The sequence below is a fragment of the Nelumbo lutea genome, chromosome 2, assembly GCF_056320005.1.
Source record: "Nelumbo lutea isolate HS-2025 chromosome 2, American lotus-T2T, whole genome shotgun sequence".
Classification (NCBI taxonomy): domain Eukaryota; kingdom Viridiplantae; phylum Streptophyta; class Magnoliopsida; order Proteales; family Nelumbonaceae; genus Nelumbo; species Nelumbo lutea.
The window spans coordinates 101,145,755-101,217,592 of record NC_142685.1 but is presented as its reverse complement, the minus strand read 5'-3'; the positions used below and the strand labels follow the sequence as shown (position 1 = coordinate 101,217,592).

General features: G+C 42.2%; 4 protein-coding genes, 1 long non-coding RNA gene and 1 pseudogene across 5 annotated transcripts in view; 4 read left to right on the top strand and 2 right to left on the bottom strand.

Moving 5' to 3' along the window:
- LOC148872348 (cinnamoyl-CoA reductase 1-like) overlaps window positions 1-6,157 on the top strand; it is a 19,394-nt pseudogene extending 13,237 nt beyond the window's left edge.
- A 574-nt stretch (window positions 6,158-6,731) lies between these two features.
- On the top strand, window positions 6,732-8,487 carry LOC148872347 (uncharacterized). The gene is made up of 3 exons (XR_016106783.1): window positions 6,732-6,930; window positions 7,050-7,377; window positions 8,313-8,487. It is a non-coding gene; the product is annotated as an uncharacterized LOC148872347 (long non-coding RNA).
- Window positions 8,488-23,879: 15,392 nt separating this feature from the next.
- On the top strand, window positions 23,880-26,906 carry LOC148872346 (protein PNS1-like). Its single transcript, XM_088967174.1, has 5 exons — window positions 23,880-24,122; window positions 24,217-24,516; window positions 24,623-25,531; window positions 25,844-26,077; window positions 26,202-26,906. The coding sequence occupies exons 1-5, from the start codon at window positions 24,102-24,104 to the stop codon at window positions 26,379-26,381; spliced, it is 1,644 nt and encodes a 547-aa protein (XP_088823300.1). The 5' UTR covers window positions 23,880-24,101; the 3' UTR covers window positions 26,382-26,906.
- Window positions 26,907-51,756: 24,850 nt separating this feature from the next.
- On the top strand, window positions 51,757-52,197 carry LOC148872345 (copper transporter 5.1-like). Its single transcript, XM_088970118.1, has one exon. It carries the CDS (start codon window positions 51,757-51,759, stop codon window positions 52,195-52,197), a length of 441 nt encoding a protein of 146 aa, XP_088826244.1.
- Window positions 52,198-59,903: 7,706 nt separating this feature from the next.
- Window positions 59,904-65,227, bottom strand: LOC148872344 (N-terminal acetyltransferase A complex catalytic subunit NAA10-like). The gene is made up of 2 exons (XM_088972163.1): window positions 64,423-65,227; window positions 59,904-60,184 (listed from the first exon to the last, which is right to left on the bottom strand). The coding sequence occupies exon 1, from the start codon at window positions 64,974-64,976 to the stop codon at window positions 64,431-64,433; it is 546 nt and encodes a 181-aa protein (XP_088828289.1). The 5' UTR covers window positions 64,977-65,227; the 3' UTR covers window positions 59,904-60,184; window positions 64,423-64,430.
- Window positions 65,228-70,851: 5,624 nt separating this feature from the next.
- Window positions 70,852-71,838, bottom strand: part of LOC148872343 (protein MIZU-KUSSEI 1-like) — a 1,072-nt gene continuing 85 nt past the window's right edge. Inside the window, exon 1 of the mRNA XM_088967861.1 lies at window positions 70,852-71,838. This exon is cut by the window's right edge and continues 85 nt beyond it. Coding sequence (XP_088823987.1) covers window positions 70,954-71,754 — 801 coding nt within the window. The 5' untranslated portion in view covers window positions 71,755-71,838 and the 3' untranslated portion in view covers window positions 70,852-70,953.

Genomic DNA, 71,838 nt, shown 5'->3' with positions numbered 1-71,838 from the left:
AATACTAGAGTAGAAATGCAGACTGTATGTTTGTTCTTTCAGTAATATAATTTGAGTGTAGACCATTTGGAAGGTTTTTATGAAATCTAAGCTTGCATTGTTTCATGTTCATGCCAGAACTTTTATTGCCTTTCCAAAACTTTAGCAGAAAGTCAGGCTTTATAGTATGCAAAACAGAATGGTCTCAACATTGTGACAGTCTGTCCAGGTCTTGTTCTTGGACCAATATTGCAGCCAACAATTAATTTCAGCAGCTTGGTTCTCATCAATCTTTTGAAAGGTCTCTTCTTGTACTTTCACTATCTTTCTTTTCATTTGTTTTATGCATATATCCATGTAGTTTGTCTTTGTGGAGGCATATATGTTTACATGACTTACAACGTTTCACTCTAGGGAGTTGAGCTTAAAAGAAATGTGAGCATAAATTTTCTATACAAGGAATGCATACACTAATGTTGTCCTAACATCATGGAATCATACAAAGAAATGTGTTTAAGAACGGCAAAGATGATGATTCTCAATGACTCCAAATTGGTTGATGAACATACATTCAATAATTTTTAGTACAACCGGTGTAGCAAGTTGTGAACATGTTTCTTTGTGATTTTAATTTGTCTTTGTAATCTGAGGGGAGAAGAAGAGAAGGAGAGAGACTATGCACTGCCAAAGTTTACCATTAATGCTAAGAACAATAAATATAATTTTATTGAAATAGTAAACCTATTTAGGAGTACTTAGAATAATTGCAAATCGGAAATAAAACAAAATTGCATATAAAACCGACTCTGCCAAAGAAGAAAATGTGGGAATTAAAAAATTATTTCTCAGAATGAGAAAGATTTGGAAAATGTGATAAATAAAGGTGGTAATAAAGTGATGGTGAGGTGGTTGAAGGAATTGGAGTTTGTAAGTTAGGGCTACTGAAATGAGATGAAACTTAAATGGTCGACAATAAACATGAATTGAGAATACAAGAGGTGATCGAGGACTGCCAATGCCTTTGTTGATACCCTTTCTAAGCAAGGGATGAATAGGGACCATTTGTTTGAGACCTAATTTAGGTTGTAAACGTGTTGATTATGTTGGAGAGGTTACACCTAGTGCCTCTCTAAGGGATGCTTGTATTGATAATATACATACTGTTGTCGATAGTTAATTAGATTTTAATTGCAAATGAGTATGTGGAGGCTCAAAAAAGGTTGAAGAAGGAAATAACAATAAAGTTGGATTTGGAGGAAGCTTACGATTTAGTGGATTGGGCTTTTTTTATCAATATTATGAGGAGGTGTGGCTTTGGGGTTCTATGGTGTAAATGGATCAAAGGTTGTTGTTAGACAATTATGCCCTTAACTCCAATCAGATTGATGTATCTTTTGGCATTTATTGTAAATGAATAAAGTACATAATTGATTCATGTCATTGTGGTGTGTTTCTATGTAATATTCTTAAACTGGACACTTATGAGACTCGTGTTAGTTTATAATCTTCACAACCGTTGGATGGATCTAGGGAGATTAATCCTGCCAAGGCTAACACTAATGTACCACCAAGTTGGTTGTGGTGGCTTATTTCAGTTGCTAGGGTGAGACCTGAGTGTAGTGTGGGTTTTCTTGAAGCCCTGAACCGGATCAAAATTCTAGTATTGCCCTAGACCTTGGAGATAGATGGGTAAAACTGAAATGTTACACTTGACCCCTAGACCCAATTATGGTACTGCACCAGGTGTCAGATTGGTATTTGATATGTCAATCAGTGAGATCCTTAAAGGGAGGTCAAAACCTGGGTATGTTGTGACAGTTCGATAATTCATTTGAGTGGGTGATAATAGTGACATGATCAACCCCTTTGTTGGATAAAGTGAATGATCGGGGGTGCACTCTCTTTGATGGAAACCTAAAACTGTCGGTAGTTGATTTCAACAGTTGAAATTTATTTTTGCAAAATATATTTATATAAAGATACACACACACACACACACACACACACACACACACACATATATATATATATATATATATATATATTATATTATGGTTTCAAAATGTTTGCAAAATGTTTTAATTCCCGAGATCCATGTGATTAGAGAGTGCAGTACTGTTCCTTACAGTCAAGGGAGAGGTTCTCTCTTGTCGGGCAGTGTTTGATCATTATTGGTTGAGAGGTTAAGTGTAAGACCATTGAGGGTAATACCTGATAGGCTAATCTTGCATCTGCCCACAGTCCTTGGGTTTTCATAAGGTGGTTGGACCCAATGACCATTTAGTGTAAATGTTGAGCCCATTAAGAGCCCATGGTGATGGACTCAGGGGTTCATTGTCTCCTACAGTGAATTTGGTCAGGCCTTGTAACAAAGGTTGGGCTGAACCTATGTGGCTGATGTGTAGATCAATGTTTGAGTCCCATGCCTTGCAAAGAGAGCCAACTGGGTAATAGGTTAGGAGGTTAAGTGAGCACATAAATTTAATGGGCCTAAAGCCCAATTCGAACTGAGTTAATTAGATTAATTAAAAATGGGCAAATCTGGGTTTGGATCAACAGATAAGGATAAGAGGATAAGTCTTATCTACTTAAAGAGTCTAGATCCAAATAAAGATTTGAATCAGGAATTTCCTAATTGATTAGGATTAAGCTGATCTTAAACTATAGATAAGATAAGGAATTATCCTTATCACTTAAAGAGTCCAGATCCAAATAAAGATTTGGATCAGAAAACTCCTAATTAGATTAGGAGGTTGTCTCTTTAAGGCTGTAAATAAGAGAGCAGGGTGAACATGCAAAAGATACCATACAAGACACAGCAAACTGCAGAGTGCTTCCCTGTTCTTGCCGCCCCTACCCAGTTCGATCTCCACTTATGGGAGTGATCAAGAATTGTTCTTGATATTGCTTCTTGGTATAAGCAATCTGAAGTTGTGCTCACCAGCCCTCTACTCCATTCTTGCTAAAGAATTCTGTTCTTGTTGAAGAGCTATCTTGCTAATCCTGCTTCACCACACACTGTCATCTTCAAGGGAAGCGGGTTTTGGTTTTCTCCTTGGGCGTGAACACTTTCATGGGAGTTACTGCTACTCCGTATCAAGTATATCCCTTTCCTCCCTTTTGGTTTCAGATCTGGTCCGATTTGGTTTAAGATTGATCATTGAAAATGTGTTTTTCTAAAATAGGGAATGTGATTCCCAAATGGGAGAAATTTTTGAAATTTCGCCCAATCTTCCTGCAGGGTTCGGCCATCCATATGATGGATTTCCCATCCATTTAATTGCTTGCAAGCAAGCCACTTCTCTATTATAGTTAACGGATTGGCAGTTGATTTCATTGAGGGCCTCCGAGGTTATAAACAAGGTGATCCACTCTCTCCCTTTCTATTCACTTTGATAGATAAGGTCTTATGTAAGGTAATCTCTAAGGCTGACTCTATGTATTTAATTCCACATATTGTAGTTAGTTCTATCAAATTTTATAGGGAGAAAGTCAATCTTTTCAGCCATCATAAGCAAAATCAAATAAGGGGAAATGATAGCAAAACTGATGTGTGCAATGTTAATCGGTGCACTTAAATCAGCAATGAACTAGGCAGTGAATTACTTCAGCCAACCCTGAGAAACTTCAGCAATAAAACTTTACAGAAGAATCAAAATCCTCTAATAAACGGCTCAGAACAACACAAAACTAGGGCAGCACGAACTAGGGTTCCAAGGACTGATAACCGAGAGAAGAAAATACCCTAGGATAATAGTCGATTAAGAAAATAGTGAGATACAACAACCTGAAATGAGAAGTTTTCCAAAGTAGCTTTAAGAGGAGACCTTATGTCTATTGAAGTTCCTCAGTCTGAAGCATAAGAAACAAAAAAAGGTTCAAGAACAGCTGCTGTTGAAGAAGAAAGAAGCCAAACTGTTGAGATTTCTTAGTCTACTACTGTTCAAAACTGAACCTTAAGAGGCCAAGTTGCTGCCACGCTGGAGGAACCAGTTCACAGTGGGAGAAAGAAAGGCTGCTGCCACCCAGGAGAGGTGGTCAGAACTCCCTCAAGACTTTTCAGATCCTATGGATTTTCTGAGTAAGAGAAAACAGATACGAGGACAGCCCCAACACCAGACCGAAACCTCCACAGAGAACTAGGATTAGGGTTGAAGAGCACAGCCCTAACACCAGTCGAAACATCCAGAAGACAATACCCTCTATATGGCCAAAGAGAAAGAAAAGAAAAGAAAGAACTGAAATTACAGAGCAGCTTGCTTTGATACCATGCCAACGAACCCAGAGAAGAAAACAAAATTCTGGGGTGAAGAAAATGGACTTCAACCCTATCCCAAGGGTCCTTTATATAGAAAATGAAATTAGAGAATTTACAGAGAGGCCAGAGCTAAAGAACAAATAATAAAATAAGAGATAAAATACAATAGAAACTACAGCAATATGGTACATCAGCTAGTTTCTTCACAAAAAGCAAGTTGAACAATTTGTTGTAGCATAAGAAAAGCAAGTGTGCAGTCTGATGTAACAATCAATATGTAAACAGAATAAATACAATCAAGAAGGGAGGAGGCATCAATGGAATTTTTTAGAACAAACCTCTCTCTCTCTCTCTTACCGGCAGGCTCCTGACACCTGAACTACTCATTCAGGTGGATTCCTAGGTTTGCGAATGTGGTGGCTGATAATCTAGCAAAAGCTAGGGCGATGAGGCAAGACTGTTTATGGGAAATGCTGGGACCTGGGAATAAATTGTAACCTGTGTCGTCATCATCATCCTAACCTTACCACAACTATATTGTTTGAAAGCTGGGTTTGTATTGTCTGTGCTGTCCATCCTTGGATGGTATGGTTTCTGAATTTTTGTTGAATGATATACATTATTGTTGACCATCAGAAAAAAAGAAAAAAATGATGATTATCTTTCAAACGCTTTTTTTCTTTCCAAGTACAACTGAAACTTTTTAGTATCTTGTAATTATTTGAAATAAAAAGAACGGGAAAATGAACTTCCATAGAATTTATGGACTTCAATTTTTCTTTTCTTTTTTTCCATTTCTAAGTACAATTTCTTCTATTGCGACCAAAACCAAACAGAGGGATTTGAATCATTGGAGAACAAAATCCTTATAATCGTAGATGTCCGTGATGTAGCTGAAGCACTTCTACTGGCATATGAAAAGCCTGAAGCAGAAGGAAGATACATATGTCTAGCATATACGATCAGAGCAAAGGACCTGATCGAGAAGTTAAGGATCATGTATCCCAACTACAACTATCCAAACAAGTAAGTATTTCAATCTAGATAGTGTTTGGAAGCGCGGGTGTTTTTTGGGATCAATTTTCAAGAAAAAACGTCCATGCTTTCAAGACCTATTTTTCATAAAAAAATATTTTGATTTTGTTTGAGAGCGTTTCTGTCACGTTTTGATTTGGTAAGGTGATTTTCATCACCGTTTTTCATGTATGTGCTGACAGGTAAGCACGACATAGGATACATGTAATCACCAATCAGTGAACCGTTGGGGACAATGGTTCACCGGTGCATGAAATGTCAAATTTAATGTTTCATACATCGGTGGGTCCTAATTTACGAGGCATGCCCATGGTTCAACCATTTTTCCAATCATGTATATGGGTGTTTGTTGAAACGCCTGGCGTGACACCATTTTTCAGAAAAACGGCCACGGTTCCAAACATCCCCTAATCAGCAGTGTCTGCCACTTTTGTTATTAGAATATGGCAGATTGTCAGCTGATTGGTATTTTACTCTACTAGATTTTTCTTTTGTTCCACTTAAGATCTTCATGCTGTTGGTTTGAAAACTGAACCAGCATCCTTAGCAAATATGTATGATTTTGTTTTTCAAAACAAAAATTTTCACATCAGCAAAATCTTCTTAGTTTTGTTCGTGTTGCAGTTATTTTTTGTTTTGAAAAACAAAATCAGACATTCAACAAAACCCTCTTTTGTTTACATGATTGGCCTCTCAAATTTCAGAAATCTCTTCTTCTTCTTCTAATCGTATTGTTCATTTTGCAGTTTTGAGGAGATCATGGCAGAAGAAACCTATAGTTCTGAGAAATTACAGAAATTGGGGTGGAAATACAGACCACTGGAGGAGACCCTTTCTGATTCTGTTAGAAGCTACCAAGAGGCTGGGATACTGGATAAGCACTAAATGACTTGTGTCGTTTCTAGTTTTGTATTCCTTTCTAGGAAAACATTGTTTATTGGAAGAAATAAATAATTGGATGATTGGGGACATGTTTTTTATTGACTTTTTAATTCATACTGAAACTCTGTCGATAATCAAACTTACCTTCATCCCATTTACATAAGCATTTAAAAATCCTCATGAATTTGAATCACTAAAAGAAATAAGATTAAGGTATCAAATGTCCTAGCACAGTTACCCAAACTTCCGAAGTTTGAAGTGGACTGACTTAATAAAACTGTTTCGCTAATTTGAGCGAAATGTATATATATATATATATTAATACGATTGGGTGATTCGTGGCACCCTTTCATTTAAGAAAACGGAATCTTACTGTAGATTCCCACGTACTCGCACTCGAATGTGTGATGTTGAATTATCAGGTGAACTCGGATATGAATGAGGGAAATTGGATATTTGATCGCATGTGCAATACGTGCCTGTGCTTCATACATATTTTATTGCATGATACGGTACGTGTCTATCCTTCTCTGTGCTAAACTGTCTAGAAAATTCTATCCCCTCCCTATCTCACTCTATTGTCCTCCTGAATCAAATGTCTACTCAGCTCTTCCGTTTCTCGCTTTTCTGACCCATGTCATCGTTTTCTTCTCAATCTATCATAATCTTTCTCTTACTTTTAGAAAACTTTCTTATCTATTTTCCCACCTCTGTTTTTGTCGGCCTTCTCATGGTCTCTCTTTGCCTTATCTTCCTCAATTTATTAGTCATGATATGTAGGTTTTCAAGATGATTGCGACCCATGTTTCAACTGAAGCACTATTTTGTTTTAGTTTTTTTTTTTTTTAATTTTTTCATATTTGCTTTCTCATTCCTTTTTGGTTTGTTGCTGTAGGTTTAGTGGTGTTTGGGTTTGGTGGCGGAGATGTTCCAGTTTGCTTTTCTGAATTTTATTCTAGAAACAAAGAAGCTCTGACATCCCACTTTGATGTTTCATCTGGTTTTTCAGAAATGAAGTTCTATCCAGCATGCAGCATTAGCTGGATGACCTTTGTGAGCAGCTTAATGACATGAAAGAGAGAACATGCTGAAATTGGGTCTGACATGTTATTCACAAACAACAAGGATTTCCTATTTAGTGAAGATATCAAACTTGGTTAGACTGGGTGTTCTGTAGTTGTCTGATTTGCAATAGGCATCATATTTCAGAAAATGGTTCAATGGTAATCATCTAACTAATTGAGTGAAATTTATCCAATTAAAAGGTTAGGTTATTTATTTCATTCTCTCTCTCTCTCTCTATCTCTATGAATCAACGAAGCTCTATTGGGAATGCATGTAGTGGAGATGAAAAATTCAAATTGGTTTCTCCGAACCCCTGTTCTAAATTGTTTTTGTTTCATAGCTTCATCTGGGTTCTTCTTCAAAAGTCTTTCTGTATCAGTGAATACAAAGTCTTGATTCTACCTTGAGGTTTTGGATTTTCAATTCTATGTGAGGATTACAATTTAGGCCCGTCAAAAATTCTAAATTGTTTTTTCTTTATTTCCTTCTCTTTTTGCTTCTTGCTTGTGGCTGAAACAAGGGGCTTTGCCTTATCTTCTTCTTCTTTGTGATGGTGGCTAGCTTTTCCACCATTTAAAGAAACACGGGAGGTTCTCTGAGTCGAAAACCCTGGTGCTTTTCAGTCATCTGATGCAAGTTGTGATACTGTGATGTATTGTCATGACAAAAGCATTTGTATGTCCACAACTTCTTATTGGACTAGCAAGTTTAGGCAATTGTATTATGGATTTGTCATTTTGGTATGTTGGGTTTTAGATTCATAGGAGGGAAGAGGGAGAGCAAATGCAAGTTATATAAGGAAGATGTTTTAACTGTAGATTAATTGAGTTGCAAGTAGAATGTTTTGGTTGGTTGTTTTGGTCTTTTAGTACTAGATTTTGATCTGTTTCCTCTTCATAATCACATCATGTTTTTAAATTTTTCATTTTGTTATTTTTTGTTTTAGATAATCTATTCTTAAAGTAAGATCTATCATTTTCTTTGTAGGTTTTGTTTATATGTATAGAGCATATAGAGATTTTGTTTACATTATATTTAAGAATTTTATTTCATATTTGTGGCATTTACAATATCCAATTGTTACTTCATGAAGAGTTGTAGTTCTTCTAATTCAAAGGATGGGACCTGACATTGAACGAAGGCACCACCTAATCAACTGAGAAGGCTTCTTTCTCCTTTCCGTCTCTGTATTTTATTTGTTACTCCCTATAATTTGTATACCTCTCTTTAGTTTACAAGAATGATGATGAACATGTCTTTAGAACTTTCTTTTAACTGTCTTACTCTCTCACTCATTATCAGCGGTTAAAATGGTGACTCATTATATATCCTCTTCATTATCTTTCCAAACAAAGATATACATCAAAGGGGAACATATTATGTTCTTATACGCGTAATAAAAGTATAAGTCACACCATTGATTATTATATTTTGGTAAGTCCATCTCTATACAAATTGTGTGAACCTATAGAGTTGGGTTATGTATGCTCTGGTGTAACATATGGATAGATTAGGGTGTGTAGTAGATTTTTTTAGCTATAGATTGATTAAGCTTTTGATTTGGAATGGAGATTTAAGATTATTTTTGGATTTTGCACAAGTAACTTAGTGGTGTCTAATAATAATCTAATATCTAATGTTCTGTTAAAACACATGTCATGTTTCTAAAGTTTGATACTTTGATCATGATCACGGTAGATGGTATGTTTTAGTATATGGATCCACTTTTGGGTCATTCAAAATCCTTGTGATTTCCATTTTGAGTTCGTGGTTTGGGTTTGTGGGTTTGTCTTGAGCCAATAAAATACAATTTTGTATGTTTTAAATTCATAATTCAGTTAATCGCGACCCAGGTTTTAGGTTTAGGCTGAACAATTTTAGTTCATGACATGAGTTTCATGTGCTACAAGTATGTTTTTGTGGGCAATGTGAATTATACATTTCAGACCAATGTTTAGTAGCCAAATTTTAGCTTTAGGCAGGATGCTGCTGCTACATTAGCATGTAAGCTATTGGTTTTGTTATTTATGATTTTAGATGACCAAGCTACTTGTCCAGACAAAAGGAGCAAATTCAAAATTATTGGATAATGGTGCATTGATATAAATATTTTTTTATATAAGAGTGAGAATCTGTAGTGACAGGATAAAAAGATATAACATCTTCCATATAATTTTCCCAGACCGGGATTTTGATCCTACTACCACAAGAAGAGATTGTGTAATATGAGGGAAAGCAGTTGTTGAACCAAGATTCATGAGGGATTTCGGATATTAAAAGGGGTTTGGGTCCTTTGCGTTCTCCATTAGCGCTAAACCGATCATTTCGAAAAATACTCTTATGTGACTGCTATGTGCATGTTCAACATCTCTAAATACCCAAATTATTTTTTCCTTATTCTGGGACTATTTTACCCTTTCCCTTGTGTATTCGTATAAATCTTTTGCTTTTCTTTGGCGAGGGTTTTGTTTCGCTTTGCCCTACCTATTATTGTCATTTTGAAATACATCCTTTGTTCATATAAATCTGGAAAACCCTCCGGTTAACAGTGGGGGTAAGGTGTTAGAATCTAAATGCTTATGGAGTTTTATCGTAAATGAAATTTCAGGGGTTAAGTGTCACTACTTCCCAAATACAGGATGGTAAATGACATCCATTTGTTCGCTATGAATTCGAATTTGAATTTGTCGAAGGTGATTAATCAATCTATTTACAAGGATAATATATGATTTCAATCCAAATATTAACTCATTAAATCTGGATTACAGATATCCCACCCGATTTGATCCAATTGGATATCTAACTTAAAAATTAAAAGTCATCGCCTTAAATACCCATCTAGTTATTTTCACCAAAATGTTTGTTTTTTTGTATTTTATCTTATGAATCACCAGCCCAAACCCTTCCAATCTCTATTTTGAGATTGATTTATTTTTCAAATTTGTCCTTCGTATCAATAAATTCTCTATTTTTCCTTGTTTATAAAGTTTGTATTACTTTTTCTGTAGAAACCAATGGCTATTTTTGACATTTCCGTGCATCTTGTTAGAGGAAGGGATCTACTTGCAACTGTGTTGAAAAGTTTATAGGGGAGGTTTCAACAACAATTGAAATCTTCAGGGGAGGTTTCAACCAGTAAAGTTTCACTACCTCATCATTTCATTGTATGACTACCCCTTAGAAGTCTCAACCAGTAAAGTTTCCTGTAACCCTGTACAGCTGTTATAGTTGTACTTTCTTGGACAATCCAACACCCTCTAGAGCTGGGGGAGTTTTCAGAGATGGGAGGGCAAGCTGATAGCACTTTACTCTGGCTTAGGTGCAGGAAATTCTCTGAGGGGGCTTCCAAAACCTTGAGGTGGAAGGAGACTCTAAACTGTTAATAAGATGGTTGGCATATGGACCATTAGACAACAAATGAGGGAAGTACCTTGCCTAGCAAGGGAAGCTTGAGTAACATCCAAGTCTGTAACGTCAGCCAATTATGTGGCTGATATGCAGGGGAACTTTAGGGAAAAACCAGTTTTTTTTTTGTGGGGGGGGGGGGGGGGGGGGTTGTGTTATAAGATTTAAAAATTGTTGGTGTCAACACTCATACTCTAAGTGGTTGATACTGTCATCACTTTTTGTTCTCTTCTTGTCTCCCTCAAACCAATGGGTGATGCTCCCTTACTGGGTACTACATCTTGTTCAAGGATTACTTCCCTTCACTTTCAATTCTGCAAGCAAGCATTAGCTTCTCTTTTTATGCTGCAAGTAAGCATTAGTTTCCTCCTTGAATATAAACAAGGTCCCTTAGATTCTGCCTGACTCAATACTTTCTTCCTCCAAAGCTTCTATTTTTCCTAATACAAAGTTATTTTATTTGTATTATAAATTAAACTTGTCTATTTGATTGGCTATATACAGATTATATTTTATTTAAAATTAATCAAGATGCTACCTAAAAAAATAGCTTTATTCATTTTCAATTTCAAAGTAGTTTAGCTTAATTTGTGGTTGTATTATCATGAAGAAAAAAGGAAAAAAAAATGTCATATTAATAGTTTTTAATAAGAAACTGCATTTTGCATGCATAAACTTTTGGAACATAGTTTCCCATGTGCACAGCTAATGGGTAAATAGTCTTAATGTGATTAGTCATGTAGGAAGCAAATAAACATTTTCACCTGTCCCTTTGATATTCCTGTAGAATATTGTTGATAATGCGCAATCCGGCCATTCCTAGCTGGTACTTGCGTAGCTCCTGAAAGGTATCTGAGATGGAGAAGATGAGGGATCCCTGGGGGCTTGCCCGGCAGGAACACTCCGACGCTTAAGTTAAAGTTCTGTGAAAGATGCAAAGAGAGGAAGAAAGCTAAGAGAGCAGATAGCACGAGTATCAGAAAGTTAATTCTGTCCTTTGGGATTGGGCTACTTATAACATAAATCTGTCGAATCAGGCCCAACTACCTCTGATAGGGCAGGTATAACCGCCACTGTCGTCCTATCACAGCCGTTACAGTTAGGGCTGAGGTGGCACGCACGGGGTCATCGTTGCAAGGTATGTACCTGTCAGGTGTAAGACACCTTCTAAAGGTGGCGAGCACAACATTGTCTGACGAGAGACATGGTTGCAGTCTCCAGGTTTGTCAGGTACGGTGGTCTGGCAGAGGCCTTCTTGTGATGTGCTGAACTGTTCTTCTGCGAGCTACCCTGTACCGAGCTACCCTGCAAGTGGCGAGCTGCCTGTGGCAAGCTACACCGAGGTGTCTGGCTCGAGGTGTCTCTACCTCGGGGTATCTAGAGGTGGATCGGGGTGTTCCTGTTTAGGAGTGGCCTAAAATCCACTAGAAGGAACTCGGGCATTAGGAAAGGTTAGGGGGCCTCGAGCTCGAAGGTAGCTCGGAGCGCCTCAGCCTTGGGAAGGAGGTGCAAGCCAGGCGGCTCTTGGCGAATAGCCTAACCCGCCGAATTGCCAGACTAAACTCGGTGAGCCCTTCCCACCGAGTTGCGATTGTGCTTGCTCTGCTGTTACGCTGAGTCATCACTTGAGCAAGGTCATGCCCACGTGCGCCCGTGCTACGAGGTCGGGCCAAATCACCCTCCATCAATTGTCATATATTCTCCGATGGAAAATCAAGATTTCAATTGTTGGTGGTCATTAAGGTTGTCAATAAACCGGTTTTGGATTGGACTCCATCCAATCCAAAATCAATTCGAACAGATTGAATGGACCAACAAGATATATTGGATTGGATCAATTCGGTCCAAAATATTTATTAGATTAGATTGGACCCGGTCAGTTTGTAACAAATTTATATTAGATTGGATTGGATTAAACCAATATCTGGTCCATTGATATAAGATAAAAATATATGTGTCAATAAACCAGGTTTGGATTGAATTCAATCCAAATCAAAACGAATTTAAACAGATTGGACGGCCCATACATTGAATTGGATTGGTCCAAATTAATCCAAAACATTCATTGGATTGGATTGGATTGGACCTGGTCCATTTATAATGGACTCACATTGGACTGGATTGGATTGGACCAAATCCAGTCCAATTGACACCCCTAGTCGTAGATTTGGAAAGTTTGGATATCAGGAATTCAGGATAGGATAAGGAGAGACACTCCCAGTTCAATATGGTCCAAGGGCCAGCTAATTATTAAGGTGCCAATTTTCCAGGTCAGCTAGAAACCATTGTCCAATGGTGTTACACAGTTATTTTACTGCCACATAAGCACTGCATAAGCATTTTGACTTTGTTAAACCAAAATCCTATTTGATTGGACTAATTCAAGTACAACTGTTTGTACTACTCTACCGTGGGTTATGTAAAAATCACTTACTGATAACACTATTAGGATGTTTATTATTCAGGGCATTTTCAATTAGGGTGTTTTATGTGGCACCTAATGACGTTTGATGCCTAATGACACTTAATCACTTAAGCTATATTTGGTTTGAAGGAAAAGGAAGGGAAATGTAGAAAACCTTATAAACCAAATACAGCCTTATATTTATTAAATAACAATAAACAATTGTGTGTCAAAACCGAAATTTTTTCTCAATTTCCAATGCTCTAATCAAGTACAATGGTGCCAAAACACTCACTATGATACCAAACAAGACTCTAGCTCTCTTACCATCATTTCCATTTGTTTGTTTACATTAAAAATATCTCTGGTTCTTGGGTTTCTGTTTTCGCTTTAGGTGAGGAGGATTGGACAAGCTAAGCATTCTAAGCTATATTGATTCATTGTTGAAAAATAAGAAATAAAGAAAGATTTTGGATGGTAAATCTGAAGGATGTCCAATCTAGAGGATTGGTCAGATGGTCTGGATTGTAGACTCTCTCTTCAGTCTTCACGTGGATGACAAAGAGAAGGTCCAGATAACTCTTTAATTCTTGTGACAGTTTGATTTTAAATGCTGAAGTTATGCATCCCAATGCCGTGAAGAACTTTTAACCAATCAAAAACCCACCTGAATTTGAATTTAAAATGAATACCAGTTGATTGGTTGACTGCCAAATCAGATGATATTGTTTGATTTGTATATCAGTTTTTTAGGTAAAGTCGGGCTTTGAAAAGTTGGGTTCGGGCAGGGTTACGAGGAGATCAAATCAGCCCCCCACAAGATTGCCTCCGACTATGTCCTACAATACATCTCTGCCGTGTATTGGGAGTATCTCTCGTAGTTGAGTTCAAATCAGTACCCCACAATATTGCCCCCCCAGCACATTCTCGTCATGTATTAAGAACATCTTTCGATCCGTACCTTTATCTTTGATGCACTACCAATGAAGTTTACTGAAGTTCGGATTAGATCTCTTCATGGGCCGGGCCGGCCCAGCCCAGCCCAATAATATTTTTTATAATAAAAAATATATATTCTTTATTCCTCTTTGTTTCTTCTCAATTTTCGGTATTTTTAGGTTGAGGTAATTCAATATAAATAAATAAAAATTCTTTAAGTAAAATTAAAAATTTCTTCTTGACCAATTTTTAGATTGAGCATCAAGCTTTATATGAGAATTGGACTTGGGCTCGTGATCTAGGCTTCATGGTTGGGCCAAGTTAAGGTCAGGCCTGTGCATGTATTCTATTAATAAAGAGAAAAAGCATAGCCCAAATCTAGCCCAGCGTGGCCTGTGATCTGAACTAATTCCAATCTATTCCTTTAACAGCCTTCACTCCCCATATAAGGAGACGTGCTGGATCAACTAGGCATAAGAACACTATCCACTGTTACCCACGAGAGACTGTAGCCACAGTTGGGAAACATGTTCTGTATTTGTATGGAGAAAATTTATGAGACAGAAAAGATATGATATGAGAAGAGTCTTCAGATCTTGTTTTCCACCCATGAATTTTAATAAATAACACCTTATTTGTTTCCAGGTTTGTGTTTTCAGATTATTGGTCAATTATTTTTCCCATATCATATCTTTTTCATATTAAAGTCGAACCAGCATGTAGTAATTTATAGAGAGATGTTCTCAATATATGGCTGTTGTATCTTATAGGTAGTGTGGGTAGCATTCTTGTGGATATTTCGGAGCTCCTGAGGATGCCAACACAATCAAATTGGGATCTACTACCCACACTTGAACGTATGACAAGACCCTGCTAGGGGTGTAAGTTGGGTGAGGGCCAAATGGGCAATTTGTTAAATTTTGAATGGACCCGAGCCCTAACCTGAGCCCAATATAATTGAAATTCTTCAAATCAGCCAAAAATCCAATAGCTGCACATCGGGAACATCTCCCATGAATAGAAAGTGAGATGTTTCCAATGTGCCGCTGTAACGGTCATTTGGCCACTCTTGGCCAGCCCCGGCATCTCAGACATCCAAGGTGCCAACAGGTCTCCTGTTGGTCGTAGCAGAGATTTGGAATTGAATTCAGAACTGCCCTTTCTTTCTTCCTTCTTTTCCAATTTTCTCCAAAGAACCCAACTATGAAAAAATCCCTCGGACAGTAAGATAATTCTGATCCACGATGTCTTATCCCTTAATCCAGTTAGGTAGACAACCCAAACCCATCTTAACTCTGTTATTAACAGGTGTCATACATACATGGTGATTGGGTTCAATTCAAATGTTCAATACCCTTCACGATTTCACCCATCAAACCATGAGCTTTAATGAAAGACAAGACATATCCAAACAGTGATGGCAGAGCAATCTGTATGTATAAGAACAGGTTGTCACTGAATCAAAGCAGCCACTTATGAAGGAGTAGGAGAGTGGGACCCTTTTAACCAGCAATCAGTGTGCTTGGATGAACAGGTCTACTTTCAACCCACACATTAGAAAACAGTGCTACATCTGCAGCATGACGCCAAACATATACTAATTTAATTAATGATAGAATTAATAACAGTATATTTCTATGTAAAAAAATAGAGAAATTTATGAAAAAAACTGCATAAAAAAATTGGCTATGACTTTAATATATTAGTCATGCTAAATAAAAATAAGTGTGACAAATTAAAAATATCATTATTTTTAATTACAGAATTAATTCTGAAAATACAAATAAAAGAATAATGGTCTAATTAATGTATAACCCACTGACCGGGTACAAATCTATCGGTCAGGTCATCAGGTCATTGGTTGAGTCAATGGTTTGTTTGCATGTGAACAGCTTGGGGTGAAATGGACAAAAAAATATGGGCCGGCCAATAGTAGTGCCAATTTGACTGGATGGTTCGACTACTGAGTCAACGGTTTTTTTGCAGGTAAACATACAGTTTGGGGTGATGAAATGGATGTTCAAAAATATGGTCCTGTAGTGGATCAATCAATCTGATCGATTGGTCCAAAGAAAACACTAAACCAAACATCAAGTCATTTTTCACTTTTTTGTAAATGAATAGTTTGGAGTGAAATGGACCCAAAAATATGGCCCAAATGCCCAATGATGGATCGGCCAATCTGACCGGCTGATTCAACTTTGGATTGAAAACATGGAGCCAGAAATCTCTCTGCATCTCTAAGTTAATAGTCTAAGAAGATGTTTATCAATCTTTTAAAAATCAAACTGTTTTCGGGTGATGGATCACCAATTTTACTGAGTTGAACGAGTTAAACTGTCAAAAGAAAATCTAAGCCCTTGGATCTGAATATTAAGTTATTTGATATATTGTAAGAAGGAGAAGAAGAAAGGAATGAACAACTGAGACAACTGAGAGTCATCACTGTCATCGTCACAATATCATTGTCATTGTTGTTGGTGCTTTAGTCACCCCCAGCCCACCTCCTCCCTCCAAATATAGATAATGACGTAGGCGAATATGGCAGACCCAATGTGGCATGCGTGCACATGGTAGATTCAGGATAGCAACGCATGGTATCAGGCAGATCACATCCTGGCCGTCTACTTGTAATTAATTTCAGACAAGTTATGGTATAGATAAGTGACTTCACATTGAGATAAGACATCTTAGCATTTATTGCTCTGAATTTTTTAGCTTCCTAGTGACTTTGTCTCAGCTACTATATTCAGACCTCGTCCATCCTTTCAACCACTCCTTTGCCAATTTGATCATCGGAGCCTCTGCCCCTCGAATAATACACATTTCTCCTTCCATTGGTCGGACTAACAGGCCCTTGGTTCTATCGGCACGGAATTGATTTTACATTGTTGCCCTCGGCCCATTCTAGACCGCAACATATGCAATATAATCTAAGAGTCTGACTATGATCTTTGAAAGGTATAATAATCAACTGATATTGCTATTCGTGAGAGCTTTGAATGGTCAACGTTTTTTTGTTGATATATTACATTTTGGGCATTATGAATATTGTCATAATTTTAGGATTGTTCATTGTATAGTTCAAACTGTAAAGCTAAACTGAATCAAACTAAATCTGTGGTTTAATTCGGTTTATACCTAAAATGGTTTAGTTTATTGGATTTTAGAAACCAAAAATCAAACCGTATAAATATACAATATAATTTATATTATATTATACATTTATAATATATAATAACATAAATATATGTCGTATAAATATTATATATAATATAATATTTCTCAATTAAATGTACAAAATTATAAATATATAATAAACTCTTTTATTTTATAATAAAATAAAAGTTTTAAGTGTTAATTTTTAAGGGTACTCTTTGAGATTTTTAATTGGATTAAAACTCAAAAGAATCATAGAATGGTCCAATGTCCTCAAACAGTACTAGAAACTGAACCAAACCGTAATAAAACATTTTAGTCTGGCTTGGTTTCTATGCCAAAATTAGGGTTTAACTTGGGTAGGCCCAACCCGACCCCAAAACAACCTAGTCCAAAATTTTACAAAGTTCGGGCTTGAATTTTTGTTTCTCGGATTGGGCTTGGGCCTAAGAATTTGGACTGGTTTCAGGCCTAGCCTTTAGGTAGCCTGAACCTGAACCGACCCGACTATATACATTCATATATACATATATAGATATGTATTTATATACATACATACTTACATTATGCATACATATATGTAAGGGTATGAATGGACCAGCTTAGGATTGGACCCTGTACAATCCAAAATCAATTTGGATGGATTGGACGGACCAAAAAGACATTGTGAATTTTATCAATCCAGTCCAAAATATTTATTAGATTGGACTGGACCCGGTCCATCCGTAATAAATTAATATTGGATTTGGTTGGATTAAGTCAATATCTGGTCTATTGATATAAGATAAGAATATAAGTGTCAATGGACCAGGTTTGGTTTGAAACCAATCTAAATTCTAATGAATTTAAATAAATTGGACAGTCTGAACATTGAATTGGATGGGTCCAAAATGGTCCAAATTATTCATTAGATTAGATTGGACCTGGTCCATTTGTAATTGACTCACATTGAACTATATCAGATTGGATCAAATCCAGTCCAATCAACACCCCTGCATATATGTATTCATATTTGCATAAATACATACATACATGTATAATTTTAGAATAGATTCATTGACCAACCTGAGCCCATCCCAAGCCAGAACCCAACCTGAGTCTTTCAAATTACAATGTGGGCTGAGCTTGGGTTGGGAAGATCAGGCTTGACCTCGGGCTCGGTTTGGGCTCAGGCCTTAGGCCAAAATCTTTGAATTGGGCCTGGGTTAACCATAAACCCGGCCCAACCTGCCCACTTGCACCCCTAGCCAAAATGGTTTGGTTCAGTTTTAAATTTTCTTAAACTGTAATTTACTGATTTGGTCTGAAATCTTCTTTAAACCAGACTGTGGAATACTCCTACATAATTTAAATTTGAAAGACTTTGATTGGTTCAAACCATGACCTATGAATGGTTTTTTGACTAAATAGTCAACGGTCTTTTCATGTCTACCGGGTTTCAATGAATTTTTTTTTTTTTCTTTTTAATTTTCAGGGTAAGTTGCCCTCAGATCCCCTCCTTAGAGGTCTCCCATAATATGAATTCATTGAAATTTGAGACAATTGATCACTCACATTTTTGTCCATGCAATGTGCCACAATAAAAAAGTAGATTGCGAAATAAAATAAAATAGAGAAAATTAAAACATACAAGAATTAACCTAGTTCAACAATTTGTGTGTATAAAGAAAACACCAAAATTAATTCTGATGAATGATTTACAGTAAAATTTTGCATTTGGTATAAACCGAGGCCAAGGGTTCTACCTTTGAATCACCAAACTCTTTATCTATGGCTTTAAGAGGCCAAGGTGTTATCCCTTGGAATACATACTATGTGCTGTAGGAAATGAGAGCCCCCAAAAACTTGTTTAGCTGTCCATTTAATCCCCTCCCTAATGCCAAACATGTTACGGCCCACAAATCCCATATCTTTTTTTTTTTCTCCTTTTCTCCTTTTTTTTGCTTAATAAATCTTAAAATTTAGTCCAATCGAAAGTTGGAGAATTCAGTATTTGAACTTTCAAATTAGGGAAAATTGCCAATTAGTAGCCTGCCTAGTGCCACTTTAGTCCCCGAAATTTAAAATGCGATAATTCAGTATTCAAATTTTTAAAACATGTCAATATAGTATTTATCGTTAACCAGTCGTTAAATGACATTTGAAAAAGATACAAATAATCTTCAAGTGTCATCTAATTTTTTTTATCAACCATTCAAACGTTGACAAAAAATTAATGGTCTTAAATCCTTGACTCTTTTATTTAAGAAAGTCGGAGCCCAGAACGTCTATTAAGACGTAACCCCAATTTTCTTGAATAGAAGAAACAAGGATTTGAGATTGTTAATTTTTTGTCAATGTTTGAATGACTGATAAAGAAAATTAGATGACACTTGAAGGGCATTTGTGTCTTTTTTAAATGATATTTAATGACTGATTAACAATAGATACTGGATTTTGACATGTTTTGAAAATTCGAGTACTGAATTATCGCATTTTAAATTTAAGGGTCCAAAGCGGCACTAGACTACAGGGTACTAATCGGGAATTTTTTCTTTAAATTATTAATACCATTCAATATTCAATTGCAATCCAAATTCAAATTGAGTCCATATAAATTTGATGGGTAAGATCTGATTCAAATTAAAATATAAGTGAATCAAACTTGGATCTACCTATACTCGATTTGACTTGATCGATTCACAGTCCTATTTCTTCCTTTTTTCAGGTAGGGGATGGGAATTTAAATATAATCATGAACTGATGTAAAACATCTTCAAAGTATTTTTCTATTCATTATCAAAAGGAAAAGTATTTTTTATTATTCTTTTTTCCTTGCTTTTCCATATTAATATCTCTAGTATAATTACGGAAATGGAAACCCTACATATGCTCCTTTCCACTGATTTCTTGCTGGTTGTAACAGTGGCATTAGCCAATAAGAGCTCATAAAAAGCAATGGGAGGGATTCTATTTTTCCGGTCCATCAGACACTAACTATTTTTTTCCCTTTTTTTCCAATTTGCAGCAATGCCTTTGTTTTATGCTATGTTTGGTTTGAAGGAAAATATAGGTAAAGGAAGGGGAAGGTATCAAAACCTATACAAGATTTGTAAAGGTTTCCTTACCTTTCTTTCCTTTCCCTATTTTTTCCTTTAAACCAAACATAATCTTAGTGAAAGAGAAAATCAGAGAAAACAATATACTAGAAGAGAGAGGTGGCCCCCTTTATACCCATCGAGAATGATTGGCATTTGATACCAAAACAAGCAACCGTGGATAATGATCCTTATTAGAAAAGTGTAGGTATCGTATTCTTTCAATACGCGAACCATCCACCATTCATCTATGCCATTAGAGGGTGTGTTGTACAGTGTCGTATTGCAGTTGCATCTTGAATTGATTAATACAAATTTATGTGGAGAGATTTTTCTACATGAAAAGTTATGAAAATGTTTCGAATTGATCAATACAAAATGCTATTTCTACCTAAAACCACAAATTTGACGTTTCAAATGATTAATCATATACGTGTATATTTGTAATTAAAATGACAACACTCATATATGATGTGACAACAAATATTTCTCACAAATTTATATTGATCAACCCAAAAGACAAGTGTAAGATTTTCTTTCTTTCTTTTCAGATTCAGTTACCAAATGATTTCCGGATTATCCATCTAAAGGCTCAGTGGGTTGATGTCGTTTTTCCATTATCACCATTGATTATCAACTTTAAGTCATCTTCTACCAACACATGTTTTTCTCTCTTAATCTAGAATAATTAAAGCACCCACTATCGATCATCTCATCTGAGATGATGATTTCATTAACCCCTTTTTCTTGTATAGTAAATTATTTTGCTATATATGGACCCGCCCTATTTTTCTTGTGTTTGGTTGGAAGGTCTATTCAAAACTAACATTTATACTCTGAAAATATTGCTCTAGCTAGGAGGTACCATCTGACCTATATAAAGTTTCACTTTCTTTTGCGGTTTGCCTTTGGCTGTAGGATCGATGTTGAAAGCTGTGTCCATCGTCTTAGTGATGTCAAGCCACACCACCACCATATGTCATGGCCAACTTTCTCTAAGGTCAAGAGAAATCAAGTCCAACCTCTCATGCCAAATCCAAAATGGAATATCGCATCACTCTCAGTGGGTTATCCAGTCCCTTTGGCTGCATTGAGAAGTCTCTGTAAAGTTTTTGAGACTGAACGAATTTCCATCATCATCTCTTTCCCTTCACAGGGAAAATTGTGTATCCCATCTCTTCAATTTAATGAAATGACAAATATATACAATACAAATTTTATATCGAAGGATGAAAAATACAAATACAAGGTCATATACAAGATTTTGCATTATGCATATTTTATTTACACCCATCTCAAACTATGCTATAATACTTCATAGTCCGTTCGGTAAGAGTGCAAAACCTTATACATTGCATTGTAAACCTTTGTATTTATAACTAATAAGCAAAAATCGGAAGAGGTGGAGGTGGGTTACCTCAGAATTGCAAATTAATCCCATATGGGCTTTGTTAAGCGAAATTAAAACAAAAAGAGTCTTCCAGTTTCAACCCTAATTGAATCCACCCTAGGCATTATCTTTGGATTTATGAATTGTCTTGTAAATTTGTATTAATTTTCATCATTTTTGTTACTTATTATTTTTTGGTATTATATATTAGATAAATTTGTATATATGTTCATATTAATTTTTCTTATTTTTAAGTTAAATTTAAATATCTAATTTCTTCTTAAATACAATTTATTTAATATTATCATCGTCCCAGCCTTATCCCAACCATATGGGATCGGATACATGAATCCTAATTTTAATTCATAGAAAGATGTTAATTTAATTATGGGCCTACATCCAATTTCCCTAAATCGCAAAGGCAGAGGTCGAGAGGAATAGATTGGTTGAAGGAGAGGATGCTTGTCTGTTTAACAAGCCAAAGATGGATCTTTCTTCCCTTTATGACCCTCCACCTAATACCTTTGATTAGGACTTAGGTCTTAGGTTTTTGCTTTAAGGGATACCACGCCAAACCCAAAGAGATATCTCCCATGGATTTTGATTTAAAAAAGTTGTATGAAACTTCACTATTTTTTCTTCTGTTTGGTTTTTCTTCCTTGCAATGTTGACGTGTTAGAATTTTTTTTTTATTTTTTCAGTACAAAGACCGCAAAGAGTTTTGTTTTGATTTTTCTTCTTCTTTTTCTCTGGTTTGGATTTTGGAAGCCCAAAAGCTCCAAAGAAAATTCTACTATCCCTGCAGGATTCAATTGTCTCATCTATAAGGCTGTACCACCAAACCCACCTTTATTTTTGCGCGTATAAGATTAACTATTTCAGTTAATCAAGCTTTTAGGTATTAGACTTATAGCCCATTTACCTGCACACCAAGAAAAGCTCTGTGAAATCAAACTAGACTAATTCTAAGCCACTAATACAATGGGCAAATACATCTCATAACAGGAAAAGAGAGAAGCTTTCCATGCTTAATTGATATCTCCACCAGGTTCAGTTGAGACCTATTACTCCCCCCACCTATAAGGATGTGAGGCTATGACCCATCCCAACCAAACAACAGGAGTTAGTGAGAAGAATCATCCAGTGAGTGAAAACAACTTGGTAAGACTATCAAGCATCAAGACCAAGGCCTTACCACTTGTTTATTGAAAGAAAGCAGTCTAATTAAAGCTTTGCCTGGTGACTCCACTCAAAGTACTCAACTCATTCCGAGGCAGACTTTGGCCACTGGGGGAGTGAAGTTAGGTACATACAATAACAACCTCATTCAAAAAATTTGCCGTCTCCTTGGAATGATCTCAATTTTTTTTTTTTTAAACAAACTTCATTTACACAAGTAGCCATATGTTAATATTAATCTATTCTTCAAGTTGAATTTCCAAAGGACAATCTAACCCTAATTGGTAATAATGCCTTAAAACAGGCACAGCCTCCCAAGTGATGACATCGAGGGGTTAATATCCAGTCATTCTCATGATTCTACCCTCTAGAGATACATCCTAGACTAATCTCAAACCGTTCAACATCTCAACCTTATCTTTCCTACCCAACTCAAATGCCCAACAAGCTTCCAAAGTACTGAGATAGGAAATTTATCTCACCAAATGGGTCGGGTCGGGTCTCCATGCTTGGTTTGGGCAGGATTCGGATCCACCCAAGTCTTTTCTACCAGTCTAAAGCTGGAACTATTTACACATTCGGAAATCGGAACATTGTGTGTGGGACCCACTATCTGAACTGCCACAATATTCCAACTGTGTGGTTTGAGATCCTTGGTCGACCAACTTTGGCTAGCCAGTCAATGGGCTTTATAGTGTCAAGCAGCCATGTGGGTTGTGGCAACCGGGCCAACCGGCACAGTTATATTCCTTGCTGTGGCATTGCCGCCGACTGTCCCCCTCCAACCGGTCATTGCTCCTTCTATATGGCCATCCCTTCATCAGAAGAATAGTCAAAATAATGGGGAAAAAGGTTCACGACCAATCCTGTTTCTACCGGTTGGATTGTCTACATGTTCAATCCTGTGGTTCATATCTCTTGGGCTCTGAATCAGTTAGCCACTGTAAGATTGTTTGATCCGAATTGTATGGGCAAAGAGCCAAAGCTGGCTGTATACCTATCTGGATCAAACCTTCTTACCCGACTAGATTCAAACCAAAATCAGATCCAAACCCAATCCCCAGCCACCCACATGTTTCTGCTAATCAATCTGCAAGTAAGTGGGTTGGAATTGGATGGATCGTACGTGGAGCTGAGGTAAAGTTGAAAACGAGAAAAAGAAAAGGAAAACAGAAAGAAATAATAATAAAGAAGAAGCTGAGGCCTGAGGGTAACGGCTCAAAGAAAGCTAAACAACAACAGCCAGAGAAAGTAACTGACAATCCCACCAGATACGGCCACCGCCGGGGACGACCGAACGGGCATAGATTTCACAGGCAGCTCTCCCATATGGGTGCTTCAGAAGAACCGGTAAGAACATTTGCAACGAACTACAGAGTGGCGGCTTTGTTCTGTTTCTCTTCTAATGGTCTACTAAAGTTGCAGAGATTTTCTGTCTTCTTAGGTAATGGAGGGAGGGGGTAAAGAAAACGAAGCGAAAGAAGAAGGTGAGAAGGAGAACAAAGTTAATGTTGATGTGAAGGATGCAGAGAAACAGGAAGTGGGTCTTCAAGAAAAAACTGCTGAAAGCTCTACTGGAAGAGGATTCAATGTGTCCAGATTGAGGAATTTGAACCCTTACAATCCTCTAAGGATAGCCTTTCAGGGTGCTCGAGTTCCAAATCTCTCCCGACCGCCGGTTGCCTCCCGGGTTGCAACTCCCTCTCCTGCACAGACTGCACCGACGCCGACCCCACAGCCACAAGTAAGTCATATATAAAGAGACTGATATGCTTGAAGGTTCGTTTCTTTTACAAGTTATTGACCTTTATCCTTTCTGGGTTTTTGTTGTTTTTTCCTGATCGAATCAGCAACCGTTCAATACACTGAGTTCAAGGTCTTACACGAACCGAATCTCTCTGTTTCTGTTTCTTCTGCACATGGTTGCTGCAGTTGGGCTAGTTTTTTTTCTTGGATATAAGGCAGTTCAAGGGCTCTTGAAAACAAATAGCACTCAAAGAAGAGAGAAACGGATACTAGAGTTCTGGTTGCCACAGGTTGAAGTCTCAGCGATTCTAAGCATTTTTCTTGCCTTTGTATGGCAAAAGGCAGTTAGGGAATGGCCTCAAATCATGGTTAGGGTCATACTATGGAGCTGCTTTGTGACATCGCTGGCTGCAGGGATTCTTCTGCTTTGCTTCCAGAGGGCAAGTACAGACGTCGTCGGAGTTGCCTTTATCTGCTTCGCAGTCGGTAATGGCCTCTATGCTTGTTGGGTTTCTCATAGAATTGGTTTCTGCGCAAAAGTCTTCGTAAAATCACTCGAACCAGTCCCGAAATTCTCTGATCTCAACCAACCTACTTACTGGATGCTGGGTATTGGATTCATGTGGATTACTCTCTGGGTTGTAGCAGTGATTGGAGCCCTGAATTTCTACTTTCCCCCTTTGGTCGTGATTGCACTGTTCTTGAGCTTAGCTTGGACGGTTGAAGTGATGAGAAATGTATCCAATTTGACAGTTAGTCGGGTTATAGCTCTATATTATCTTAGAGGAATGCAGTCAAACACCCAATGTTGCTTCCAAAGAGCGATGACTAGGAACCTTGGAAGCGCTAGTCTGGGTTCCCTCTTTGTGCCAGCAATCGAAGCTCTGCGAATTGTCGCTCGGGGTCTCAATTTGCTCGAAGGCGAAGATGAGTTCATGTTCTCTTGTGCCCATTGCTGCCTCAGAGTCATGGAGAACATCTTCAGATATGGCAATGGCTGGGCTTATGTTCAGGTAATCAATGCTGCTGTTAACACTAAACCACTACAAAATTCCTACAGCCATGATTGATTATGTGATTATAGTGGACAAATACAGACTATTTGCTGGGAGCAACCTAGCATGTCCATAACAAGAGGGGCCCTAACGGTGGAAAAAAAAAACAGATAACTTCCATTGAATGATCACAGCCAGACCGTTTTCTGCAATATTTTGTATCAACTACTGTCTAAACGATTTGACAGATTGGAGTCATTGGGCATGTTAATTTGGGGTTGAAATGAACTGGGTGTTTGTTCTAATCTCTGAACTGTTTGTTTGTTACAGATAGCTGCATATGGAAAGGGGTTTGTTCAGGCATCACAGCAGACATGGGAGCTGTTTGAGAAGCAAGGGATGGAAGCCATCGTAGACGCCGACATGACCAGCGCAGTTTGCTTCCTGACCGGAGTATGCAGCGGGTCCATCTGCGTGCTTTCCACCGCATCGTGGACTTGGGCGGTCCACAAGGGCTTCACTGCCACTGTGTCGCTCCTGACCTTTATCATCGGATACCTCTTGGTTGGTACCACTTTCTCCCCCTCTATTTGTCTTATTGTTTTTATATCAAATACTTGATGTGCTCAACTTGAGTGTTAGGTTTCTCTAATTGTCCAAAACCATGCTGCCTTGATCAATGTATCAGACTCGGATCGGCATGGCATTGCCACAGGCTTGCGTTAGTTGTTACTACGTCTGCTACGCCGAGAACCCCCAGAACCGGCTATTTGACAGGACCATCCAGGACCGGATCGAGATGATAAAATCCGGCCAAGATGTCGTGCCGACTCCCCGATTTTCAATTCCTCGTCGCTTCACGGTATAGAGCGTCATCTAATCGAACCAAGCCGAGTTTTTGAAGGATCAGTGTCGTGGGTCCCAACCGATTCGAACCGTGGGCTCGCCAACTGCCAGCCCTTACTAAACCGGTTCGAGCTAGCCCCGCTAAATTGAGACTGTGAGATCGCTAACAACATGGTGGTGGTGACACTGATCATGATAATGATTGTGACCGTTGATTCGTTACTAGATCTTATGGATCGTGGAAGGAAGAGGAGGGACCCACCAGAGATTCCTGTTCGCAAAGCTACAAAAACAAGATTGTCTTGATGTCCTTTCTTTTGTAATTAGCCACTTTGTTATTTTATTAATTTTTTTATATCTCCGATATGCGATCAGCTGCTGGAGTTCGGATCAGCTGTCGGTCGTCTTTGGTCAAGAAATGGTCTCTCTCCCTCTCTCTCTCAAGGGTCCATGTCTAGGGTTTACATGGGTCAGAATAGCCCTTGGATTGAGATTTTTTCTTCCTGTGATCAGGATTCAGGACCGATAAAGATAAAAGATTCTAATCCATGAGTTTTATGGGCACATTGCCCTTGATCTTTTGGTCAGTTGGGCCTAAATATTGCATTTTGTCTTACACTGAAACGAATTGCAACTTGCTAAAAAGCCCAGCCCCACCTTGAGAGATGTCAAAAAGCCCACCCCACCTTGATTACATTATTAACTTTGGAATTTGTCTTCACAATGATAATTGGGTTAGGATTTTACAATTCCAAATCGATGAAGACTAAAGTGTTTATTTAAGGAGTTCCGATTTGCTCCTCACAGAGAGTGCCTCACAGCACGTTTCAGCTGTGCATCAAGAACATCTCCCATGAGGTCATGAATTAAAAATTTACAAGTTGTGAAGTCAGTGTGAAGCGTTTTATGTGAGGAGCATATCTGATTTCTTATTATTTACTACAATTTTTAAGGTTATATTATTAAAATGCCTAATCGGGTCAGACCTGATTATCCTGATTAATTAATTGGTTCTACTCTGAATCTATTCTCTAAAACTGATGGAAACGAATTCCATTGCTTTTGTAGATTCCATGGGCCTGGGCCCTGGGTGCAAGATGTGGATCAGTGGATGTTAGTTCCATAACTCCATTCCATCAGTGAATCAGTCTGACTGATCCGGCCACCATAATCCGGGTCATAATGGGTACTTTAAACCCAGATAAATTTGACCCGATCACTTCCCAGTTCCCATTAAAGAGGGGATCAAATTAATTTTGTGGGTTGGTCCATGAGTATGGAAACCGATTCATTTTGTTTTTTGATGGTCAACAAACCTATTCAATTGAAACCTGTAAATAAGCCGATATGAAACTGACATAATAAATTCTTTCTGAACTTGTGAGATTATACATCCCATACTCATTAATGGGTACATTGCCAGATTTTAGTTTCTGAAACTATCACCACAACTGGCAACTGAGTCATACTCAATCCCAGAATGCTCAATTTTGCCAGATTTTAGTTTCTGAAACTATCACCACAACTGGCAACTGAGTCATACTCAATCCCAGAATGCTCAATTTTGATTGGAAAGTCGAAAATGATGAGACAAGCCTACTGAAACCAACCATCCGGTTTCTACTGTACCCGGTTACAATGAAAGATATTTCAGCCCCAAAATACTGGCAATATCGGGTACTGCTAATAAGAAACACACCCACCATGAGAAATGTCAATAACTACAGGTCAGGTCGTATTGATACCGACGTCTTAATCTATATGGACCTATTAATGGGCCTGATCGACCAACAGATCCAAAGTCATCTAACCCAATCCATCGTAATTGGTTTTGGGCCTATTTTTAAAACCCGATAAGTGGTAGCTCTACTGGGCCCATCCGACAAAAACCGTTTGCTCTGTCTGTATATATTACTTCTACCAAAAAGTCTGTATATATTACCAATTTATCTTTTCGCTCAGTTTGGTAAGAGTGGAGATACAAGATTTAAAAAATCATACAACGTTTTACACTTATTTGTAGTTGCAATCTTAAATGAATATTGATGGAGCGCGATCCGGTCGGTCTTAGCTGTCCGTTGCTTTGCTTTCGAACGAGGTAGCAGGGATCCTGAAACGGGAGAGATGGGAAAGCTCCGGGGGGAACCCGGTGTAGAGGCTCCGAAGCTCAAGTTAGAATCTTTCAAAAGCAAGGTAATACCAGATAGCGCAAGGTTTTTGCATACCTCTCTTATCGGGGGGGGGCAGGGGCTCTTATAGTCGCTTCGCGTACTCGCCCCGAGGCCCTTGTCAGATCGGGTATGATTACTCTGGCGCTTGTCAACTCAGCTGTCGTCCCTTCTGCTGAGACAGAACCGTCACTGCTTAACCGTCCAACTGGAGATGGCGGCGTTAGTGGCGATGGCAGGTGGCCGTTTAGAGTGCAGCTGCCAAACGTCAGATCCCAAGTCAGTCAGGCGTGGCGCCCTCGGGCACGGAATTCCCTGGTGCCAGGCCTGGTACGACTTGTTTGGCTTTGGTGCCTAGAAGATGATGTGAAGTACTAAGCGAGGCGGTCTTGAGCTCGGAGGTATCCCGAACTGTAACAAGGTGGGTCAGTTCGGCGAAGTCTGTCCCGAGCTGTTACAAGGTGTCAGTTTGGCGAAGTCTACCCCGAGCTGTTACAAGGCGGTCAGTTCGGTGAAGTCTACCCCGAGCTGTTACAAGATGGTAGTTCGGCGAAGTCTGTCCCGAGCTGTTACAAGGTGGGTTAGTTCGGCGGAGTGTGCTCTTGCCGCCTAGGCTTGACCCCTTTTACCGATCTGTCGTTTCTGCCACGTGTCTCATAATAAAGAGGTCGGGCCAAATTTTCCTTCATCAATTGCCCCCCACTCCTTGTGCCGAGGGCCTTGCCATGGTGTGGGGAGTTTTCACGAGGTGGTTGTAGATTTGTCCCGTCCTCCAAACCTTCACTGTACGAGATGCTTTTGCTAGGGTTTTTTCGGTTTTCGAGAAGGCTGGAAACGTGCCTTACTCAAAAACGCTGGTGGTTGTGACCGTGCGTTTTAAATTTCAAACCAACTCGCGCCGCTGGGACGTGATAGCGGGTCATTTCGAAAAGGCACGCCACTGCTGTACGTACGCCGTCGACTGTCAGGGAGACGTGCGGCGGGTCAGATACGAAAAGACGCGTGTCAAAGCGACGTTGGTTTCAAAAAGACGTGCTGACGTTCTGCTTTTTTCGGAAAGACGTGCGTCAATCACGTCTTGACTTTATGGGTTGCAAGGTTGGTAAGAACGTGGGCCGTCAGATCGTCTTCAGTCTGCACGGTCGATTCTTGGTTACTGTAGCTATAAATAGTGGGGGACCCCGGTTGGTTTCACTTCTGCGGTTGTCTATCGAGTTCGCGTCCAACCTTCCAACTCGCGTCTTTCTTCCAGCTCGCATCGAGGCTGGTTATACAGTCTTCACGATTCTTTAGCTTGTTCTCCAAACTTTCCGGTGAGTACTTTCTTGAATCTATCTTTTCCCCAATGTCTAGCTTTGATAGCTCAGACGATTCTTCGAGTAGGGCCGACGTAGGTTCCACCAACCGAGCCGTGTCCCCAGACTGCCTCAGTGACCCCGAGGTGGAGCTTGAAGACTATGAACTAGTGGGCCGAGTTGCTTCGGGCAGTTTGGCGTCTACCTCCCGCCGAGGTCGGATGCTAGATAGGTTTGGTCCTTCGACCATGACGCCTGAGGGGCTTCAATCCATACTTCTGTCCTACAATCTTCCTGGGGGGTACACCTATTTCATTCCTTCGGGTAGCTTTCCTTGGGAACACGGTCCCGACGAGATCGTGATTTTTCGAGAGCAGCTCGCCGCAGGGTTGCAACTTCCTTTCCATCCCCTCCTCGTCGAAGTCATAAACCACTTTGGTGTCACCATTGGCCAGCTTCATCCGAACTCTATACGGAACTTGGTGGGGACGATATCCCTTTTTTGCGAGCAGAATTTCCCCTTGGACTTAGAGATATTCTCCTCTATCTTGATGCTCAAGAGACAGGCGGGTCCTCTTCCTGGGGGCAGACGGGCGTATTACCTTACTCCTCGCCAGGGTTTTAAGCTTCTGCACGATCTCCCTAACAAGGTCCCGGCGTGGAAGCGGGACTATTTCAGCGTGCGAAGTGCACAAGGATGGCCCTTTCAGACCGGGTGGGGTGAGGCCGCTCCCGACTCGGGCGTAACTCTTGATAAAGAGACGGTGAAGGGTCTCCGGCAGTGGGCACGGCAAGGCTTAAAGTGCCACCACTACTTAACAGAGGCTAAGCTTTTTGTAGCCGGCCTGAGCTCGGGTAGGTTTCTGGCTATGCGGTTTCTTGCATGCTCTGTTCCTTCATTTTTTTCTGATGTCGAACTCGTTCTGCAGGTGTGATGGATGCGGAGAGAACTCGCGGCGGGCGTTTGTTCCAAGGTATGAAGAGGAGGAAGCGGGTCGCCAAGCGAACTCGTACCGAGCTGCCCCTGGATGAGGAGCCCCAAGCCCCTGACCATATGACAGAGGATCTGCCCAGGGAGCCCGAAGTGACTCCATCGGTGCACGAGACTGTCGGGGCGCCTTTCGCTGAAACCACTCATACAGGCGCTCCTGCGTACTCAAGTGCTCCTCACTCCGGGTCTGCTCATACGCGGGCTGGGCCCTCAAGCTCGGGAGCTCAAGGGGAGTTTAGGAGCGTGTTGATGCCGAACTACGCTCTTCAAAAGAGTAGGGATGCTACTTTCCCCGAGGAGGTCACGGCGTGGACCGATCTTCCCTTGAATCAGGTCGCTTGCCGCACTGTAACACATGCCATGGTGGTAAGTGAGATGCCGTCTTCCTTTTTTATTCTGTTGCTTCTGCTGTTATTTGCTCACTTGTTTCTTTTGGTAGGTGAATTCTTCAATTCATGCCTTGGCTGCCCAAGTGGAGAGGAGCTCGCGACAGGCGCGAGCTGCTGAGGCTGCTGCTCATGCGGCTGAAGAGGCCTTCCATGCTGCAGAGGCAAATACCCGGGCTGCTGAGGCGGCTGCTTACGCTGCTGAAAAGGCTGCTCGCGTCGCGATGGCCAGACAGGCGAGGTCTCAGCGTGACGCCGAGGCCATGGGGGTAGTTGTCAAGCACATGGCAGACTTAAAGTTGGATTTGCAGCATCAAGTCGAGTATCTTCGGGAGGACATTAGGGAGAGAACACAGATTTTCTCCCAAGGCATTGAAGACGCCAAAAAGAAGGCAGTTGAAGACTACATTGCCTCCCCGTGTTTTGACGATCTGATGGTGGACTCTTACAAGAGGGGGTTCAAGTTGAGCCGGTGGATGATTCAGAATACATACCCGACCTCGATGTAAGTGCCATAACCACTTCGCGCATAACTCAGGAGATGGCCAATGCTGCCGATGGCGAGCCGGACTCTAAAGGAGCGGCAGGGCCTTCGGGTGTTGTTGAAGTGCCTTCCGATGGCGAAGAAGTTGCTCCGGGCATGTAGTTTTTTTTTTTTTTTGCCAATGTACTGTTTCTTGCAATGGAGTGTCTTTTTCCCCTTGCTCATCTTCCCCGAGCTATTTCTTTGCCGGGTTTTTAGATTTCCGTGGTCTTTTATGCCGCGAACTGATTTTTTGCCGAGCTGATAATGTGCGGAAGTTCCTTGGCTTGCCTTGTGGCACGGCCTGACTTTGTCCACTTCGCTAGGTGGTTTATAGGTAGTATCGCCTCAAGTTCACGATGTTCCACGTTCGGGGTACCCGTTTGCCTTCCAAGGTTTCGAGTTCATATGCGCCCCCGAGCGCTGTTTTTACTTTATAGGGACCTTCCCAATTAGGTCCAAGCTTGCCGACGCCGGGTTCGGGCACCATAATTTTCCGGAGGACCAGGTCGCCGACTCGGAAGCTTCGTCGCTTTACTCTGCTATTGTAGTAGCGGGCTACCTGCTGCTGGTATGCCGCTATTCGGATGTGCGCGAGGTCCCTTACCTCGTCCAGTAGGTCGAGGTTGGTGCGTAACTCGTCTCCGTTCGTCCGATCGTCGTATGTTTCTAATCGCAACGTTGGTATTTTGATTTCCGCCGGGATCACCGCTTCAGTGTCGTAGGTGAGGTTGAAGGGGGTTTCTCCCGTGGCTGCTTTTTCGGTCGTTCGGTGAGCCCATAAGACACTTGGTAGCTCTTCGGCCCACAATCCCTTAGCTCGATCCAGGCGTGCTTTCAGTCCGCGTAGGATGGCTCTGTTCATTACTTCCGTCTGACCGTTTGCCTGTGGGTGCGCGACTGACGTGAAATTTTGCCGAATCCCCATGTCCTGGCACCACTCTTGGAACTTGATATCCTCGAACTGTTTTCCGTTGTCGGAAATTAGAACCCGAGGTAATCCGAAGCGACATACTATGTTCTTTCAAAAGAAGTTCTGTATGTTTCGGGCCGAAACAGTTGCCAGAGGTTTGGCTTCTATCCACTTCGTAAAATAATCTACCGCAACAACTATGAATTTTCGCCCGCCTGCTGCTGGTGGGAATGGCCCGAGGAGGTCGATGCCCCATTGTGCAAAGGGCCACGGGCTGGCGAGGTATTTGAGGTCAGAGGCAGGTTGATGGTGGATGTTAGCGTGCTTCTGACACTTGTCGCATTTTCTAACGAGCTCGACAGCTTCTGCCTTCATCGTTGGCCAATAGTATCCTTGTCGAAGTGCCTTTTGGGCGAGTGCTCTGCCCCCCAAGTGTCCGCCGCACAGGCCTTCATGAGTGTCGCGGAGTACAAACTCGGCTTCGGTAGGTCGCAGGCACCGCAAATAGGGGAGCATGTACGACCGTCGGTATAACCGTTCGTCTATTATGACATACTTGGCCGCCTGGCGCTGCACCCTTTTGGCGGCATTGCGTTCTACAGGGAGGGTTCCGTCTATCAGGAAGCTCGCGAGTGGATCGATCCAGCTCGGCTCTGCTTCTAAGATGGGAGTGACCTCCTCTGTCCCCCCGAGAATACTAGGCCGAGGTAAGTCCTCTATGTACACGGTTCTCATATTGTTGTGACTCGTGCTGGCTAACCGGGACAGGGCGTCGGCCTCAGTGTTTTTGGACCTCGGGATTTTCCTGATGATGTGTGACCGAAAGTTGAGCAGGGCTTCTTTTACTTTGGCCAAATATGCGATCATGGAGAGATCGCGTGCTTCGTACTCGCCGGTAACTTGGTTTACCACGAGCTGAGAATCGCTGCAGATGACCAAGTGTTTTGCCTTTAACTTTCGCGCTAGGTCCAGTCCGGCGATTAGTGCTTCGTACTCTGCCTCGTTGTTGGATGCCGCAAACTCAAAGCGTAGCGCGTACTCTACTTTTGTGCCGCTCGGGCCGCACAAGACTATTCCAGCTCCGCTGCCCTGCCGGTTCGAGGAACCATCCACGTGAAGGATCCAGGGCCCCTCATCCCAATTCGCTCTTCGCCTGATCAGGAGAGATGCCACACTGGATGCTACTTCACGGGGTTCGAACTCTATGGGCTCAGGAGCTCCGGGTTCGCCGCAAATGGGGGCCTCGGGCTCGACCTGCGAGGCTTCGTGGCTGAAAGTGCACTCGGCGATAAAATCTGCCAGAGCTTGGGCCTTGATAGCGGTTCTCGGTTTGTACTGGAGATCGTACTCGCTGAGTTCGATGGCCCATTTTGTCAGTCGACCGGAGACTTCGGGTTTGAGTAAAACTTGTCTGAGAGGCTTGTCAGTTAGGACGATGACTGTATGAGCCTGGAAGTACGGGCGGAGTTTCCGAGCTGCTATTACTAGGGCGTATGCTAGTTTTTCTATCTCCGGGTACCTTGACTCTGCTCCCTGCAAAATCTTACTAACATAATATATGGGTCGTTGGACCCGGTCTGTTTCCTTTATTAGTACCGAACTGACCGCCTCGTCGCTCGCCGAGAGGTACAGTTGTAAGACCTCGCCTACCTCGGGCCGGGCTAAGGTTGGTATACTAGCGAGGTAACCTTTTAGTTCGTCGAACGCGAACTGGTAGTCCTGGGTCCATTCGAACCCTTTGCCTTTGACTGCCTTGAAGAAGGGTAGGCAGCGGTCTGCTGACTTGGATAAGAAGCGGCTTAGAGAGGCTATGCGGCCGTTTAGCCTCTGGACCTCTTTTACTTTCTGAGGTGGTTTCATATCTAGAACGGCTTTTACTTTGTCCGGGTTGGCCTCAATACCGTGCCGATTGACAATGTAGACTAGGAACTTGCCCGAGGTGACGCCGAAGACACACTTGTTGGGATTCAACTTCATGCTAAAGTGTCGCAGGATTTGGAAAAAAGAATCTAAGTCTTGTATTAACTCTTGTGAAAACTGAGTTTTGACGACCATGTCGTCTACATAGCACTCTATCTTCGTACCAATCAGAGGCCGAAACAGCTTATTTACAAGTCTTTGGAAGGTTGCCCCAACGTTTTTTAGTCTGAAGGGCATGACTTTGTAGCAATACAGGCCGAACTCGGTAATGAAGCTGGTTTTTTCCTCGTCGGATGGGTCCATCCTAACTTGGTTGTAGCCCGAGTAGGCATCCAGGAAGCTTAGCAACTCGTTTCCCGAGGTCGCGTCCACTAGGCGGTCAATTCTGGGGAGGGGGAAGCAGTCTTTCGGGCAATCTTGGTTCAGGTCGGTATAGTCGACGCACATGCGCCACTTGTCGTTTGCCTTTTTTACCAACACCGGGTTGGCCACCCAGCTCGGGTAGTGGACTTCCCTTATGAAGTTTGCTGCGAGGAGCTTCTCAACCTCCTCGTCGACCGCTCTCCAGCGTTCTGGGGCTAAGTTGCGTTTCTTCTGTCTAACGGGTCTGACTACAGGGTCAGTATTAAGCTTGTGAGTTATCAGTCCGGGGCTAATGCCGGGCATGTCGGCCGCGGACCAGGCAAAAATATCTAAATTTTGGAGTAAAAAACTTACCAGTTCGGCTCGTAGGGGATCTTCGATGGAAGCTCCGATGCTTAGTGTGCGAGCTGGGTCCGTAGCTGAAGCCTGGATTGCGACTGTTTCCTCCGTGGGCGAAGCTCGCTCCTCACCTTGCTCCACCGGCCCCTCCAGCTCGAGGTCGTCGGCCGTCTTGGTTTTTCCCTTTAGGGCGGCAACGTAGCACTTGCGGGACTCGAGCTGGTCGCCCCGCGCTACCCCTATACCGAAGTCCATAGGGAACTTCATGGCCAAATAGTAGGTGGAGACCGCCGCCCGTAGGACATGCGTGATCGGCCGCCCTATTATGGCATTGTATGGGGAGGGGGTCGCGACTACCAGGAAATCATGGTTGAGTCTGACCGCATAAGGCCATGTGCCGACTTCCACAGGGACAGTTATTTTCCTGAGGGGCCTAACTTCCTCTCCGCTGAAACCTACCAGGGGAGTGTTCGCGGGCTTCAGCTCGCTCCTCTTTAACTGCAGCTGGTCAAATGCCGATTTGAAGAGGATGTCCGCTGAGCTGCCCGAATCTACGAGCACGCGTCTGACCTCGAAATCGCTAATCCTTAGCTTAATGACAAGCGCGTCATCATGGGGGTAGTGGACTCCTCGCGCGTCGTCCTCCGTGAAAAAGATTGGCTCTTCGGTCTTTGGCCTCTTTGGGGGGTTCCTTTCTTTGAGGGCCACTTCGCGAATTGAAGTCCGGGCTGCTGCCGAGGTACACCCTGCTACTACGGATCCTCCGACTATTACACGGATGGTTCCCCGAACTGGCCTCTCTTCCGGAGGCTGCTTCTGCAACGGTTCGGCAGGTCTGTTGCTAGACTCAGTTGCATCCTTTTCTTGCTCCCCTTGCCGACCTGCTTTATTGTTATTGTGCTGTACAAAATTTCTCAAGTATCCGCGACGGATGAGTCCCTCTATCTCGTAGCGGAGGTTATTACACTGTTCGGTGCTATGACCATGGTCTCGATGGAAACTACAATACAGATTCTTGTTTCTATCGTTCGGATTTCCCTTCAGGCGAGGTGGCCACTTAACGTACGGAGCGTCTTTGATCATCATTAAGATCTCTGTCCGCCTCGTGTTCAACGGCGTGTAGCCCGTCCGAACTGCTAAGGGGGCCCGGAAGGACTGGTTCGGCTTCGGCTCCCGGGTCGGGTTTTTTCTACTCACCGGGTTGGAGAGCTCGCCTTCTCTCTTTCTTTTCTCGTTCCCGCCTTCGGTTCGTTGGTTGATCTCTTCCTCAGTCCTCATGAACTTATCCGCGAGTTTGAGGAATTCGGCCACGGTCGCGGGCTGGTTGGCCACCATGTGCCATTTGAACTCTTTGTGCATCACCCCTCTTTTGGCCGCCGCGAGCTGCACTGCGGGGTCCAACCGTGGTATTTGCAAGCATGCCTCGTTGAACCGCTTGATGTAGCCCCGAATAGACTCTCCTTCTCTTTGGACCACTCCGAAGATGCTTTCCTCTGTTCTGGGGCACCGTCGGCTAGTGACGAAGTGTGTGGTGAAGACTTGCACGAACTGGGCCCAGCACTTTATCGACCCGGGGGCCAGGTTCCTATACCAAGTGTGGGCTACCCCCCTAAGGGTGGTGGTAAAGGCCACACACATGCACAATTCGCTGGCCCTGGCGAGGTGCATTTGCGACTGAAAGGCGTCAACGTGGTCGTTGGGGTCGAAGGACCCATCGTACTTGTCCAGAGGTGGGAGTTTGAAGTCTCTGGGTAAGGGGACCGCCAGGAGTTCCGATGCGAGGGGGGAAGGAACGAAGAGAGCCGGGGTAGCTCCTACCTCGTCCGAGCTCGCGGCTTTGCCTCTGACTTCCGACAAGGTGCGGGTGGCGGTCTGGCGGCTTCGCCGGTGCCTTCGCCGTTGAGCGGGCCTTGTGCTGGCGCTGCTGGCCTCTGTGTTACCGACCTCGATGGACCCGGAGTGATGGTAGTCTGCCGCCAGGGCGCTGAATCGATTTTCGGTGAGGGGGAGCTCGGGCTTGGAGCGCCGGGGTGCTAACCTCGCGGGCGAGGTTCCCGACCCACCCGCGGGTTGCGAGGCGGGGATGACATTTCTCTCTCTTCGGCCTGGGGACGAGGCTTGGCTGTTGGGGTGGTTTTGGGGCCGGGAGGCCTTCGCCTGGCGGGGGCGCCCATCCTGCGGGGAGGCCTTGACCGGCCTCGCAGCGGGGTGGCAAGGTGGAAGTAGTGGTTGGTTCAGTGGCAGTTGGGGGAACTGCTGTTGGTAGTGATACTGGGAGATGTTGTGCAGCACTTGGTGCTGGTGAAGCTGGTGTTGTTGGAACTGTTGCATTTGGGCTTGCATTGCCCGCATGCACTGCACCAGGTCCTCCAACCGGTCTTGGCTAGCTGCCAGGGGGACGGCAGTTGGTTCAGTGAAAGTTGTCTCAATGGGGAGATGAAAGTGGACGATTGTGGTAGGAGGGTTTACGGGTGCCACTGCTTGTGGCGTGTTCAGGATGGGGATCCCATCCGCCGAAAGGGGGATGGTGAAGTGTCCAACGCACACCACGGGGACCTGAAGTTGCTCCCCGGTGGCGTTTGTCTCCGTGTCGTGTCCGGTGTTGCTGGAGGAGGCCATGAGTATTGGGATTTTTAAACAAGAAAGGGGGGTATCAAAGTTTGGAGGGAGGCTTTTTGAAGCGTTTTCCCACAGACGGCACCAATTGATGGAGCGCGATCCGGCCGGTCTTAGCTGTCCGCTGCTTTGCTTTCGAATGAGGTAGCAGGGATCCTGAAACGGGAGAGATGGGAAAGCTCCAGGGGGAACCCGGTGTAGAGGCTCCGAAGCTCAAGTTAGAATCTTTCAAAGCAAGGTAATACCAGATAGCGCAAAGTTTTTGCATACCTCTCTTATCGGGGGGGCAGGGGCTCTTATAGTCGCTTCGCGTACTCGCCCCGAGGCCCTTGTCAGATCGGGTATGATTACTCTGGCGCTTGTCAACTCGACTGTCGTCCCTTCTGCTGAGACAGAACCGTCACTGCTTAACCGTCCAACTGGAGATTGCGGCGTCAGTGGCGGTGGCAGGTGGCCGTTTAGAGTGCAGCTGCCAAACGTCAGATCCCAAGTCAGTCAGGCGTGGCGCCCTCGGGCACGGAATTCCCTGGTGCCAGGCGTGGTACGACTTGTTTGGTTTTGGTGCCTAGAAGATGATGTAAAGTACTGAGCGAGGCGGTCTTGAGCTCGGAGGTATCCCGAACTGTAACAAGGTGGGTCAGTTCGGCGAAGTCTGTCCCGAGCTGTTACAAGGTGTCAGTTAGGCGAAGTCTACCCCGAGCTGTTACAAGGCGGTCAGTTCGGCGAAGTCTACCCCTAGCTGTTACAAGGCGGTCAGTTCGGTGAAGTCTACCCCGAGCTGTTACAAGATGGTAGTTCGGCGAAGTCTGTCCCGAGCTGTTACAAGGTGGGTTAGTTCGGCGGAGTGTGCTCTTGCCGCCTAGGCTTGACCCCTTTTGCCGAGCTGTCGTTTCTGCCACGTGTCTCATAATAAAGAGGTCGGGCCAAATTTTCCTTCATCAAATATCTCTATTCATTTATTATTACGTTTCAGGCTTATAATTCAAACTATTGAACCAATTCCAGTTTCAGCCATTGGAATGCTTACACCTTACTGAATAGCTTGTTCACTAAAAGTCAAGCAATTAGTCATTTAATTCAGCCTTTTCAGTTGTTAATAAATAGCTCCTAAGGCTGCGTTTGGAAACTATGAAAATAAGTGTGAATGCAAATATGTAGAGTGTAAAATGGGTTATATAAATTGCAAAGTTCGGTTAGTTTTGTATTGATAAATTTATTTTACACGAATTCTAATAAAGCATATGAATTTTTTAATCAAAAGCCCACTTGAATGCAAATTTACTTCTTTTTTGTTGATGTACTTTTACATGTTATATCAATGTAAATATGCATTGGAAAATGCATTTTCTGTCATTTATCAATGCATAAAAGTAATGTTGCCAAACACAAGCAAAAGTGAACCAGAGTGCAAATTACCCTGAATCGGGATTTACACTCCATTTGCATTGTTTCCTAATGCAGCCTAAGTCTATGGGCCAGATGACTACGAGTAATTTATGTGAAGTGTCAATTCTAGGATATACTCAAGAAATGTTGATAAACAATGGAAAAATTAAGATATGCAAACATACTTAGGTTGCCCAGACTCATATTAGTGCGAATCTTATGCACAGTGCTGTCTTTTTTAATAGAGACATTAGGCTCGGTTTGGAAAGAGTACAAATACAAATATTTTGCCAGACAATTCTCACCCCACACAGGCCCTTGTCAAATCTGGTTTCATTTTGCAAATGACAATGTATTATACTATTATGTAAGTAGGGTGCAATTTGTCCAAATTTTAATGGGTCCAGCTTAAGGCCCAAACCCAAAGTAGTGTAAAATGTTAATTTGGGCCGATCTAAATTGCACCCTTAAATATAAGATGTTTGTTTTGATGTTATTGTTATTGTTGTTGCTGTTGTATAATTGCGCCTATTGGAGGAGCTTGAAGAGGAGCACCCCAAGAGGAGGAGAAGCTTTAGAGGTGTTAAAATAGGGATTATGGTTATATTGGCTGTGGGCATTTGAAGAAGTTGTAGGGATGAAGTTACCTGAATTGTACATGTTCACAAAGTTAAAAAAGAAAACAAAAAAAAAATAATAATAATCATTCCTATAGAATCTGGATCCGCTATCAACACATCTTCCAATATGATGTACATTACATATCAAGTCATCAATACAAGTTGGATTTTCTTTTATTCCAGGTTGAGATGAGAATGTCTCATGTGTTGATTCACAAGTGAAAAATGCTCCGAAGGACCTGAATGAAGGAAAATAAACTCTTTGAGTATGGAGGAGACGAAGAGGCATGTCAAAAGCACTTACCAGGTCAAATTTACTAAGTGGACAAGGGTTTAAGGCTCAGTTTGGAAAAAAATACAAATGCAAATATATACAATGAAATAATACAAAATACAAGGTTTTACACTACTCCATATATTTCTATTTGTACTCCTTCCAAACTGAACCCAAATAGAAAAAAATTAACACCTCACCTAACTGTTGTCCCGGTTTGCAGTTTTTATTGGGGATCCGACTGACGCCACAGTATAAATGATAGTGCTGCAACTTGGGCCGGATTAGCCCAAATACAGCCTGAAAAAGTAACATCGGGTTGAAGTTGGGTTAGAGTTGGGATTGAAAAGCATGAATCCAATTTAAGTTTGGATGGATTACGGTAGATCGATCGATTGAGGGCTTCACCATCCATTATGCCATGAACCAAAAAACAAGCAAGTAGGGGCGGCCATCTTAACCATTATCAAATGGGAAAATAGCAATAACAGGGGAGGACTTAGTCTGCCTTCCCCAACCCCAGCATAAAAATCTCTCAACTCATAACACTCCCAGAAAAAAACAACAAAAGTACAATAAAGACTAATCAGCTCTTAAAATGTAATCTTCACGGAACATCCTCCGCAAATCAAAATTTCTATTTCCAATATAAAATTATAATACTATATGGAAAGAGTTTTGCGCAATTAAAACCCACTCATAAATTTTAATAAACAACACATTTATGATTCTAGTTTAGTTTATTGGTTCCGTTGTTTTAGGGATATCGTATGAAAATTTTCATGTTAGCAAGGACACACTATCCTCGGGGTTGCCTTTGCTAGCACCATCTACGTTCATTTTAAACCGATATTGCAGAGGATGATAGCTGTCTGCCTTAGAACAAACCATCAATGGATCAACCTTGCATACTTTGGCTGTTGGTAGGGGTGCTTAAGTGCTTAACCGAACGAGGGGTGTTTTTTTGAATCGAATCGGTACTATCGGTTTTGGAAAATCGGTAATCGAAATCGAATCAAAGACAATCAGTTAACCGGTTGATTGATTTGTTTTTTCAGTTTTTAAATTTTTACAATACTTATTATAAAAATTATATATAAAATATTATATAATATATATAAAAATATATGTATACCAGTCGGTTCAATTAACTGTCGGTTTTTTATATTAATTAATGGAAACCAAACCAATACCTTCAGTTTTTTAAAAACACTAACTCGAAATCAATCAAATCGATCAATTCAATTAACCAATTTCTCAATTTGGTTTCAATCGATTCAATTTTTCGGATTTTTTGCTCACCCCTAGCTGTTAGACCCTGTTGAGATCATTCTTAGGCATGACATGTTACCATTGGTGGGGGTAAAAGAGGAATTGCCCTCAACATTTCTACCAAGACAAGAAGAGTGATGGGTGGACTTGCCAAGCCCAGAAAAACGTTCCCTACAGCCGAAGTACAAGTGTAATGATCTACATATACATTATGTACACGTTTCCACTCTTTGATTGGGTTTTCCTTTGTAGGTTGACTCTTGATTGGTTTGGTAGCTCTTTTGTAGGTTTTTCCACACCTGTCTGTAGCTCATCCGGACCGCCGGACGCCCCCTTGGCCTTGGCCCCTTATTAGGAGTCTACATCTATTCTTAATAGAGCGCACCTCATATCAACCTCAAAACATTACCTTGGTCGTACATAGAGAATATCTCCAATACCTATATTTATTATTAGGGTAAAATACAAAAAATTCTCCTAAAATGTCTGACAATCATAAAAACCTTTTCAATATTTTAACTTTAACTAAAACCTCCTTTGTTTTCAAAATATTTATTTTACCCCTATATGGGCCATTGTATACCTATTTTTACTAAAATACCCTTTGCCCAAACTCTCTTTCCTCTGATTGCCTAAAAATGACAAGGCAGATTGACTTCCTATAATGACGGTTTTCTGTTTTTTTCAGTCCAAAAAAGGTCGATTGGAGGAACGCCAAAAAGGAAATCAAAGATCAACAACTTCTGCGTTCAATTCCCTTTTACAGGAAGTCGATGGACAACCCATCCAGATTCTCATTACGATCTGAGCACAAGCTAAGGTCAGCTAATCATTCTGCAAATTTCTTAAGTTACAGAATAGCATATATATTGGTGGGTGTGGAGAAGAATAAACTGGTGAGTGTGGAGAGGTGAGGGAAATGGAAGTGTTAATGGGGGAGGTATTCGGAGCGGTGTCGGCGGTGAAAAGGGCATACGTTGGCTTGCAAGAGGCGCATTGTCCTAGAACATAAGTGCTGCCGACATTGCGGTGGTGATGAAGTTGAGGCGATTGGTCTATTTGAAAGACAAGTTCCGGAGGAGGTTTATAGGAGCCGGAAAAGGAGAATCACTGGGGCTGGTCTCGCTAAGGGACGAGGTGGCGCCGTACGAGGCGGCGATTTTGAAAATTGAGTCTCGACTCTCGACGACTGACACAATCCACCAGTAACCCATTATCCAGTTGCGGCTACGCCTGCACCGGAACTGTTCAAAGAAACGATGAACCAAGTCAAAGAAACCTACAAGTCTTCTGCTTCTCTCGCTCATATGATCTGCTCACTGGGACATCGTCGCTGCCGTGCGATCCATTGAAGCCGCCATTGTTGCAGCTCATCACGCCAAATACGCACTCGAGTCTTATGTGTGTAGGAGGAACAAAGTTTCCCTTGCAACTTCAACGCACACCTCCATCTCCTCCAACAGTTTTGAGTTAAAGAATTGCACTGCAGCCAATGGCGAACCTATTATCGGCACTCCCTGGCTCAAACTTCCCAGCACTGAATTCCAACCACAATGGCTAAGAAATGCACAAGTAGAATTATGTGACAGAATTTCCAATTGAGGCGCCCATGCATCTGCGGATTAGTAGCCATTGATTGCTCTTTCTCATTCGTTCTTCAAATCCGTTCGGCAACCACTCTTCAGTTCTAAATTCGTCATTAACGTCGAATCCGATCGGTGGCCTAAAAACCCAAATGAAAATTTTGCCGCTTGCCTCCAAAGCCTTTGCTAATTCCATTATTTGGGAAGGAGAGATGATGGAGCACAATCCGGCCGGTCTTACCTGTCAACGATTCTGCCTTTAACTAGAGCAACGGGGATCCTGAAACGGAGAAGATGAGGGACTCTGACTCTGACTCCGGGGGGAACCCGGTGTGATAACTCCGAAGCTCAAGTTAGTATTTTCTCAAAGGCAAAGTAAAGACCAGATGGCACAAAGTTCACATACCTTGTTGTTAGGGTTAGGGGGCCTTTTATAACCACTTCGCGCACTCACTCCGAGGCCTTTGTCAGGTTGGGTATGATTATCTCTGTTTTTGACAGTTCGGGTGTCATCCTTTTTGTGGGGATAGAACCGCCACTGCTCCTTGTCGGAGCCGTCTCTGTAACTGGAGATAGCGGTGTCAGGTGGTGATGGTAGGTGGCCGTTTGAAGTGCGGCCATTCAAGCGTCAGATCCCAAGTTAGTCAGGTGCGCTGCCCCTGGGTACAAACTTCCTTGGTGTTAGGCGTGATACGGTTTGGCGTCCTGGAGGCGAAGTCTTGGAGTGGTGAGTGGGGTGAAGTCTTGAGTTCGGAGGTATGTCCTGTACTGCCATAGTGCAGGCCAATTCGGTGAGGTGAGTTCTGAGTTGCTACAAGGTAGGCCAGTTCGGTGAGGTGTGTCCCAAATTGCTATAAGGAATGCCAGTTCGGTGGGGTGTGTCTCGAACTGCTATAAGGCAGGCCAGTTCGGTGGGGTGTGTCCCGAACTGCTACAAGGCAGGCCAGTTCGACGAGGTGTGCCGAACTACTATAAGGCAGACCAGTTCGGTGGGGTGTGTCCCGAACTGCTACAAGGCAGGCCGGTTCGGTGGGGTGTGTCCCGAACTGCTACAAGGTAGGCTAGTTCGGGTTTCTGTCCCTTGAGTGGCTTGGGGCCTAAGGGAGAGTTTGGGCTCCTAGTAGGGAGTTCGAACTGCTGGTAGGGGAGTTCGGTCCGCTGCTAGTTCCTTCCCTTAGTGCTCGCGCCTTAGGCGTACTTTTGTGCCGATCTGTCGATTTTGCCATGTATCGCGTAACTATGAGGTCGGGCCAAATCTTCCTTCATCAATTGCCCTCCACTCCTCACGCCAAGGATCTTGCCCTAGCACGGAAAGTTTGCGAGGTGGTAGGTGGATTTGTCCCGTTCTTCGAATCTTGATAGCGCGAGGTGCTTTGTTAGAGTTCTTCGGTTTTTTGGAGTGTCCAAATACAGACAGACGTGGCGGCGCGCGCACATTTCAAATTTCAAAAAAGCGTGCCGCTGGGAGACGTGACAGCGGGTCTTTTGATTTTTGAAAAGAGTGCGCCGCTGCCATTTTGAAAGGTGAGGAGACGTGTGCTGGCAGTCGTCAGTTACAGAAAGACGTGCACTGGTAATTGTCAGTTACAGAAAGACGTGCGCCGGTCCACCGTCAGTTTCAGAAAGACGTGCGCCGGTGCACCGTCAGTTTCAGAAAGGCGTGCGCCAATCACGTCTTGGTCTCAGGGGACGTGCGGTCAACGCGAACGCGGGCCGTCGGATTGGCTCTGATTTGAACTGTTGGTTCTCGGTTACTGTGGCTATAAATAGTAGGGGACCCTAGCCGTTTTGTCACTTCTGTGATTTGCTTCTTGAGCTCGCGTCCAACTTTCCAGCTCGCGTCCAGGCTTTTCAATTCGCGTCTAGGCTTGTTATTTCGCCTTCAAGGTTTTTGGCTTGTTCCAATTTCCGGGGCCTTCAAAACTTTCTTCCGGTGAGTACTTTCCTGAATCCACCCTTTCTCCTCGATGTCTAGCTTTGATAGCTCTGACGATTCTTCAAGTATGACTGATGTGGGTTCTACGAACTGAGTCGTATCCCCCGATTGCCTTAGTGATCCTGAGGTGGAACTTGAGGATGACCTCGAACCCGTAGGCCGAGCCGCTTCGGGCAGTTTGGCGTCTACCTCTCGTCGAGGTCGGATGCTAGATAGGTTTGGTCCTTCGACCATGACGCCCGAGGGGCTCCAATCTCTACTTATTTCTTACAATTTGCCTAGGGGTTACAGCTATTTCATTCCTTCGGGTAGCTTTCCTTGGGAACACCGTCCTGATGAGATCATGATTTTTCGGGAGCAGCTCACTACGGGGCTGCGATTGCCTTCCCACCCCCTTCTCGTCGAGGTCATAAACCACTTCGGCATTACCATTGGCCAGCTTCATCCGAACTCTATTCGGAACTTGGTGGGGACACTCTCCCTTTTTTGCAAACAAAACTTCTCTTTAGACTTGGAGATATTCTCCTCCATTTTAATGCTCAAGAAACAAGCGGGTTCTCTTCTCGGGGGTAGGCGGGCGTATTACCTGTCTCATCGCTCAGGTTTTAAGCTTCTGCATGAACTTCCCAACAAGGTCCCAGCGTGGAAGCGGGACTACTTTGGGGTGCGAAGTGCACAAGGGTGGCCTTTTCAGACCGGGTGAGGGGAGGCTGCTCCTGACTCTGGTGTCACTCTCGATAAAGAGATGGTGAAGGGCCTCCAGCAATGGGCACGGCAGGGGTTAAAGTGCCATCGGTACCTAACGGAGGCCAAGCTTATTGCGGCCGGTCTAAGTTCGGGTAGGTTCCTTGCTCAGAGGTTTCTTGCTCGCTTTGTTCCTTCATTTTTCTGATGCCGAACTCTTTTCTGCAGGTGTGATGGACTCATAGAGGACTCGTGGGGGGTGCCTGTTCCAAGGCATGAAGAGGAGGAAGCGGGTCGCCAAGCGAACTCGTACCGAGCTACCCTAGGATGAGGAGTCTCAAGTTCTAGGCCACACGCCGGAGGATCTGCCCAGGGAGCCCGAGGTGGCTCCTCCGATGCGGGAAACGGCAGGGGCCCCTTACGCCGAGACCACTCACACGGGTGCTCCCGCCTACTCTAGTGCTCTTGCTTACTTTGGGTCTGCCTATATGCAGGCTGGGCCCTCGGGCTCAGGAGCTCAAGGGGAGTTTAGGAGCGTGTTGTCGCCGAACTACGCTCTTCAGAAGAGTAGGGAGGCCACTTTCCCCGAGGAGATCGCGGCGTGGACCGATATTCCCTTGAATCAGGTCGCCTGCCATGCCGTAACTCATGCTATGGTGGTAAGTCAGATTTCGTCTGCCTTTCTTCGTTTTCTATCCTTCTTGCTGTTGTCGCTCACTTGTTTCTTTTGGTAGGTGAACTCTTCTATTCACACCTTAGCGGCCCAGGTGGAGAGGAGCTCGCGACAGGCGCGAGCTGCTGAGGTGGCCGCTCATGCTGCCGAAGAGGCTTTTCATGCCACCGAGGCAAATACCCGAGCTGCTGAGGTGGCCGCTCATGCTGCCGAAGAGGCTACTTGCGTTGCTATGGCCAGGCAGACAATGTCTCAACGGGATGCCGAGGCCATGGGGGTAGTCGTGAAGCATATGGCGGACCTGAGGTTGGACCTGCAGCATCAGGTCGAATATCTTAAGGAGGACATCAGGGAGAAAACGCAGATCTTTTCCCAAGGTATTGAAGATGCCAAGAAGAAGGCCATTGAGGACTACATTGCCCCGCTCCAGTTCGAGGTCGTCGGCTGCCTTGGTTTTTCCCTTTAGGGTGGCAACATAGCATTTACAGGACTCAAGCCGGTCGCCCCGCGCTACCCCCACACCGAAGTCCGTGGGGAACTTCATTGCTAGATAGTAGGTGGAGACCACTGCCCGCAGAATATGCGTAATTGGCCGCCCTATTATGGCGTTGTATGGGGAGGGGGTCGCGACCACCAGGAAATCGTGATTGAGTCTTCCGCGCAAGGCCATGTGCCGACTTCCACATGTACTGTTATCTTCCCCAGGGGCCTGACTTTCTCTCCGCTGAAACCCACCAGAGGAGTGTGCGCGGGCTTCAACTTGCTTCTCTGCAACTGTAGTTGGTCAAACGCTGATTTGAAGAGGATGTCCGCCGAACTGCCTGAGTCCACATGTACGCGCTGGACTTCGAAGTCGCTGATCCTTAGTTTTATGATGAGTGCGTCATCGTGGGGATAGTGAACACCTCGCGCGTCGTCTTCTATGAAAAAGATTGGTTCTTCCGTCTTCAGCCTCTTTGGAGGTTTCTGCTCCTCTCGGGCCGCCTCGCGAACTCACGTTCGTGTTGTTGCCGAAGTGCAACCTACTACTACCGAACCGCCCACTATCACGTGGATGGTTCCCCGAACTGGCCTCTCTTCTGGGGGAGGTCATTGCAAGGCTTCGGTCGGTCTGCTGCTGGACTCGGGGGCATCCTTTCCGTGCTCCCCTTGCCGACCTGCTTTATTATTATTGTCATTATGTACAAAATTTCTCAAGTATCCGCGACGGATGAGTCCCTCTATCTCATCCTAGAGATTGTTACATTGTTCGGTGCTATAACCGTGATCTTTATGAAAACTATAGTATAAATTTTTATTTCTCTCGTTTGGATTACTCTTTAGGCGAGGTGGCCACTTTATATAGGGGGCGTCCTTGATCGTCATCAAGATCTCGGTCCGCCTTGTGTTCAACGGCGTGTAATCCGTCCGAACTGCTGAGGGAGTTCGGGACGGCTGGGTTGGCTTTGCCTGACGGGCCTAGCTTCTTCTGTCGCCTGGGAGGGCTTGCCTTCTCTTTTTCTTTTCTCGACCCCGCCTTTGGTTCTTTGGGTGATTTCTTCCTCTGTTCTCATGAACTTGTCTGCGAGCTTGAGGAAATCGGCCATGGTTGCTGGCTGGCTGGCCACCATGTGCCATTTGAATTCTTTGTGCGTTACCCCTCTTTTGGCCACTGCGAGCTGTACTGCAGGGTCTAACCGTGGTATATGCAAGCATGTTTCATTGAACTGCTTGATGTAACTCCGGATGGACTCTCCTTCCCTTTGGATTACCCTGAAGATATTTTCCTCAGTTCGGGGGCACCGCTTGCTGGTAACAAAGTGTGCGGTGAAGATCTGCACGAACTGGGCCCAACTTCTTATTGACCCGGAAGCTAGGTTCCAGTACCAGGTGTGGGCCACCCCTTGAAGGTGGTGGTGAAGGCCACACACATGCATGACTCACTGGACCTAGCGAGGTGCATTTGTGACTGAAACACGTTGACGTGGTCGTTGGGGTCAAAGGACCCATCATACTTGTCCAGAGACGAAAGTTTGAAGTCTCTGGATAAGGGGACTGCCAGAAGTTCTGATGAAAGGGGGGAAGGAACTGAGAGAATTGGGATAGTTTTTACCTAGTCCGAGCTCGTCTCTTCCATGCCTCTGAGCTCGGGTAGGACACGGGTAGCAGTTTGGCGACTTCGCCGGCGCCTTCTTTGAGCGGGCCTGGTGTTGGCGCTGCTGACCTCCGTGTTGCCAAGCTCGATGAGCTCGGAATTTTGGTCTACTGCTAGGGTGCTGAACCAGTTCTCCGTGAGTGGGAACTCGGGCTTGGAGTGTCGAGGTGACTTTGTGGGCGAGGTTCTTGACCCGCCTGCGAGCTTTGGGGTGGGGGTGATTTTTCTCTGCTTTCGGCCTGAGGATGAGGCATGGCTATTAGGGGGGTTCTAGGGTTGGGAAGCTTCTCCTCGGTGAGGTCGCCCACCTTGAGGGGAGGCCTTAACCGGCTTTGAAATAGGGTACCGGGGAGGAAGCAGTGATTGGTTTAGGGGTAGCTGAGGAAACTGCTGCTGATAATGGTGTTGGGAGAGGTGGTGTAGTGCCTGGTGTTGCTGGAGTTGGTGCTGCTAGAATTGTTGCATTTGGGCTTGCATTGCCCCATGCATTGCATTAGGTCGTCCAACTGGTTCTGGCGGGTCGCTAGTGGGACAGCAGTTGGTTCAGCGAAGTTTGTTTCAATAGGGAGTGGAAGAGGGGTGTTCGACAAAGGAAGGTTCAAGGGTGCCATTGCTTGTGGCACATTCAAACTGGGGATTCCATCCATTGAAAGAGGGATGGTGAACTGCCCAATGCACACCACGGGAGCTTGGAGTTGCTCTCAGGTGGTGGCCGTTTCTATTCCACGTCCGACATTGTTGGAGGAAGCCATGGGTGTTGGGGGGTTTTTGGAAGAGTAGGTAAGAGAGATTTAGAGTAAGGCTTTTAGAAGCTTTCCCACAGACGGCGCCAATTGATGGAGCGCAATCCGGCCGGTCTTAGCTGTCAACGATTCTGCCTCTGACTGAAGCAACGGGGATCCTGAAACGGAGAAGATGAGGGAACTCCAGGGGGAACCCGGTGTGATAACTCCGAATCTCAAGTTAGTATTTTCTCAAAGGCAAAGTAAAGACCAGATGGCGCATAGTTCACATACCTTGTTGTTGGGGTTAGGGGGCCTTTTATAACCACTTCGCGCACTCACTCCGAGGCCTCTGTCAGGTCGGGTATGATTATCTCTGTTTCTGACAGTTCGGGTGTCATCCTTTCTGCGGGGACAGAACTGCCACTGCTCCTTGTCGGAGCCGTCTCTATAACTGGAGATAGCGGTGTCAGGTGGTGGTGGCAGGTGGCCGTTTGAAGTGCGGCCGTTCAAGCGTCAGATCCCAAGTTAGTCAGGTGCGCTGCCCCTGGGTACAAACTTCCTTGGTGTCAGGCGTGATACGGTTTGGTGTCCTGGAGGTGAAGTCTTGAGTGTCGGTGAGGTGAGTCCCGTGCTGCTACAAGGCAGGCCAGTTCGATGAGGTGTGTCCCGAACTGCTATAAGGCAGACCAGTTCGGTGGGGTGTGTCCCGAACTGCTACAAGGCAGGCCGGTTTGGTGGGGTGTGTCATGAACTGCTATAAGGCAGGCCAATTCAGGTTTCTGTCCCTTGAGTGGCTTGGGGCCTAAGGGAGAGTTTGGACTCCTAGTAGAGAGTTCGAACTGCTAGTAGGGGAGTTCGGTCCGCTGCTAGTTCCTCCCCTTAATGCTCGCACCTTAAGCGTACTTTTGTGTCGATCTGTCGATTTTGCCACGTGTCACGTAACTATAAGATCGGGCCAAATCTTCCTTCATCCACAAATATTGCTATGAGAACCAAAGGATACGTATAGAACTGAATTCACAGGATGAGCTTCAAACCATTTGACATAGATATTCCTTATGGTATCGTCTGCTTGATTGACACGAGGTTTGTTCATGAAGCAAGAAAAAGTAGGACCACTCGGCCAAACCTTTCGGGTTGTTTTCCTTCTGAAATAGTCGAGCCCAATCTTATCCATCTCCTCCACAGTATTTATTAAGAATCCATTAGACGTCGGTGTGAGGCGGAAAATTTTCTGGTTATAAATGGACCGATGTACCATTAACGTTGTGACCGGTGAAGCGGAGACACTGGGAAATCGGGCAACGAGAATTCGTCAAGAAGATGAACAGGGCTATTTTATTAAAAATAGATGCACATTAATTCGTAAAAAGTAAAAAATTGATCTATCTCTTTAACATTTTTAAAAAATAGAGGGGAAGTTTGTGTTAAAATGAAAATATAAAAAATGTTTTTATGATTGTCAGAAATTTCGTGAAAGGTTTTTTGTATTTTACCCTTATTATTATTTATGGGGAAATGTTGAATGAGGCACTGAAGCGTGCTAGCTAAGGAACGATTCCAATTCCCTTATTAGTTGTCCACTAAGAAAAGGACACCTATGTTCAAATTTTGCTTCCAATTATATTAGGTGTTTCAGGTGAACGCAGAATCAATCTTAAGTAGGGGTTTCAATTGGATCGAATTTGGTCCAATCCGATCTACTACAAATGAATAAGGTCCAATCCAATTCAACGAAAATTTTAGACCATTTTAGACCAATCCAATTCAATGTCTGGATCATCCAATCTATTCAAAATTGTTTTAATTTAGATTGATTTCAATCCAAACCCAATCTATTGACACCTATCTTATCTTATATCAATGGATAATCTAACCCAATCCAATAAAATTTATTATGGAAGGACAAGTCCAATTTAATCTAATAAATATTTTGAATTGAATTGGTCCAATCCAATATATATTATTGATTCGCCCAATCTGTCCAAATTGATTTTGGATGAATGAGGTCTAGTCCAAAACCGTTTCATTGACACCCTTAATCTCAAGTAGAACTTTGATCGGATCAAATAAAGACCGGATTTAGCTGTGTCAAATCCGATTATGTTCGACTCTGATCCAATTTGGATTTAATCTGAGTTGGACTTATTATGCCTAAAATTTGAAAAAGTGAAAAATTGAAAAAAATAAATTATTACATTTTCACTTGTGCATATGAAATAAATTTTTACAAACATAAACTATTCAATTTATATAATTTTAATCGGACCAATGCAGACTATAACTATAACACCCAAATCCGAGGCACTCGGATCCAGTAGTGTCCAATCATACATCGGACTTTCAAAGTCTGTAGGTGTTGGACTAGGATAGCCCTACTTCTACTTCCCAAAGGACACCGATAACCGAACCTTGTACGCATGTATGATATTAATTAATTGAATTCTACTACAGTCGTACTAGTTTCGTTGCTTTTCCCCCTACGCGACTCTCACAATTTCTTCTCTTTCGTTTCTGAACTTTCTACCCCTACGTGATTCAGTCTCTGCATTTCATTCGCTTTCGTTAATTTCTTGCCTCGCTAAACCCTGCCACGATGATGCACATGACCTTCTACTGGAGCAAAAATGTGACCATCCTGTTTGATTCCTGGAACACCGACTCCTGGGCCAGCTACTCCCTCACCCTCCTCCTCTGCTTCCTCGTCTCCGTCGTCTACCAGTCCATGGAAGACCGCCGCCTCCGCTTGAAGCTCTTCGCCGCTGGAAAGAAGCCCTTGGTCGTGTCATCGCAGCCCATGCACACTGCTCTCCTCAATCCCGGGTTCGTCGCCAGCAGCCGGTGGAGGAAATCCGCTAAGTTCTTGGTGGCCGTGATGTTTGGGACCAATTCCGCGGTGGGGTACATGTTGATGCTGGCTGTCATGTCGTTCAATGGAGGTGTTTTCATTGCCGTCGTGTTGGGTCTCTCCGTTGGATACTTGGTCTTCAGGAGCGACGATGAGGAGCTATCTGTGGTCGAGAACCCATGTGCATAATCTTGATGATAACATCTCCAATCTCTTTCTCTCTCTCTCTCTCTCTCTCTCTCTCTCTCTCTCTCTCTCTCGCTTATTCAGAATGTTTATTAGTTAGATCTTTCATATGGGTCATGAAGTTCTTGAGTTTTGTTATTGTTTCGATGTTATTATCTGTACGTGGGTAATCGTCTAGGCTGTGTGTGATTTAATTCTTCACTCTAGTTGTATATGAGAAACTGTGATTTGCTTCATTCATGCCGGAGATTCTTCTTCACAGCGTCGATTTGCAGAAGGCAGTTGAAGGGAGAGAAGAAAGGGGGAAGGGAGAGGGGCTAAATTGTTTCGATGTTATTATCTGTATGTGGATAATCGTCGATTTGCAAGTCTACTCGATCGGTCTACTCCTCTCTAATAAGTCGTCACGTCTGGTCTGACCACGCGAGAAGAGGAGACTATCTAGTTAACTTCTAAAACTGAGTTTCAACTGTCTACAGTTCTACTCGTGAAGGCCAATCTTGATACATGTCAACACTGTACATGTAAGGTCCACATGGCATGATGACGTGGCGCTTTGTGATTGGGGCAGTGATTCTCTGGTATTTCGTTCATATGGAGAGGTGGTTGGAAGTTGAAATTTCTTGGTTGCTCCAACCCCATCTAAAGCCTGGCAAAAAGTGGACCCCATAATCTGGACGCAAGGACTGGATTGCTCTACCCTCTCAATGGATGCAAACAAATGGGAGAAGAAGGGAAGAAAGTTGGAGATTTGGCGTCTTGGTAAGTGATTCATCCATGAATTAAACGATGTGAGCACCAGTTGGTCCCATACACGCAAAGACAAATCTGCCCTTCGAGTACATTATATTACACTCCTTCCAGTTCCGGAAAGAAGGCCTCATTGAATTGAAGCATTGAAGTAATGAACGAACATTTGAGCCCTCAGTTGGGTATGCGTTCAAGGGGCCCTTAGACACGGCTTAGGCTGAGCTCTGTCAAACAAATAGTTTGTCTGGATTATTGCGTTTCATAAAAGAATCAGGAATTGGTCGTACATATTCTTTTTGGTAAACTCTAGGTGCTTCACTTGACTATTATGTATTAAAGCTTTTTAAATTCCAAAATTACCCTTCTAAATTATTCTCGTTGCTAACCCTAATCTTATGAGAGAGTGTTCCCACTGTTCAAATTAAGAAAACAATGCTCCTCTATTATCTTGAAGTCTGATAAAGATAAAATCATCCAGAAGGGTATTTAGACATTTTAAAATGTATGTGGTCCACAACCATTCAATACCTAGCTTACATTTATGATCCCACAGCCAATAAAACAACTATATATCAAATTCCTCTTTGATCCTTGACAATTTGTTCAAGAAACATCATTATTATTTATTTATTCTTTGTGATTGAAGATGAATTCTTCTTCGGAAACCCTAAACATAACCATTGTAGTGACATTTTCCAAAAAACATGTGAGCCCGGGTATGCTGCATGCTACACTGTGTAAAGCTCTACATGACCAATCAGGAGTGAACACGACAGTGTACATAACATGACACAGCATAGCAAGCAACAGATGAAATACCATTTTTCGGATGTGTCAAATTGGTAAAACATAATGTTTGTGAAAGCATCCATGCCGAACAGAACCAAAGATGCCTCGATGAGTTCTCATAATAATAATCTATGCTATTAATAATAGGGGATATTTGCTTTGGTTTTGGTTCATTCAAATCATAAGTTTAATTTTGATCACATATTGTTACATGTGCCCTCATATTAATAATATTTAAAAAGTTATTTTATAATAATTAATAAAGTTTAAAACGTTGGATAGCACTGTACCATTATTCATTGGATCCCAATATAGTAATCATGTTAGACAGAAATTATTCATTATTTTATTATCTTTGTTAAAGTAATTAAAAATAAAAACGATAAAACATAAGTGTCCCGACTCCCAATACATTTAGGTTTTCCTTTTTCATTATTTTTTATTTTTATTTTTTTTGACAGAAATTACGTACTCATTGTGTTTACCTAACGTGTCCATATGGTAAGAGAAAAGTTTCTCTCATGGTTTACAAAACCGGACCAGGCCAACAAACCGAGAACCGGTCAGCTGATTGGTTCCCATTATTTCGCCAAAAACCATTGATTTGGTCAACAAACCGCTGACTCGTGCGGTCAAACCGTTCAAACAGTCCAACCATTTGGCCATTTTTTTTTTTAATTTTCTATTTTTTGTCAAAACGGGGCCAACCATTCAATTCAAATAGTCGGACCATTCAACCCAGGAACCAGACCCCTGACTGATTCATTGTCCGATTCGATTTTAAAACGCATTTGGCTCCGTTCATCTAAAATTAAAGTGATACATTCAATATAACTCTGATATTCAGGCTGCGTTTGTTTGCCATACAAATACAAATATGTAAAATGCACAACAGCCCCCAGATCGGTTAACGAATGCAAACTGGGTTAACATTTCTGAGCCCATTTTGTACTGTTGCTGTTTGTTTCTAATCAAGCATACACTGAAACACCTGTACATTTTCGCTGGCGTTTGGAAGAATGCATCAAAGCAAACATTAAATGCTATATCCACCGCGAAAATGATTTGCTCTGCTTCACTTAGCGCCAAAATGAACCGTTTTCATCTCTTTTGATTAAATGCTCTACTCAAGATTATACCGTTATCGAATACATTTCTGGTAATGCGAAATGAGGGAGTTACATACTTACATATATACTACAAAAAAAAAAAAAAAAAAAAAAAGATTACCAACTAGATTTTTCTACACTAAACAGAGTTCCTTTCATTGATCAGAGTTATCGAATACATGTTATGATCATCATATACATTCAAATCAGAGTTTCATTCGCTAAAAAAACCAAGTTTAGTGTGTTGGTTTGCATGCATCTCAAAATAAAATAATAAAATAATAAAAAAAAAAATAGAGACAGAGGATAGTTCTACCCTCTTTTTCGTAACAATTTTCGAATGATCGTGTGTACTTAGTTCAAAAAAAAAAAAAAAAAAAAAAAACAGAGGGACAATAGTGGGTATGCTTTCAGATCTGCAAATGGGGTTTACCTGAAACGTTGAAAGTAGAAAATAATGTAAAATCTGAAGTGTAACTAGGTGCAAAAAATAAAAACCGAAGTTAGATCTGTTATCTACCATTGATACATAACTCAGATTTGCGAAAACGATGGTAGATCTGTTACCAATTTTGTATGAGAGGAAGGTCACCATCTCCGATGGGCGGGTGGTTCAGAGTGGGCAATGATGAGGGCAGATTTGGCCCTCCAGTGGAATTGTGACACGTGGCACCTCATGCCCACTAAGTATGGCCTCCAGGCAACTGCCACAGGTAGCTTGCCATAGGCAGCTCGCCACAGGCAGCTGCCACAGGTAGCTTGCCATAGGCAGCTCACCACAGGCAGTTCGCCTTAGGCAGCTCACCACAGGCAGCTCACCATAAGCAGCTTGCCGCAGACAGGTCGCCATAGGCAGTTCATCACTTGTAGAGAAGCTCGGTACAGGAGTAGTTTGGCGTATCGTAGGAAGATCTCCTGTCTGACGACCTAGCCTAGACACCGACCCGCCGACTGACACGAGCGCTGACCTGACGACCTAGCCAGACACTGACCTGCCGACTGACATAGGTGCTGACCTGACAACCTGGCCCAGACACCGACCCGCCGGTTGACGCAGGCACTGCCCTGATAACCTGGCCCAAGCGCCGACTTGGCCGCTTGACACAAGCGCTAGCCTGACGACCTCAAGGAGTTCACCACCGTACCCCGGTTCTAACGGGATGTAACGAGTCTTACCGTTTGAAGGCTTTTCACCCACCTAACCCGCGAGGACTCCATTATATAAGGACCTCACTCCCCAAAGGAGAGGGGGATGGAAAAAATGTGGAGGTAATCCCTGCTCTCTACCTCTCTCGTTTCTCCAATATTATCTTCAAAGCTCTCTACAATCAAAGCGCTAACTTAAGCATCGAAGAGCCCCCACCAGGAAAATACCCCCGGGTCCTCTGATTCAGTTCTCGCAGGTCTCTCAGCTTGCCGCCTACAAAGAGGAGGAAAAGATGGAGTTCCCGCAGGTCCTCAGCTCCCGCCACCTACAAAGAGGAGGAAAAGATGGAGTTTTTGCAGGTCCCTTAGCTCCCACTGCCTACAAAGGAAAGAAGACCACCTCATGCAGGGGGCAGTCGGGTCGTGCTGCACTAGGGAGCCCCACCATTCTCTAAGTCACAGGCTGCCTAGTAGGGAGTTTGCCACTAGGTAGCTCTCCGCCAGGCAGTTTGCCACCAGGCAATTCACCACCAGGGAGCTCACCACCAGGCAGTTCGCCACCAGGTAGCTCTCCGCCAGGCAGTTTGCCACCAGGCAATTCGCCACCAGGGAGCTCACCACCAGGCAGTTCGCCACCAGGGAGTTTGCCACCAGGGAGCTCGCCACTAGGCAGTTCGCCACCAGGTAGTTCGCCACCAGGCAGTTTGCCACCAGGCAGTTTGCCACTAGGCAATTCGCCCCCAGGCAATTCTCCACCAGGCAGTTCGCCACCAAGTAACTCACCACCGGGTCAAATAACGAGGTACTTAGCCAAAAAACTTTTACATCACAAAACATTGGTACGTGGCCAGAAACGACTACATCAATTGGCGTCGTCTATGGGAAAACGCTACAAAAAGCTAAGTTCTCATCTTACAAAAGCTAAATCCTCACGTTTTAGAAATCGAAGCTATCGCTTTATAGTTTGCATCTTTTATGAACTCAAAGACTATGCAGGGAGCTAACAGACTAAGTAGCTCTACCAACCTTACTTTCATTTCAGATAATGCCTCATCAGTCCTCTCTGCAAGGTCCCCCTACAAAGATGAGCTCTTTGTGGCTTCCGCATGAGTTGGCGGCCAACCGACTACATAGGTGTCCTTACCGGTCGAGCCTTCCAAGGCTCCCGTGTGAGCTGGCGACCTAAAGTTGGTAGTGTTGCCCCCGAAGGTCGAGCTCCTAGTAGATTCTTGTAGGAGTGGGTGACCGGCATTACGAAGTTGATGTAGTACAATCATAGTTTGACACCACACAAGCAAAGCCTACGGGCCACATTACTACTTAAGACCTGGTCGCCTCTCCGACACGAGCAAAGTCAAAAAAGAGTAGACTACGAGTCACTCCCAAAGCCTATGGGCCACATTACTACTTAAGACCCAGTCGCCTCTCCGGTACGGGCAAAGTCAAAAGAGAGTAAACTACAAGTCACTCCCAAAGCCTACGGGCCACATTACTGTTTAAGACCTGGTCGCCTCTCTGGCACGGGCAAAAGTCAAAGAAGAGTAGACTATGAGTCACTCCCAAAGCCTATGGGCCACACTAGGAATTAGATCAGCACTTACTAGCTCGTCGACTTACGAACCAAAAGAAATCTACTCCCTTCGTTGAGTTACTCTCAGCTCGGGAGTGGGGGGCTATTTGAGGGCAGATTTGGCCCTCCAGTGGAATTGTGACACGTGGCACCTCATGCCCACTAAGTATGGCCTCCAGGCAACTAGCCACAGGCAACTGCCATAGGCAGCTCGCCACAGGTAGCTCGCCGTAGGCAGCTCGCCACAGGCAGCTCGCCACAGGCAGCTCACCATAGGCAGCTCGCCACAGACAGCTCGCCATAAGCAACATTCCACTACTCGCCATAGGCAGCTAGCCACAGGCAGCTCGCCATAGGCAGCCCGCCACAGGCAACTCGCCATAGGCAGCTCGCCACAGGCAGCTCGCCATGGCAGCCCGCCACAGGCAACTCGCCATAAGTAGCATGCCACTGCTCGCCATAAGCAGCTTGCCGCAGACAGCTCGCCATAGGCAGTTCGTCACTTGTAGAGAAGCTCAGTACAGGAGTAGTTTGGCGTATCGTAGGAAGATCTCCTGCCTGATGACATGGCCTAGAAACCAACCCGTCGACTGACACGGGCGTTGACCTGACAACCTGGCCAGACATTGACCCGCCGACTGACATAGGCGCCAACCTGACAACCTGGCCCAGACACCGACCCGTCAGCTGACGCAGGCGTCGCCCTAATAACTTGGCCCATGCGCCGACTTAGCCGCCTGACACAAGCGCCAGCCTGACGCCCTCGAGGAGTTCACCACCGTACCCCTGTTCTGACGGGATGTGACGAGTCTTACCGTTTGGAGGCTTTTCACCCACCTAACCCGTGAGGACTCCGGTATATAAGGACCTCACCCCCCAAAGGGGAGGGGGATGGAAAAAATGTGGAGGTAATCCCTGCTCTCTAGCTCTCTCGTTTCTCCAATATTATCTTTAAAGCTCTCTACAATCAGAGAGCTAACTAAAACGTCAGAGAGCCCTTGGCGGAAAAATACCCCCGGGTCCTCTGATTCAGTTCTTGTAGGTCTCTCAGCTCCCGCCGCCTATAAAGAAGAGGAAAAGATGAAGTTCCCGTAGGTCCCTCAGTTCCCGCCGCCTACAAAGATGAGGAAAAGATGAAGTTCTTGTAGGTCCCTCAGCTTCCACTGCCTACAAAGGAAAGAAAACCACCTCATGTAGAGGGTAGTCGGGTTGCGCTGCACCAGGGAGCCCCACTATTCTCTAAGTCACAGGCTACCTAGTAGGGAGTTCGCCACCAGGTAGCTCTCCGCCAGGCAGTTCGCCACCAGGGAGCTCGCCACTAGGCAATTCGCCACCAAGGAGCTCGCCACCAGAGAGCTCGCCACCAGGCAGTTTGCCACCAAACAGTTCGCCACCAAGTAGTTCACCACCAAGGCACATCACCACCGGGTCAAATAATGAGATACTTAGCCAAAAAAATTTTACATCACAAAATATTGGTACGTGGCCAACAAATAGTAAGCGCAAACCTACAAAAATAATTCGGAAATGTATCGATTTGTCAAAACGAAACTGTCAGAAAATACAACTTCCCACCATTTTACGATGCAGAAATGTATTGGAGACAAATGCCTACAAACCTGAACGGGAGTACATAAATGTACCGGTTTTGCGTATGTTTCTCAAACGAACAGCCTTAAGTTTTTGAATATACAAGACCAATCAGATTGGATGAACCAATCAACTACAATTCTTACATCATCAATATGGCAATATCTATGCAAATGGAAGTTTAAATAGCCTTTAGAACATCAACCCAAGGTCAACATCATGCATCAACTGGATTTATCAAAAAGTTGCCTTTCTGATCTCATTTCCAATCCAATACTGTGAACCTTTGTTGATGAAATAAGATATTCCTCACTGAATTAAACAAATAAAACTTTCTAATGAAAATTCCCTATGTGATGTCTAATCTATCACCATTGCATGTTAACCTCCTGTGATGCTCATATCACATGTTCCTTCTCAAATACAAAAGCATTACATTGGAAAATATATATATATATATAGCCAATTCCTCACGTTAATGAGAAAATCCAAATATAGAATTAGCCAGCAACAATTGAAAGAATCTTTTAACCTATCGAGGTCTTGTGAGAGTGGACGCTTTTTATTTGAGGGGCCTGCAGCCTGCCATTGAATCGCAACCCAAACAGAAAACTAGAGGCAGGAGCTAACAAATCATCTAAATGGGTTCTTTCAATAAAAGCAGGAATATTGAAGGATGGGACCATCCCCTGCTTTCTCTTGACATAACCGACAAAATAGAAAATATATATGACAATAATATGGCAGAAAAATACTTTCCACAACACAGAGCATATAGAATCTATTATATTTTGTAAATCGAAATAGGGAAACATTTCTTCACTCTAAACTTGAAACTCTCCTCAACTCAGGAGTCGGGAGCAATTATTCAATGAACAGCTTATGCATCTCAAAATCAATATATTTCTTGAAAAACATACTCCTTTTTATACTAATTTGTTCTACAGAAAGTTTGGCCCATGTTCAACTCTTTCCTCAAAGTTCATTGCGTAACTGTGGAACAAATGGAGCTTTCTTCAATTCAACAGCATTATCCCTGATCGGTCAATTTGAAAAGAAAAGGAAATTGTTCAGAAAGAAAACCACAACATAACATTCCACCTTGTCTATGCAAAAGGAAGCTTGAACATTTAGCACATCGACCTGATGTCAAGATTATGAATCAACTGAATTTTTCAAGAAAGAAGAAGAAAAGATTATGCATCATCTGAAAATATTAAAAGCTCTCAGCATTATAGGTGTTTAACTGCTACCTGTTAGTATTTGTCGTTTGTTGAATATTGAAATTCTTTCTCTAAATCCTAAAGCAAGCCCATATGACCCAAGCTTGATTCCTTTATTTGATTGTACTTTTAATTTACATTTCTGGAAGTTGACCAATTGTAATTTAACCCCCAGTATGCGACTCTTCAGAACAGCAGGGGGAAAGAAACTCGGTACGTGACCCATAAAAAGTCCCCTTCACAAATCACAAAATTGCTATTTTTTACAGGAAACTAATACTCCTACCAAAGGAGGATAATGTATAAGGTGTAAGTCAAATACATTTTATACATAAACATCTCCATAGAAATTTTCTAATTATCACTACCTATCACATTTCATCCACGTATTGAGAGGACAACTCATCATGAAAGAAGCAGGAGAAAATGATTCTGCACTTTAATCATATTATACATGCCACTAAGGGAGAAAATCCAACTCCCATCAAGTGGAAGAAAAATAACTTTTTATTATGAGAAAAAGATGGAGTTTTTATTCTTTATCTTTTGTTATGTAGAGGGTCATTTCCACTCAGTCACATCATCCTTCTATGTGACATAAATAGGGTAGGTCATGTAGGGAATAACCTTACTTGAATTGACTAGAAAACTTTTTTATTTATTTACAGATTTTTTATAGGTGAACTGGTGAAGCTTGTTAGTTTGCATAAATTATTATACAAAATATCTAAAATCAAGTCAATCACAGATATAAAGTCTCACTACATTTATAGGTGAACTGGTGAAGCTTGTTAGTTTGCATAAATTATCTAAGTTAATTCCTTTGTGGTTTCGCTTGTCTTTTATTGGCTTGCCAGTTTCAGTTTCAGGGCTTGCAGAGGAACATCATTTTCCTTGTCTTTGCTTATTATCAACATCTATGTTATTGATTAGGTGGAGTGGGAGTAAGAAATAAGAACATCCCCAATTTTACCAGTTTCCCTCGACACTTTCATGTTCTAAGTCCATTTAAAACTGTAACAGCTATATTTCAAAATTCAACAACTTGGGCTCAGTTAGGAAGGAGTACAAATACAAATATGGAGAGTGCAAAATCTTGTAGTTTATATTATTTTGTATGTATTTGTACTGTACATATTTGTATTTGTACTCTTTCCAAAATCCAAACTGAGCTTTGATAACATTCAGAGGACAATAGTGATGTATAATTGCTCAGAGGAGGAACTATATCTCTCATTAGCTAATGGATCTCCATCAATCCACCTCCAAGGGATTCAATGGAATCTCCCAAGGCAACTATGAAGGAATTATATTGAGATCCTCCACTCCTCCCTGGTGGCCTCATGTACAGAGTTTTCCTTCCCCCTCCTATAAAAGATTAGTGCACTACCTCACTGAGAATATATTCACATCTTTCAGCTAAAATCCAGTCACTGATGCACTTGCTAGAGCAGGGGCACACAGGACCTTGTTGTATGTGATGGCTCCCTATAGGAGAGATGCCTATTCTTGTGTATACCAGATGTACATCTTTCTTGTATCTAATTTAATATAAAATCTAGGTTATCTTCTATGGAAAAATTTAAAGCATGAATTTTTTTATTAGTAACAGAACCTTTATTAATATGATAAATAATTAAAGCAGAAATTTGATTTCTAGTTCCTTTGAAATCACGTGTATGACCTATGATGGGGAAATGCTTAAAAAAATGCAAAAATGGGGAAAATAGTCTTGTATGACCTATGTGAAATAACAAGTACTGAGCCACTTTTTCCTCCTGTTTGATGCTGTGGTCTGCACCTGGTAGTATTCTTGAGTTACTTTCTTTGCAAGTTCCACATTTACACTCCAAAAGTGGGGAAAATAATGTTGCAATGCACCCACGTAGTATGGAGTTTATGGGGAGAAAGAAATGCAAAAATTTTGAATAAAAGGAAAGTTGTGTGCAAGAGTTCTAATTGATCTCCTCATGGTTAGAGTGGTATATTGGATTCTAATGGACAAAGTGTTCAAGGATGTAACCATGGACAAGATTACGCGGGGTTGGCAGTATGTACTAAGTTATTCCAATTGGATGGATCACTAGAACTGCTATGATTTCGGGCATGTTGTGTCAGCTTCATAAGATGTAACTTTTGCTGGTTTATCTCCAACTGCTACTGGTATTGTATGTCAACGTATATGGAAGGGTGGATTTGTCTTTGCAATTGGGCAACTCAGTAGTCAGTAGGCTCTAATTGTAAGGGCATTATTGTAATTAAAATCATAGTATTCAAGTTAAGGAACAGAAGGCATGAAAAAAAATTAATTCCAAACCCTATTACACTTGAGACTTCCTTCTTTTCTTTTCTTCTTTCTCTCTAATATTTTTTCTTTGATTTGTGCAACCCATTTAAAAAGTGAGTGCAATATCAAAGGATGTTTATGATCCCAAGAAGCACATACGTTTTTGAAATTGAATGCAAAATCATTGTTAAATGGATAAACTTGATTTTTTTTTCTTTAGAAAAAGAAAAAGATAATGAAATTTGCTCATTATTTCCATACTGAATGATGTGTTGAACCCAAAATCTTCAGAAAAAAAGAATAACAGAGAAGCGTTTGCAAAACTTATAATTATAATTTCTAATGACAAGAAAGATCCTTAAGAAGACTATCGATACCAAGAAAGTTGAGAAGATTTCATTAAGTGGACAATAAAAATTGTAAGACATATATCAAGTAAAGCTGGTCAATGTCAACCAAAATCCAACTGATTGAACTTTAAACTCATTGAAGATTTCATTAACCAGATGGTTCCCATCAATGTTAAACTGATTCTTAGCACTCTGTGGTTTATTGAGAATTCAAAAAATCTTTTAATATGACCACATGCAACAGGGACCCCTTAAACATGCTCATTCTCATCCAGAATTCTTGAATTCTAAAAATCATTTGTTACCTCCATTGAGTTGAACTTTCTTCAGAGAAGATAATACATGTCAGAAAGTATGGGATGAATTTAGCTAAAGCATGAAGAAAAAAAACAAGGAAAGCTGCAAGCAAGGAATATATTGGGAATTTGGAATAAGACATTTTTCAATGCAGGGGAATGATGAGCTTGAATTCATCAGGCTTGACTTTCAAGTACATCATGCAATTTGTGGCTATACTATTCTTTGCCGAGAAATTGTTCATAAACCTTGAGCCAGTGGTTACAAATGGTGTTACCTATCTAACAAGCCCACTATGATCTGGATGTGATCATTTGAGCAAGCAATTGCCAAAGTACAAACACAGATGAAAAAGGATGTAGAACATAAAACACTATTTGTGATCATCTTGAGTTATCAAGGTTATATATTCTTTAAATTGCTCTTCCAGCATTTGAGTCTCCTTATTAGTTGAAGCTGAAGGTTTGTGCAATGACGTAAAAGATAGAAATCCTTAGTGTCACCTTGGTTTAAAGTCAAGACTCTTCATCTCATTTTTGAGGGAGATGCCTTTAATCAAAGAAGCAAATAAGCCTGGTAAACCAAGCCCACCTCTTCACAAATAAAGGCTGAAACCAATGCAATTGCACACAAATGAATTGGATCATCCATTACAAAAACAAATGTAATGGATGAAAAACAGAAAATTGGATTTAGTGAAACCCAATATTCTTTTCCAGTTGAAATTTCCTCGATTGAGCTATCTATTAATAAGAAAAACAGCATCTAAAGTCTCCAAACACGTTTCCATGCTTATTACCACTAATTCTGACCTTCCAAGTTCATTTTCATATCCCGATAAGGAGCATAATTTATATAAAATATTGTAAATATTTCTCTATGTAACATGATGTTGCCATCAGCATATAACTACTGTCATTATTTCATTCAAGTTTCTCATGTGTCAAGTATTACATTACATAGCATGTTTATCTCGATTACTTGAATGTTGAATGGTGATAATCAAGATAATTGACAACCTTCAGGCGCAGGTTTACCCGATAAAACCCTAAAATACAAATTAGCAATCCAAAAAGTGATAAAATTCCAATAACCCAATCATCCCAATCCAAATTACCTCAATCATCATCCAGAAGAATTAGCTTTCACCTCCTCATTCTTAGCCTCACCCGAGCAACAACCGCCGTGATGGTGGTGGTGATGATTCTGCTTTCCTTTCAGCTGCTTCCTCATATCATAGGCATCTTCCCCGTCAGCATAGTACTTGGCCTCGATGTCATGAATCTTGTAACGGAGCGTCTCGGTATATAAATTGAACGCAGCACGATTGCTCTTGCGGACATGGAGCGAGACATATTCAGCACCGAATACCTGTTCCATGGCGTTCTGAGCAGCGGTCATGAGCTTGGTGGCGAGGCCAAGCTTGCGATGAGTACGGAGAACAGCAAGGGAGGTGATATGACCATGGCACTCGGTGCTTTCCTCCTCCATCTTGGCCAGAACATAGCCAACGATGCGGCCGCCATAGTCTTCGGCGACGTAGAGGAGCTGAGGCCAGGAGAGGATGTGATAGAAGTAGTACTTCATCTGGTAATTCTCAGGGAGGCAGAGTAGGTTGCAAGCCTGGATCGCCAGCAGGTCGTCAATGGTGGCCTTTCTAATGCAAACCATGATTTCTAGGGTTTGGGTTTCTTCTCTTCTTCGCCTTCCTATTAAGCAGTTACGCTAGTACTGATGCCTAGCTCCTGCTCCAGTCTCCATAGTTACAGTAACACCAATAACCCCGAGTCATCAACAGTAAGGATGATGGTGGTCATGGTCTTGGGCTTCAGTTCAGATTGAACTCCGTACGAAACCCAACACGTATAAATGGGCTATTATGATACCCACTCCACTCAACCACAACAAGCCCATTATTGCCCAAATGGATTATTTTTAGAATTCTTAGCCCTATTAGGGGTGGGATGAATCTGACCGCGGATTCATTTCAAATTCACGGGCAGGGTGAGGTTTATAGAGGGCCACTAATAGAGTAGGAGGGATATAATTTCAGAATTTGCGGTTTTTAGGGGCTACTAATAGATTATGAAGACTATAATTTTAGAATGAATTTCTAGAACCAACTTGTTGGGCAAGATTTGACTCCTACCACGTGTTGATTTTTACATCTAAAGCCTAAAGCCTAAAATCTAAACTCTTCTACTAAAAAAACCTAAGCCCTAAACCTTAACTCTAAATCTTTAATCTTAAAATCTAAACTCTATACCCTTAAATCCTAAACACTAAACCTAAAGCTCTATAAAACCTAAACCTTTAAACTCTAATCCTAAACCCTAAAATTACCATATAAAATGGCTGTGGTAGGACAATATCCTCCAATGGTTTTGTGGGTGTTCAACAACATGAACCAACATGGAACTCCCCCTTAGTTGACCTATTAGATTTACCCTATACCCCATAGATGGGTTTGGAGCCCACATACCTTGCCAATTGCCCTTGTTTCTAGGATCAAGATTCATCCTCGCATAAGTCCCAACTAAAATATCAGTCATCTTATACCAAAGGGAAGGAAGTCCAACACAAAGTCTACAGTGGCTATCCAAATTCTACATTGGCTTCACTTTTGGAACCAAACATCAAAGTTGAGGATGTGAATTCTTTTTATATTATTTGTCTTTTGTCATTTGTATAGTTTGTCGTGCTTTTGGGCTTCAAGGTTGCCACCTATCTTAAAAGAGATAATAATGACAAAGAACCAACCATATTGTGGAGCACCCCTTTAAGAATTTGCGTCCATTTGTATCCTTGTGTTTGTACCATGAGATAACCAAAGCTTTGGTTAGGAGCCATAAACCCTGGGCCCCAAAGCCAATTCCATTCAATCAAAAGTCTTTAGCTTATTTGGAATTGGTTCTATTGCCTGTTTGGTTTGAAAGCCTTTCCCCTCCTTTCTCTACCTTACCTTTTTTCTTTCAAACCAGCTGTATGAGATGTTTTGGGTTGATTAATATAAATTGGCATAATACATCTTAAAATGCATTATTTAGAAGCTGTTTGTAAAAACCTCAAATTGATGTTTCAGGTAGACTGCAATGGTATATTAATCATTCTAGCTGAAGTGGCTCTCATTGTCTGATGTGACAATACATCTCTCTCACCAATTTGTATTGATCACCCAAAATATTTCCGATAGAAACACCAATGGTATTAGTTACAGCTTATGATGCGAGGAGGGAGCGGTTTTGGATTGGATCCCGTCCAGTCCAAAATCAATTTGGACAGATTGGATGGACCAACAAGACATATTGGATTGGATCAATCCAGTCCAAAATATTTATTAGATTGGATTGGATCCGGTCCATCCATTACAAATTTATATTGGATTGGGTTGAATTAAGCCAATATTTGGTCCATTGATATAAGATATGAATATATATCAATGGAGTGGGTTTAGGTTGAAACCAATCTAATCAAAATGAATTTGAACATATTAAACAACCTAGACATTGAATTAGACCAGTTCAAATTAGTGCAAAACATTCATTGGATTGGATTGGATTGGATTGGATTGGACCAAATCTAGTCCAACTGACACCCCTACTCTTATCTAAGGTTGAGTAGGGTCAAATGAGATAGCCAACATAAATAAGGAGTGATCTACAGAATGTAGAGATCTACAAATATGAAGAATTGAAACACTATCAAAAAAGCTAGGGAATGGCCCACCAAGGACATTTAGGATTATAAATGGATTCAATGAATAAGTAGATCCAAACTTGATTGGTTTTTATTCAAATTTGAATCAGATCATATCCATTGGATTTATATTAGATTTGAACTGAACTCATATCACTATCGGATATTGAATGGTGTTAATAAATTAAACTAAAAATGTTTAAAGTATCATATATTATTAAGGGTCATTTATTAAAATACCCCCTATAGTTTCATGAATTTACTAAAACCTACCCTATAATTTGTATTTTATTAAAACATCCCCTTTAGTTTGCAATCTATTTACTTAATCAACCTTCCATTAGATGAAAATGGAAAATGATAGTTTGAACCCTAACAACCATTCAAATAAATTTAATCGAAATAAAGTAAAAACAAAAATGTCATTTTTGCCCCTAATAAAACACAAACAAACACTCTATTTTATCTATTTGATCAATTTTGTTTTCTATTCAAAAAGGTGTTATGAATACTTTTGGAACAAACAACCTTGGATCCATACCCTTGAACATTTTTCACTCACTTTAGAGGTATTTTTGGAATAAACAACTATGGGTTCATGCACTTAAACATTTTCCACTTAATTTAAGTGATCATGTTACTATTTTCAGATGGCAAAACAAAGAATTCTCAATAAAGGGCCAATTAAGTAAATAAATTATAAACTATAAAGGGTGTTTTAGTAAAATGCAAATTATAGGGTAGGTTCAAGTAAACCTGTGAAACTATAGGACGTGTTCTAGTAAATGATCCTATTATTAATTATAAGTGAATTAAGATGACTTCTATACTCTATTTCATAAACAAAATGAATAAAAAATATGTATGAAACTTGAACCTATGACAATTTAATAAAAACATGACATTCAAATCAACTTTACAAATGGATAAAATGTAAATTTTAAGTACATGTGACTATATATATTTATAAATCAAATCAAAATTGGATTTTCATCGGAATGGATAAGAGTTGATCCATATTCTCTTCAATTATAAACAGATTAAATTCCAATCAGCCATAATGGGATTAAATGTGAATTCGAATTCAAACAAATGGATACTGTTTGAAACGCTACTATCACTGATATTTCTTTCGGAAGGAGTACAAATGTAGAGTGTGAAACTTTGTATTTTATATTATTTGTATATATTTATACTGTACATATTTGTATTTATAGTGAAAAGGAATATAAATACAAGCATATAAAATATAAAAAACTTATTTATATATATATTTGTACTTTTCTTTCAATCTTAAAAATCGAATGACTTGAAACTATTCCATTGATATAAAAAACATTGATTTACGCAATATTTCTTCTGCTAGCCTCTCAAAAAGAAGTAAAATAGAACTTCTAATTTACATGGTGTTTGGAAGGATGGGCTCTTTTTGGGACCGATTTTCAAGAAAAAATATCCATACTTTCAAGACCTATTTTTCACAAAAAAAAAAAAAAATACTTCTACCACGTAGGCAGTGAGCAACACTATGCTGTTTGATAAGATGATTTTCATCACTGTTTTTCAAGTGTTAACAAATAAGCACCACATAGGATACACATTAGCCAACTATTGGGAAAAACGGTTCACCGATGCTTAAAACGCCAAATTTAATGTTTCATGCATCGGTGGGTTCCCGATTTTCCCGATGTTTTTTGCACCATTTTTTTTAAAAACGGCCACGGTTGCAAACATCCCCCTAATCTCCCATCCAAATAATGTCTCCAAAACGAAATCATATCATATGTAAGCCGATTTGTCTCCATTCCAATCTTTTATTCATCTTCAATCTGTGACCATTGGTTAGTGGGTCCCAAACATACTATCTACAACGTGGACCTGTGCATCACCAAAATCCACGTATGGATATGTGCCAAAAACCGGAGTTTCATAGAGCCACTAAAAAGTATTGTCCAGATCTTCCATGGCATGATGGTGTCTGTTGGATGCCATGAACATTGACCAATATAGCTGTTTTTTACTTTAAAATACGTGAATATGTACATTTCTTGCGTGGGTACTCCCACACTTTGACTTCTTTTTGGCTTCTTGGATAGGGCTATGGTCTTACCACAATCCTGTGAGACCCGCACGTGCAAGTATAGCACATGTGTGAATAAAATAGGGCTAGGGTCAGGCTCGGATTGAAGTCAACCATAATCTAATGTGAGTAGTTCAACCCCCAATCCTAACCTTAACCTAACCTTACTTTTTTTTGGGGTGGAGTCCAAGGGATGTTTGGTAATTGGTATAGATGCCATTTTTTTTGTAATGCCATGTTAGAGCCACATTTAGAGAAATTGATACTGAAATTTCTGTTTGGATTGTCTACTTTGGTGATTTTTGGAAAATTAACTAAAAATCGATTTTTGAAATCAGCTCTTTTTCAAGGATCACTATTTTCAATTATTCCCTGGTTTTCAGCTGATTCTGTTTTCTCATAGAGAGTATTGAGTCATTATCAAATAGACTCAAAAACAAGAAAAGTTAAAGTGTGGGTGTTTTTTGGGACTGATTTAAAAAAAAAAAAACCGTCCATGCTTCTAATATTCATTTTTCACCAAAAAATGCTTCTACTATATAGGCAGTGAGCAACACTATGCTGTTTGGTAAGGTGATTTTCATCACCGTTTTTCATGTATGTGCTGATAGGTAAGCACCACATAGGATACACATCAGTCAACCATTGGGGGAAATGGTTCACCGATGCATGAAACGCCAAATTTGTGGGGTCCTAATTTTCGAAGGGTCCCGATTTTCAAGGCATACCCGACTTTTTAATAATCAGATGAACCAAACAATGAGATACATGGGCATTTGTTGAAACACCTATATAGATCCGACATGACACCATTTTTTTGAAAAACGACTATGGTTCCAAACATCCCTTTAGATTCTAAAAAATTGACTTATACGCAGAAATGATACCAGACAACAAAACTCACCAATCTTTTGAAAATATGGTTGAGGAAGAATCGGCATCAATGCCAAACATCACCAAGATATCCTAAAAGCAAAACTTGTAAATACACCTAAGAGCAAGGCATCGAGCCACACATCGGCAAATATTCCTAATGTGTAGCTGGATGTTGTGCTCGTAGGGCATGTACATGAATTTTGCTTTCAAAAGGTCCAAGGATTTTGGCTAAAGTGTTCTTATTTCTTAAACTAAAGATGAATGGTCTAAGTTGTAGTGATTTTAGCATAAACGCACAACATATATTATAAATATACACACATATATACATAAAAATATATATGTCAAATTTGAGTTGGGTAAGGCTAGACTTTAACCTAACTCCTAGACCTTAACCTAGATAAATCTATGATGCCAAAAAGATATGACATTGGAACTTATAGAAGAACTTTGGTCATTCAAACCCTAGTAAATTTTGATGAAACCACCTAATTTGTTATATAAGTTTTTTCAGATATCAAAATCGAACCCTTTTCAACCCTAGCCTTGATCTAAATTTCAATAAATCCAACTTTATCAGTTTAGGTTAGGGTTAACTCATCCCAAATTGCATTTAGTTGGATAGAAAGTAAGAGAGAAAAAAGAGGTTGAGGCAAAGTTCCTAACAAATTTTGTGAAATTTCTTAAAAGTTTTTCCTAAATTTCTTTTTTTTTTTTTCTGTCAAACCAAACACAGCTTTAGAGGTAAACTTCACTAGTCTAATAATTTTTTTTTTGTGAAACATTATTCTATATACAACAGATTGACATTCCTCTGAGTGCACGCGTTTTGCGCGTGAGTGACGGGGAGAGGGGTGATCTGGTATTTCTGTTCAGTATGGGCGAAGCACAAGATTTCAAAGCAGAAGATATGCGATTGCAATTATAAGTTACAAAAGTATTACAAAACAATCATGTAAAGTTTGCTATGATCAGAGTCGAAAGATCACACGCGTCTCAGATTCTAAGCAGGAAGATACTTAGTTCCGGTCCGCCATTACCGTCCGGGTTCATCATATAAAAAGCTTCCGAGTCACGGCTACCCACGACTCGTTCAAACCTTGCTCTCATGTACATAAGCTCCCCTTCTGCTGCGTTATTGCTTTCGCACTTCTCCTCCGGAATTACACCGGCACCGACAGAAACAGTCTGAACCGTACTAAGCACCTGCCAATCAGAGTCCCCGCAGGTGCGGGACACCGAGTAGCCACACTTCCGACCATTACAGTACATGGCCCACACCGGTTCCTGAAACAGCTTCCCCGACCGACCACCGCCGGCCGACCCCTTCTCACACTCAAGCGCGATCCGGACCAACCCGGAGGACATCTCCTTCACCAGAGAGCACGTCGAGGTCGGTAACTCTAGTAGTAGAACCGGTTCAGATCGTGGGTCCTCTTGCACTGCGAAGCTGACATGGCCCTTCTTGTGGCCGAAGAGAGTCCCGGTGACTTTGCGGCCTAACGACGGTGACGACGAAAGACGGGAAGGCAAGCTGAGCCACCGGCATGTGGGAATTAAGGTGGAGAGAGAGATCACGCCGAGAAGTGAGCGGATGATGGCCACCATGTTTCGGGCTTTGTTGAGTCTTTGAAGGCTGAAGGCCGAGTTGTTTCTCACTAGATGCTTCTCGGGAACGTCGCCTCTGTCTGGTAAAAGTGATGATGTCGATCTTATATAGTTCGACGGAAGAATCCTTCGGGTGCTTCTGCAGCTGCTGCTGCTTCTCCGCAGGCTTATCTCCTCTGGTTTCATCATGGGTCGATCAGAGTGAAGAGAAAGAGAAGAAAGACTGTGTATGGACTGTAGAGTCTGAAGGGGGGAAGAAGAATGAAGAGAAAA

What these genes read in the sequence shown, in the direction of transcription:
- LOC148872346 (XM_088967174.1), top strand. Translation starts at nt 24,102, where the DNA reads ATGGGTGCTTCAGAAGAACCG. An exon ending in ATGGCTGGGCTTATGTTCAG is followed by an intron (nt 25,532 to 25,843) that starts GTAATCAATGCT and finishes TGTTTGTTACAG; the next exon opens with ATAGCTGCATATGGAAAGGG. An exon ending in TTATCATCGGATACCTCTTG is followed by an intron (nt 26,078 to 26,201) that starts GTTGGTACCACT and finishes TCAATGTATCAG; the next exon opens with ACTCGGATCGGCATGGCATT.
- LOC148872345 (XM_088970118.1), top strand. Translation starts at nt 51,757, where the DNA reads ATGATGCACATGACCTTCTACTGGAGCAAAAATGTGACCATCCTGTTT.
- LOC148872344 (XM_088972163.1), bottom strand. Translation starts at nt 64,976, where the DNA reads ATGGTTTGCATTAGAAAGGCCACCATTGACGACCTGCTGGCGATCCAG.